Genomic DNA, 72,089 nt, shown 5'->3' on the forward strand with positions numbered 1-72,089 from the left:
CCCACAGTAAATACAATCTACAGCATGAGACCTGAATCACAGATGCCTGTTGGAGTCCATTACACACCATATTACTTCCCCGGTATCTGATGAAAGTGAGAAAGGATGATGAACATTTTGGCATGCTTTATACAAGGCTGATCAATATTTTCCATTTCTCCAGTTATGTGCTACTACAGTTCACCAGCCGAGAGGACAAGTTAACCGGATACAGCAGGAGAGAGCAGGCAGTAATGGAAGAAAGGTGTGCAGATCTGGGGATAAAGTCCAGTCTTAGCCAGGTGGATTACCAGCAACTACCTATCTCCTAGCATGCTCTGGTGGGTTAGCACGAGGAGACTATATTGGAGCCCATTGTTGAGTTCCTTCAACTAAATAAAGCAGAGCTTGGGGATACATTTAAGAATATCAAAGCCAAACCATCACATGACCAGGGAATCAGGAAATGGCCATGAGGCCAGGGTTAGAAATGTGGACATGAGAACGCATAAGAAGCCAAGAGAACAATGAAGAATGAGGTCAGGAGTGATGAAGACCCAAGTCAGGTTTCCTGGGAAGAAAAGGAAAATCAGGGACAGTCACTAAGGCTCTGGCTGCTCATACACATGGGAGACCAGGGAGATGGAACTCCAACAAGAACATCTCCTGTGGCTTCAAAGGACCTGCTGCACCTGCTCAAGTCTCCTAGACTTGATCCTTCCATGAATTTACCCCAGGGGCCACTCGATCTGCTTGGTTTTTTGTTTGTTTGTTTGTTTTGCAGTACGCGGGCCTCTCACTGTTGTGGCCTCTCCCGTTGCGGAGCACAGGCTCCGGACGCGCAGGCCCAGCAGCCATGGCTTATGGACCCAGCCGCTCCACGGCATGTGGGATCTTCCCGGACCGGGGCACGAACCCGCGTCCCCTGCATCGGCAGGCAGACTCTCAACCACTGCGCCACCAGGGAAGTCCCAATCTGCTTGTTTAAAAGTGGATGTTTATTAAATTTGCTTCTGGGATACCCAGAGCCCTCACTACACGTAATAAACTAATGACCCACAAAGCAAGAGGACAGCCTTCTGTGAAGCTCCAGTTGACATGACTGTCCAGACGAAGAAGGGCCATCAGATGACTCTTTGGCCTAACGGGATACATACTTGATAAGGGTTATCTCTAGGAAGGGCAAGGAAGAATATGGGACCGAGGCATCAAAAAGGGCTTTAATTTTACCTATAATGTTTTATCTTATTAAAAAAATTCAGAGTTTGAAATGTTAATTATAAATTTTACATGGTGGAAATTGCCATATTATGCTCAGCGCTTTCCAATATTTTTTCTAATGAATCGAAATAAAGAGAAAGAAATCAAAAAAAATTATGAGAGCGAGGAAGGGAGGATTGGGGGATAGGAGGGGGAGGGGGAAATAACAGGAAACGGGGGAGCTGGATGGGAGTGAGAGGAAAAGAGGAAACATTCATGTGGAAAGGCTCTGTGAGGCTATTAGAGAACCTAGGGCTCAACTGACACTGAAACCCAGCTCCACAGAGGTCCTTACAAGTATCTAAACTAAAGGGAGAATGAAGAAGTTTTAGAAGCCATGAACATCGAGACAAACATTCTTAGAATCCACAGACAGACCCAGAGTCCTCTTCCCAGGAATAGTGTGACCCGAGCCTCTAAAGGAGAGAAGAGAATTACAGGTGAAATCCATTGATGTTCCCAGAATTTCAGGGACCCAGTAACCCTCTGAACCAATCATCACACGTTTTTGAAGTCATTTGTCTAGTCTAGCAAGGCAGTTTCTCTGCTTTAGAATAGAAGCTCATGAGAAAAGAGGATTCACTTTGCAGTTAAATGCTGAACCAATTTGTTAGGAAATTGACCTTTTCTATGATGCAGTACCTATACCACATTTACATTTCTGAAACAGAAGTATGAGCAGTAAACATACCACCTAGGGACAGCCTACCTCTTATGCTAGAAGCACAAAAATCCATTCCCTCTTGCGATAAGAAAGAAAACTGGAGTTTTTTCTCTTATAAGACTTTAAATATCCCAAACTAGCAGCTTATAAAATTTTCAATGTTGGAGAGAAGAAAAAATCCCAAACATGTAGATTGTTTCCTTTCATCAACTGAATACTGGTAACAGAGGAGGATTCATAACTGCAGGCAAAGTACATTCTCTCATTAATCCCAGCTGCTTAATTAAACCAAATGAAAGGTTCTAATTTTATGACGTCTTTTCAGATACTTAAATTCATTTATTGGGAAAGGAAGAATTTAGAAGGTTCAAGTCACATTTGGTTAAATTTCCTCAGAAGAAATCATCTTTTAGTGCAAAAGGGATTGTCTGAGACAACCTACTGATGGATTTCCTGCCCCCCACTTTTTAAGGCTGTCAGAGAACAAAGCAACCATAACACTGGGTCTGATTTCTACAAGCCACATATGATAGGAAGGAAAAAGCTTAGCTTCTTCACTGGAAAGTCACATTTCAGTCCCGGGTGAAGGTAAAATCCGACCACGGCATCTGGCTAGCAGAAAACTACCTCAATTTAAGAAAATGCATTTATATATCCCTTCCTGGAACAGAAGGTAATTCAAAGTCACAGAGAAAAAAGTGACACATTTCAAAGCCATACAGTAAGGAGATAAGGAAATCTACACAAGGTCAGCAAAGAAACATCTGAACCTAGAGGTCATTCAAGACATGAGTTCAGTGCATTTGCGCTTGTATTGAAGCATCAGAAATGTTTTATTTCTGGGAGGGAGAAACACAAAATTGAAAGAAATGAGCAATAGATTATTGGGAAGTTTTGTATACGGGGACTAGTTTAAATGTAAACACCAGTGTCTAACTCTATAATGGGTAACAAATTTTTGCCCACCCCGCCCCCAAAAAAGAAAAATTCTTGACCATGAAAAAAGGGACTCCTGGGAAAGCTACTTTAAAAGAGGAGAAGACCTGCCAAATAGTACCACTCTGGTCTCTTTACTGATCACCGATCCATTTAAACAGCCTCTTTTCCTAATTTTCCCAAAGCATTGTTTTCTCACAGCATGTGGGTGTATAGCATTTCATGGAAGGCCTAAAACCATGGTAGGAATTATATCACAGCACCCTACATGCCCCAATAATAGAAAATACAATCACTGATTTTATGCAGCTTAGTTAAATGAAAAATGATATAAAATTATATGCAAATTCTAATTTTGTTAACATTACCCATGGTAGATGGCGGGCATGGGGAGGAAACATACAAAAGTGCTAATAGCAGTTACCTTAAGGTAATAAAATTATCATTAACTTTTTTCTTCTCCTTCCCCCAAATTATCTACATCTTCTCTGATGCACCTGCCCTTCAACACGCAGAAGTAGAAGGCCTCCTCTTCGCCTCCCACACCTTTGCGTTTCCTTTTTACATTTATAAAGGAATGTCATCTCTGCCCCAGCTTATCGAACCATTTCAAGTCTGTGTCTCTGCACTTTCCCATCTACAAAGAACTGCCTTCCAGTTACTTATCCGAGATGACCGCCAACTCTTTGCTGCTCAATATTTTGCACAGGTTCATTTGAAAATACATAGTATAAATGGAGAATTGCCTGAAGGCTCTTTCTTTTCCTTTATAGAATCACACTTTGGCAAAATGCCAGCAATGAGGGACATTCTATAAAGCTGTCCTATAGAATTCAGTGGCAGTCACTGTGGGACATTTGAGAAAATTGATCTTCAGAGCTCAAAATATCCTCTTTATTTGTACCTGTGAGAAAAACGTAATTCTGTTCTCAGTGCCAGGGACAACTGAGCTCCTTCTAAGAAACTTTATTTTTAAAAATCATGTAACCAAATGAGATCTTCCTCTTTGCCCTGGTTGCCAAATTTTCATCCCACAAGCACACATTTTCTACCCCAACTTTGCCTTATTTCTCATTGTCTTTAGTCCTCGTTATATTTTATATTCTTTTTTTTTTTGCGGTACGCGGGCCTCTCACTGTTGTGGCCTCTCCCGCTGCGGAGCACAGGCTCCGGACGCGCAGGCTCAGCGGCCATGGCTCACGGGCCCAGCCGCTCCGCGGCATGTGGGATCCTCCCAGACCGGGGCACGAACCCGCGTCCCCTGCATCAGCAGGCAGACTCTCAACCACTGCGCCACCAGGGAAGCCCCTATATTCTTATGTTTTAATTATCTTAGTCTTCATGAAACAAGATAGTTACAAGAAAAGCACTTGTCTTAATGTTATAAAGAAAATCAAGTTTGAAAAAGTGTCCATGGACTGATGGAAGCATATGATCAGAACTTCCTTTCACTCTTCAGTGAAAAAGACATCCAGCATCTTCTTTGGCAAAACAACACTGATAAAGGAAAAGAATACTTCTCCAACCTTCAATATTTTCTCTAAGAATCCTGGGCTGTTTTCCATAAGAAAGCTGGATCTCTTTAAGAAGTTCTGAGCTAGCAAAATGTTTTCATTAAATACATCCAAACAGTTTTTCTCTGTGGTTTGTCCCAGGGAAATGTGTGCGCATGAGAGGACCTGCTGGTTGCTTGTTTTGCATCAACAGAAGCACACATTATATTCGCTTTGGGGGGAAATAGCATAGATAAGGAAGACTCCCATGAACTTCTGTTCCAGGTCCTTTCCAAACAGAATAGTAATAGGTTCTAACTCTGCTTAGCTGGAGATAAGTCAGCATGACAAGGCAAACCTGTAATCCCAAAGCAGCCACTGCCTATATCCCCAATTGTATAAAGGTTATTGTATGATGGTCATTACGCCATGGCTGCTCAGAGGTCCCTTGGGACTGAGGATGCAGTATTAAGAAGAAATTCCCTTAAGTATTAAGGGTCAGAGGGAAGATGTCTGCTTTCATATTTAAAACATTCCATGCAACATGATCCAGAGTTGGCTTGTTTTCCCCCTAAATTACTTTCCAGAAAAACTCCCATCACTTTTTGCAGAAATGGAGCTGTACCTTGTCACAGGGCTGTTCTGTGCTGCCTCAGTTGTGACGAATGCTCTTCCCCACAAAAATGAGTCCTCAAAGGATGACTGTTTTACCATAAGCAACAACACAAATTAATGGAGTGAGTTCTAACCAAGTGCCTGAAACCCTGCAGCTTTTTACTAAAGATCTCATGACTCCTCACCAGCAACCTTCCAGGTAGACCTATGCCCATTTTCACACTGAGGCTCAGGCTGCCGAGTACCTTTTCCAGGGTCACACAGTTACCAGATGACTGAAACAGGATTCAAACCCAGATCCGTCTAACTCCCAAGTACACACTCTTAAACATGACTTGATTGGGACTCTACTTGTCCAGAAGAGCAGAAAGTCTACATTCCCCTTCCAGCACCTGCCCACCCCAAAAGATCTAAGAACTCCCCAGGCACTTCCTCATAAACAAGGGGTTTCTTCATCCCTCTTGTTTCTAGGTAGCCCCTAGAACCAGAACTCAGATGTCTCCTTTGATCCCAGAAGCTCCCGACAGAAGATGGTTGCTTTAGAAAACAAAGACCAGAAACCTGGTGTTATGGACTTATTGTTTTCATCACCCCAAACTTCATACACTAAACCTGAAGGTAAGGTCTTTGGGAGATAATCAGGTTTAGATGAGGTCATGAGGGTGGGGCCTCCATTATGGCATTTGTGTCCTTATAAGAAGAGGAAGACAGACCAGAGCTCTCTCTCTGCTACGTGAGGACACAGAGAGAGGCAACACCTATAAGCCAGGAAAAGAGGAACTAAATCAGCTGACACCTTGATCTTAGCCTTCCCAGCTTCCAGAACTTTGAGAAATAAATTCCTGGTATTTAGGTCACCCAGTTTGGTGTATTTTGTTATTGCAGTTCAAGCTAATACATCTGGGGTCCCATGAAGTTCAATAAGGTCTTCCATTGGCTATTAATCCCTTCACTAGAAGGCCTGGTCATTTCCAACTGTCTCCAGAGCAATGGAGGTGAGCTGGACCTCTACCCTTGTGCTTCTCAATGAGAATGGCATGACCTACAGAGGGTGTTTTAAAATTAGAAGGGCACATTTTGGTTGTCACAATGACTGAAGGTGTGTTACTGGCTTTTAGTGGGCAGAGCCAGGGATTCTAGACATCCTGCAAAGCACGTGATACATCTTACTCATCAAGAACAATGACCTACATGACTCAACCATCCAAAAATACTCCACCAAGCATTAAAGTTTTATCCCCTGTTTATAATTATCTGAGCCTAGATCCTGATTCTGTTTTACATATAAGCACAAAAGATCGTGGCAAGGTTTTAACATACACTGAAATTTCCAGGAATGCAGCTACCACGTTCAGTAAAGGGAAAATTATTGGGTGTTTTGTTTGGAATGTCACCAGTTGTGGCTCACCATTTCAGAAGATTGTATCACTAACAGCTAAGCTGCTTGTAATATGACAGTCTTCAACCCACTATACCTGTATCAGTTGGCGTATGTGGCCATTGTGCTCACGGAGATTCTACACGTGTAATATCTGACTTTGTATTGTGTCTTCTGGTATAGTTGGGCCATATTGCTTTATTACAAATTGGTTTCCATTCATTTTTTCTTTATATTATACTTAGGACATTAGGTTGATTATTTTTTGTAGATCATATATGTGTATATGTGCTATTATCTATAACTTTCATTTCAAGATAGAAAAGGAGCATTTTAAGATATTTCTTATTAAAGGGGTAAACTGATAGCATTGGGAACCACTCTACCCTCCCACCAAACAGAGTGCCAAATCCTGTCTAGGCAACATGGATCTTCAATTAGAAAGGAGGAGCGTTCCCTACTCAGAGTTATCTCAGCTGTGGGTGCCACATGCCAAACGTGACTTGGGCTCCCAACTGCCATCTCTTTAGATTCACCCACCCAAGACATTTGCTCAAGGCCAAACCCTTTGCTTTTGGGAACAAGGCAACATCCAGCATCTCTGCTCACATCCAACACATCTTTCCACCCTGAGTGCTTTTACAGAGGCCTTTTTATACTCCTATGGTACTAGATCACTCAGCTCACCCTGAAGGTTTCTATAGCCTGAAATTACTAGGAAAGAGGGTTGAGATTTTGGTCCCTTCCTTCCCAGGAAGGTTATCAAAGTCCTTATGCAAATTTACTTACCCCTACCTACCCCTTCATATGCACCTTCTCTCTTTGGAGCCAGATAAAATGCTGTAAGAGATAAGTAGGACAGGAACTATCTCCTTTCCCCAGTTGAAGAAAGTGAGGCCCAGGAGGAGTTCAGGAGCTTACTCAAAGACACAGAGCTCCTGAGCAGCAGAGTCTAGACTCCAACCCCAGTTTTTGAATCCAAATGCCAGCACAGGTCATATCACATCAAAGTGATGAAAATGGAAAATGTTGCAAAGCCATCCCAGAGTCAAACAAGCCCCTTCTGCAACATGCTGTTAGATGTATTCATTCTTTCTTAAACAAGGTAACCAGAGTCACCCTCCCTAGACAAGTAGAGAGGATAGGACTTACAATTTGGACAGTACTGGGTCACCAACAGGAGCCAGAAGTTCTTTTAACACACACACACACACACACACAAACTCCCACCTGTTACTTACTCAGCTGCTATTAATGGAAAATGCCCAAGCAATTTAGAATTTTATCTAGGGGCTACAAACTTCATATTGGAATTATCAAACACCACTGCTTATTATCCCCTGCGTTCCTGAACTCAAAGGTCCTGCAGAGCCTGGGAAAGAGCAAGAAGTTTCGAGGATGCCTCTTTTTCGTGTGTGTTCCTCATCACAGCAGGAGAGCTAAGGCCACTTCCTGCTCTGAAATTCCATATCGCTTTGACAGAAGTTATTCTTCCTTTCCCTTACCGAGCATGGGCACCTCACCATTTCTCTTCAGTGGATGCCCCCGAACTCCGGGAGAGCACGCCAGGAGCTGATGGAACAGCCCTCCCACTTGCCTCTCGGAACTGTGAGCAGAATGCAGCTCTGTGAGTGAGAAGGGCTGTGGGCTTCTGGGATCTGGAAACCAGTGCTTGCTACAAGCAATGGGAGCACCTCCAGGCTGTATGCGTGGGACAGATGTGCACCCCTAGTGCCCACCCATCAGAGTTCATCCCTTAAGGATGGCACTTGTTCTGCATAATCTCTATCAATGAACAAGTACCACAGATCACATTCAGTAGTTCAAATTACACACAATGGAACCCCACTGTTAACTTCTCTCCACAAAGCAACTTTAGCACAAGGTAAATGTTTCTCGTGTCCAGTCCCCAACTTAAGCTGTCAAGTTACACAAGGATTCCGGTACACAGTGTCACATCTACGAGAGGTCCACGTTACATGCTCCAGAGGACAGAATTTTATGAAGGCCTCAAGCATTTGGGGTCTCAGTTCTGATTCCAGTAGGAATTTCAGTAGGTTACAGAAGGTAAGTCAGTACAGGCTGGGGACAGACATTCCTCATGTGTGTATGTGCTGAAGCCTCCCAGCGTGGGCACCATGGTTGTGGTCCCAAACATTACAGGGATGTCAACACAGTTGAAGAGATTGGACAGCCTTAAAAAGTTAAAAATAACAAAAGGAGGGCAAAGTTACACAGCAAACAAAGAGCAATGTTTTGTGATCCCCAACCTTATTGAATATGACATGTATATAATGGCCAAAATTTCATAGACCCCATCTCCCATGACACTAGCAACCAAAGACCAAAATAAGCCACGAGAAAACACGTGACCATAGCAGGGGGTTCTGGGTGGGAAGAGAGGGTGATGCACTCACAGAGACAGGTGGGGGCAGGAGGCTCCAAGTGTCCATAATAAGGGGGTTAGCCTTTGGAAGGAAAGACACTGGAAATTTCTCAGCAAGAGTAATGTGTACAGTAGGAAAAGCTGAGAAGATGAATTTGGCAGTCCATCTACACATGACCCTTGAACACATGTGTATGAACTGCACGAGGCCACTTATATATGGAGCTTTTTCAATAAATATATTGGAAAAGTTTTTGGAGCTCTGTGACAATTTAAAAAACGTGCAAGCGAACTACATAGCCTAGATATACCAAAAAAATTAAGAAAAAGTTAGCTATGTCATGAATGCATAAAATATATGTAGATACTAGTCTATCCTTACACAGGCACAAAGGTAAGTGATACTGCATATAAAATTAATCACATATTAGGTTCCTTACTGTTTTATAACTTTGCTTTCAAACAATTACATTACCATACAATATGCCTCTCTCTGGTAATTGGAGAAACTGCATATCAGCCTATCATCACAGGTAGGTGGGTTTTGAAGTGTAACAACGTTTCCAATACAATATCTAACATGAATATCACTGTAATACTGTATGCCATAAAAATTTTATAACGATTCATTCATTAGTGTACAGGTTAGGGTACTGTGAAGCAATCGTATTGATGACACTCGGCTACCACAGGGCAATCATATTGCTGCTTCTTTGTTATCAACGCATGAATCATTATTCCATATGTCATTATATCATCATAAATATGAATTTCTTTGTACATTATCTTTTTACTTTTGATGCTAGTGTTAGTATAACATCTACACTGTTTTATATCATATAAGATGGTACTGATGCAGGTATTAACAGACAAGGCATCTTGTAAACAAAGTAAACTTACAGTATGGATAAAAACAGTACAGTGTTGTAAATGTATTTTCTCTTATGATTTTCTTAACATTCTCTTTTTCCTAGTTTACTTTATTGTGAGAATGCAGTGTATAATACATATACAAAATATGTGTTAATCGACTATTTATGTTATCAGTAAGGCTTCTGGTCAACAGTAGACTATGTAGCTAAGTGTTGGGGGAATCAAAAGTTATATGCAGGGCTTCTCTGGTGGCGCAGTGGTTGAGAGTCCGCCTGCCGATGCAGGGGACACGGGTTCATGCCCCGGTCTGGGAAGATCCCACATGCCGCGGAGCAGTTAGACCTGTGAGCCATGGCCGCTGAGCCTGTGCGTCCGGAGCCTGTGCTCCGCAACGGGAGAGGCCACAGCAGTGAGAGGCTCACGTACCGAAAAAAAAAAAAAAAAAAAGTTATATACAGATTTTTGACTGCATGGGGTTGGGGGTTGGCATCCCTAACCCCTGAATTGTTCAAGGGTCAACTGTATAAATAAATGCCACAAACCATCACGGTCTCTTTTTCAATCCAATTCAATCAATCAAAGACTCCCACTATACCCACAAGAAGTTTTTTTGGTTTTGTTTTTTTTTAATTAACAAGGGAGTATTTGGGGAGAGAAACACGAAGAGCCCGCCAAAAATCCTGGTGAGCACACAATAAGGCACAGGGCTTGCTGCTGTGATTGTAAACCTAAGAAGTACAGTGTCATGTCTAGATACAGGGCAAGTATTTATAGCATGATTTAAATGGCCAGCACCATTTCCTTCCAGAGGTACTCTGGTGATTAAGAAAATAAAGATTCTAATGGAAGAGCTACTTCATCTGACAGAGTATCACACCTGTCAGTGGAAAAAACACTGAAGCCAGTTCATATCAGCGTCAAAGGAAATGGGAAGAGAATTTGACCTATACTGCTGAACAGTTCCTGTTTTCACCTTCAATTTCTAAATAACCGTTGTTGCAATACTTCCAGTAATTCGTCCAGTGAATCTTCCCCTGAAGTGGACCTTGATTTGAGGAAATGATTTAAGATCTACGAGGCACCCTTCCATTCCTCTTCATATCCTGTGAATTTTCTGCCATGGGCAGGACCTCCCAAGATTTCTTAAGAGAGCCAGGCAGAAGGCAGGGCAGGGACTGGGAAGTGGAACGAAGAAAAGAAAAATAAGCAAAGTTCTTGGATGTGATTACATTTCCCTTGCAAAGGCAGAAAAAGAAATAACTACCGCATTTGTTCTTTCCTTCAAGTTAAAAGAATTTCTAAGTACCCTACTTTGCCACAAGATCCTAACCAGAACAACAGAGGGAGGTACGACGTTTCCATTTCTCTCTTCAAGGAATCTTCTCTAAGACTCCAGGTTTTGCTGAGGTGAGTCAATTTGGTGTTGTCATGATAACACAAATACTTCTTGGTGTCTCTTGTTTGGTTCTGTCGTTTTATTTTTGCCTTACTCCAAAAAACAAACAAACAAACAAAATGGATGGAGGCTAGATTGAAGCATGGCCATTTGGGAAAAAGAGTAAGAAACAAGAAAAACATACAGTGTGTCTTCTTAAAGCATGAGACATAGAGTTCACCAAGAGACTGCAACGTAAACTTTATCTGGCCGTGTTTAGTATTAACACCATCTTTCTCTATGTGAGATTTAAAACTCAACCAATCTGGGACACTTGCTTGAGCTGAGTCTGGACACTGATCTCTGCTTGAGCTCCTTCCGAACTGCTGAAGAGGGATTATTCCCCTGAAAGTCTGTCCACAGTCTCCTCCCAGGGAGCAATGGTGTCATGTTTGTAGAGTACTTTGAACGTTCTCAGAAGAAAGGCAGTGCACAGATTCAAGACATTCTTCTCACACTATGTAAGACATAACCATCATTTTTTGTTGTTGTTGCATATTTAGAAAACAGCCCCACCAGCCAGGCAAGTGCTATGGAATCACTATAAAAGGAAGAGAAGATCTTCCATGACCTTCAGAGATTTTCTGTTGGGTGTTCCGCATAGTGTTTGTGCCAGCCAGCCTGCCCTTTCTCCCTCATCTCTTTGTTCTTTGTTGGAGTCTCTGGCAAACGGAAGAGAGGAGTAAAGGAATGTCAAAAGAGAAACCTCAGCAATTACCCATCTTCCTTTCAGTCACTTATTCACAGAAAGATGCCTTTCTGGAGCTCACCAAGAGAACCTGATTAAAAGACCTGTTCATATATTCCAATTCAATTTCACAAACATGGCAAACATTTAAACCATAATTTTTGCTTACTGTTTACATCAGGAAAGGAGTAAGTTTTGATTGCAAAGAAGAATACTGGTGATATTGGGGTGTTATGGTTAAGAAGGTGAAAGGCAACTATTAGATTCAGTAGAAGTCTCAGCTATGTCTCATTTCCCAAGCTCCCTCATCCCAAACCCAGTACCCTCCCAATTCCATCTCTATCTACATAAGACCTCTGATCTGTGCTTCCCAATGGCCTTCTGTTACCTTCTTTTATTTTTTTTAAAGGTCCACATGTGTTTACTTAATTAATTAATTAATTTTAATTTTATTTATTTTTGGCTGTGTTGGGCCTTCGTTGCTGCACATGGGCTCTCTAGTTGCAGCGAACAGGGGCTACTCTTCGTTGCGGAGCACGGGCCCTAGGCACGCAGGCTTCAGTGGTTGCAGCAGTGGGCTCAGTAGCTGTGGCACGCAGGCTCTAGAGCACACGGGCTTCAGTAGTTGTGGCGCGCAGGCTTAGCTGCTCCGTGGCATGTGGGATCTTCCCGGACCAGGGATCGAACCCGTGTCCCCTGCATTGGCAGGCGGATTCTTAACCACTGCGTCACCAGGGAAGCCCATGTTATCTTCTTCCCAAGTCAAATCCAAGGAACAAGGTCTGATTTGGGTCATTAACCATCAATCGTCCTTCAGTCTGGATCAGTAACCATGAACCTTTCTTCAACTCTAGAAGGAAACCCCTCCCAAAGGGTGAAGCTTTTTTATTTCCCTCACATGTAAGAATTGTCCATCCAGAAAAACAATCAGACCCAGAAAATTACTATGGTAAACATACTCTCTGAGAGAGTTCAATTTCCCCTGGGGTAGGGGGAATAATTGTTAAGATCTCAAAATAGAATTTCAATTTCCACCAGGTCTTACATGTGTTCCCACCATGGTTTAGAAAACAACCACAACTTGCACGTTGTTAGTCTATGAGATGATCAGCTGAAATCACTATTCCTTAATGTTCAAAAACATACTTTGTCTCCCACACAACTTATTCAAATGCTCCTTTAAGACTTCAGTGGGGGCTTCCCTGGTGGCGCAGTGGTTGAGAGTCCGCCTGCCCATGCAGGGGACACGGGTTCGTGCCCCTGTCCGGGAAGATCCCCCATGCCGCGGAGCGGCTGCGCCCGTGAGCCATGGCCGCTGAGCCTGCGTGTCCGGAGCCTGTGCTCCACAATGGGAGAGGCCACAACAGTGAGAGGCCCGTGTACCGCAAAAAAAAAAGAAAAGAAGAAAAGACTTAAGTGGAAAACCCAGCTCTTGCTCAAATTGCCTCTCCTAGTACAACGGAATCCCCTTAACTCTTTGATCTGTCTATCCATTTATTCCAGACTTCTGACTCTAGGAATCATTAAGTGGTCTTTCCTCTCTTAGATGGCAAACTCTGTCATGCTTCATAATTGAGTGGGCACTCGATAAATGAATGCTACAGTGCTAGGAGGAATAATACACTTCCTATTGGCAGCAAATCCAAGAGAAACTTCCTTAGAAGGAAGGACTGTCAATTACCACTTAACAAGCCTGAATTTTGGCTCCTGTAGGAAAGGCAAACAAAACAATAACAACTCACTCCTCAGTGGCAGCCACATCGCTATCTGGTTGCTGCCCTCCAGTCACCTGGCAGGCGGCTGGGCCCCAGAAAGTGCTCAGCAAGTCCTTGCTGGGGGATTGATGTGCAAAGGCATGAGACTGGCGATACATAATCTATCACTGATGGGGAGACACCAGCTGGGTTCCTAGCAGTCTGGTTGTGCAGAGCTTCTGACTTCCCATGGTCCTTGGCTCTCTTACAGCTGACAAATCTAGCTGAATGTGGGATGCCAGGCCAGGAGCAGGACACACAGAGCGAGGACAGCGAGGCTGTTCTGGAACACAGACAGGGGATTTGCTCGTGATTCCTCTGCAGCCGCCGCCATGGCATCCCTGTCGCCCTTGGGGTGAAGTTCATTCAAGTGTTACCACCCAGCTTTTCCTGTCTCCTCTGGGCCAGGCAGGGCATCAGGCCTGACACCAAGTGAGTCATAATTAGAATGCAAATCACTTGGGAAGCTTAAAAATGCTCAGGTCTAGGCCCTGTTTCCAGACACTGTTATTGAATTGATCTTGAGTAGGACTCCAGGGTTGATAGTCTTAAAAAGCTCTCCGGGGGATTTTAATGTGCATATGGGGTCCAGTACCACTGCCTTCCAACGTTCCAATCCTGGGCCCACACCTGTAATCCCTTTGCCTCTTTTACACGGGAGGTGCTGGTAATAATAAAAACAACAAGAAAACAATAAATGTCATTACTATTAACAAGAGTCGCTAACAATTCCTGAGCATTTATTATATGCCAGGCATATTTCTAACTGCTTTACTTGTATCAATATGAGTGCACTGAATTCTTTTTTTCTTTTTATTTATTTATTTATTTTTGCATTACGCGGGCCTCTCACTGTTGTGGCCTCTTCCGTTGCGGAGCACAGGCTCCGGACGTGCAGGCTCAGTGGCCATGGCTCACGGGCGCAGCCGCTCCATGGCATGTGGGATCTTCCCGAACCGGGGCACAAACCCGTGTCCCCTGCATCGGCAGGCGGACTCTCAACCACTGCGCCACCAGGGAAGCCCTGAATTCTTGAAAGAAGTGGGCATACTTGTTATCTCCATTTTTCAGGTGAAAAAACTAAGGCATATTGAAAGGTTAAATAACTTGCCCAAAATTTCACAGCCAGTAAGTGATTGAGCCAAGCTTTGAACCCAGGAAGACTGGCTCCAGCACCTTCTCTCATAATTGTTAACCTACATTGCCTCCCTGCATGCACTGAAGGCACAAAGGCTTTCAGGGACCACATAGGGTGACCTCTGGATCCTATACAGCCATAATCACCTTCTCAAATAATCATATTTCTGAAGACATATATCTGATCCATCATTTCTTGATCCAAAACCTTCAATGGTTTACTAACTGCTTATGGGATACAGATCAAAACGATACACAAATAACTTCCCCAACGGTACTTGGCTTCCCCCCTGGTATCTACTCCCACCTTAAGCCCCTCTACCCTTCAACAGTTCAGAATTACCTGCACCTCCTTCAAACAACCATAAAAAGCAGGCTGGAAAAGCCAGGCTTCCCTCCACACTCCAGACACAGTCATCAGCATTTGAACTCCTCGTAAATGTGTTTCTAAACGATTTAGAGATGCTAGGAAAACCTTCTCAGAGAGCCAGGTTGGACAGAAGCATATCCATGTAGAAACTCAGTCCTTCAAGGAATGCAAGCAGCCATATCATACGAATTTAAACTACATACATAGCCAACTAAAACAACATTAGATATATCAACTATCCATTTCCACAAAACTCCTAGAAGTTTGAAAATGGAACTATCCTGGTGAAATGGTACATGCTTTACAGCTCACTGCATTACTCATAACTTGCAGATTAAAATTCTTATGTTCTAATAAGCATCTATACTTAGCTAGCACAGTAGGGACCACAAAGCCCCTACTTCCAAAAACACTCCAGTTGTAAGAGTGTTTTAAATGCTATAGCACTACATTCTAAAACCTCTTGTAAATTGCATTTAGGACAAATGAAAGCAATCAAATTTGGGACAAGGATCAGAGGAATTAACTATCAGAATTAAAGTAGAAGTGGTCAAGCACTTCATCCCTGCCTTGAAAAACAAAACAAAACGCTTGCAAACTAAAGGGCACTACGAATTCACAACGCAGCCAAAATGTAGATAGCCTACGTTGGTCTACCTCAATTTGGATGGAATCTACTCGTCGTTTGCTTTACATCTCCCGGGTCTGTAAATCTACACATTGCCCTTTGACACTGCATTCACAGCTGTCATCGACTGGACAAAACCCAGTTTGTCCTTTCGTTGTTCAAAGGGAGAACATCCTTCTAACGGGCCATCCAAGTTCCAAATAACGTTCCCCTACCCTGTTCGAGGTAAAAAGCGCATACATTTCAGAATCATCTGACTTTACCTAGTCTAGCCCAGGATATCTCAACTGTGGCACCATTGATACAGATAATTCTTTGCTGAGGGGGCCGTTCTGGGCACTGTAGGATAAGCAGCAGCAGCCCTGGGCTCAACCCCCTAAACAACTACAGGAAGGCATGACAACTCAAAAATGTTCACTGGGGGCAAAACTGTTCCCCGCTGAGAATCACTGGTCCACCCTCATACTCATTTTGGAGTTTTTAGAGTTTCTCTCTAAACATCACTCTATTTTTACCACATTTGGCCACACTTTTACTCTCTGAAATTCTTCAAAAGCTATCTGCAAAATAGTCTTTGGCCTTGGGATTTCAAAAAAAAGTGTTCTTATTAGATCGTAACCCTCAATAAAGGTTCATTTGTAATAAGCCCACATGGAGTGTTTGATTCAGGGCTGAGGTATGGCGGGAGTCGACTCAGTCAGGATGCCCAAGAGAGCAACTGTTTAAGACGGTCCTTACTGATACCTGCATTCCTCTTCCAAAACCACGCCAGAAGGGGTGGGTGTGTTATTTCCACTGTAAATACGTCCACAGGTGGAGTTTTGCCCAGTGCTTTACCATATACAAGCTACTTCCCTCAAGAGGGCACCTCTATCAGCTAATTACTTGTTAACAATGGAAAACTCAATCCATACTGGGCTTAAGCAACAAAGGGAATTTATTTGCTAAGAAAAGTGAAAGTCCTACAAATGGCAGCTTTCAGGAGAATCGCACGTGGGCTCCAGCTCCAGTTTGGGTGCTGTTTCCCTGATTCTCTCAGCTTCCTCTTCTCCACGAGTCAGCTGGTCTTCAGATTGGCTTCCTTCACAGTGGCACAATGGCTACAGAAGTCCTGGCCTAAGTCCATACACCACATTGCTTATAAAAGAGTGCCTTGCCATAGAGGGAACCTACCTCAACATAATAAAGGCCATATATGACAAACCCACAGCCAACATCGTTCTCAATGGTGAAAGGCTGAAAGCATTTCCTCTAAGATCAGGAACAAGACAAGGATGTCCACTCTTGCCACTTCTACTCAACATAGTTTTGGAAGTCCTAGCCATGGCAATCAAAGAAGAAAAAGAAATAAAGGAATACGAATTGGAAAAGAAGTAAAACTGTCACTGTTTGCAGATGACATGATACTATACATACAAAATCCTGAAGATGCTATCAGAAAACTACTAGAGCTCATCAATGAATGCAGTAAAATTTCAGGATACAAATTAATACCCAGAAATCTGTTGCACTTCTATACACTAGCAATGAAAGATCAGAAGGAGAAATTAAAGAAACAGTCCCATTTGCCATCTCATCAAAAAGAATAAAATACCTAGGGATAAACCTACCTAAGGAGATAAAAAAACCTGTACTCTGAAAACTATAAGACGCTGATGAAAAACATCAAAGCTGACACAAACAAATGGAAAGATATACCATGTTCTTGGATTGGAAGAATCAATACCATCAAAATGACTATACTATCCAAGGCAATCTACAGATTCAACGCAATCTCTATCAAATTACCAAGGGCATTTTTCACAAAACTAGAACAAAAAATCTTAAAATTTGTATGGAGACAGAAAAGACCCCAAATAGCCAAAGCAATCTTGAGAAAGAAAAACAGAGCTGGAGGAATCAGACCCCCACCCCCGCCAACTTCAGACTATACTATAAAGCTACAGTCATCAAAACAGTATGGTACTGGCACAAAAACAGAAATATAGATCAATGGAACAGGATAGAAAGCCCAGAAATAAACCCACGCCCCTATGGGCAATTAATCTACGACAAAGGAGGCAAGACTATACAATGGATGAAAGACAGTCTCTTCAATAAATGGTGCTGGGAAACTGAACAGCTACATGTAGAAAAATGAAATTGGAACATTCTTTAACACCATACACAAAAATAAACTCAAAACAGATTAAGGACCTAAATGTAAGACGAGATACTATAAAAGCTCTTAGAAAAAAACAAAGGCAGAACACTCTTCATTGACATAAATCACAGCAATATCTTTTTGGATCTGTCTCCTAGAGAAATGGAAGTAAAAACAAAAACAAACAAACGGGACCTAATTAAGCTCAAAAACTTTTGCACAGCAAAGGAAACCACAAACAAAACGAAAAGACAACCCACAGAATGGAAGAAAATATTTGCAAACAATGCAACCGACAAGGGATTAGTCTCCAAAATTTACAAACAGCTCATATGACTCAATATCAAAAAAAAAACAAACAACCCAGTCAAAAAATAGGCAGAAGACCTAAACAGACATTTCTTCAAAGAAGACATATGGATGGCCAAGAGGCACCTGAAAAGATGCTCAACATCTCTAATTATCAGAGAAATGCAAATCAAAACTACAATGAAATATCACCTCAGACCAGTCAGAATGGCCATCATCAAAAAATCTACAAACAGTAAATGCTGGAGAGGGTGTGGAGAAAAGGGAACCCTCCTACACTGTAGATGGGAATGTAAATTCGTACAGCCACTATGGAGAACAGTATGGAGGTTCCTTAAAAAACTAAAAATGGAACTACTATATGATCCAACAATCCCACTCCTGGGCATGTATCCAGAGAAAAACATGGTTCAAAAGGATACATGCACTCCAATGTTCATTGCAGCGCTGTTTACAATAGCCAAAACATGGAAGCAACCTAAATGTCCATTGACAGATGAAAGGATAAAGAAGATGTGGTACATACATTCCATGTATTTATATGTGTGTGTGTGTGTATGTGTGTGTGTGTATATGTATGTGTGTGTATGTATATATATATATATACACACACACACACAATGAAATATTACTCAGCCATTAAAAATAATGAAATAAGGCCATTTGCAGCAACATGGATGGACTTGGAAATTACCATACTAAGTGAAGTAAGTCAGGCATAGAAAGACAAATATCATATGATATTGCTTATATGAGGAATCTTAAAAAACATGATAAATGAACTTATTTACAAAACAGAAACAGACTCACAAATTTAGAGACTGAACTTATGGTTACCAGGGGGAAGGGGAGGGGGAGGGATAGATTAGGAGTTTGGGACTGACATGTACACACTACTATATTTAAAACACATAACCAACAAGGACCTACTGTATAGCAGAGGGAATTCTGCTCAATATTCTGTAATAACCTAAATGGGAAACGAATTTGAAAAAGAATAGATACATAGATATGAATAACTGAATCACTTTGCTGTACACTTGAAACTAACACAACATTGCTAATCAACTATGATCCAATATAAAATAAAATTTTTAATTAAATTAATTAAAAATAAAAATAACACTGGAAAAAAATTAAAAATAAGAAGTCAGTGAAAAGGAAAAAAAAAGAAAAAGAAAAAAAGGGTGCCTTTCTAACCAAGCAAAAATCCTGAACTTCATTATAACTGGATCAACTTGAATAATGTGCTTAGGACTGAAGTATCCAATCAGTGTGGCCAGAAGACCACAGGCTGACTGGCTGAGACCCTTGAATTGATCACAGTGGCTGAGGGGGGAAGTTATGCTGATGGATTTAGAGCGATGGTTCTCAAAATGTGTTCCCTGACCAGTGACATCAGCATCTCCTGGAAACTTGTTAGAAATGCAAATACTCTGGCTCCACCCCAGACCAGCTGAACCAGAAACTCTGGGATGGTGCCTAGCAATCCGTGTTTAACGAGTCCTGCAGGTGATTCTCACGAAAGCTAAAGTTTGTGAGCCACTGGTTTAAACCATCAGATCCTACGTGTAAAGCCTAGAGTGGGGTGAATCCCGTTTATTTCACTGGCTGCCACACAATTAGAAAATGGTGGAGTGGAGGCCTGAGAAAGTACCGTCAAAATACTGTAGAAGGAGAAGGCTGCAGAAGGGGACAGTTCATTTCACTTCTTACTTCCTATGGTAAGGCTATGAAGTAGAAAACACAGTAATGAGTGCTTCAGCCTAGCAACATGGTTTGAAGATGACTTCTGCTGCCCATATTTATTAGTTTCCAGGGCTTGAAGAAAAAGAAATGTCCGACATTAACCCTCCCGTTCTCTGTTGGCCCTAACCCACTTTCCCTGGGGAAATTGGACAAATATATATATACAGGTTTGAGAGAAGTAAAGCTACTTAGCAGTTAAGACTGCATTGAAGAAGACATTGTCTAGGAAGGTTTCTTAATCATGGCTAATCCTAAGAGTCGCCTGGAGTAAGGTTACAAGTCCAGCCTCTTGGGCTGGACTAGACCTACAGAGTCAGGATCTCCAAGGGAGGGACCTGGGAATCTGTGTTTTTAACACACATTTCCAGGGTTTCTTTTTTTTTTTGGCGGGCCTCTCACTGTTGTGGCCTCTCCCGTTGCGGGGCACAGGCTCCGGACGCGCAGGCTCCGCGGCATCTGGGATCTTCCTGGACCAGGGCTCGAGCCCGTGTCCCCCACATTGGCAGGCAGATTCTTAACCACGGCGCCACCAGCGAAATCCCCAGGGATTCTTACGGATTGACCATGGTTGGAAAACACTGTTCTAAAAGCTGATGCAGGGCTTCCCTGGCGGCGTAGTGGTAGACAGTCCGCCTGCCGATGCAGGGGACACAGGTTCGTGCCCCGGTCCGGGCAGATCCCGCATGCCGTGGAGCGGCTGGGCCCGTGAGCCGTGGCCGCTGAGCCTGCGCATCCGGAGCCTGTGCTCCGCAACGGGAGAGGCCACAACAGTGAGAGGCCCGCGTACCGCAAAACAAATAACTAAATTAATTAATTAATTAAAGCTATATGCAGAGGACTGGGGAGAAAAATCTCATGAAAGAATTACATGAATATTTCTGACTGCAAATAATGGCTTCTTCCTGTCCTTTCTTGGTGACTTCCATCACTCCCAGGGCCTCTAACGGTTCTTCCTCTAGTCTCATCCTACACTGCTTCCCAAAGAAGTCACCCTACAGACCACTTCACGTCAGAGCGAACTTTCTAAAACACACGGAATGTCAGGCCTCTGATTACAATCTATCACGGTAGAAATCCATCACAAGTCCTCACCATGGCCAACAGCATCAAGTCCGAAGTGTTGGCATGAAAGGGGGGGAGATAAATTAGGAGTCTGGAATTAACAGATATGTAATGCTATATATAAAATAAATGAACAACAAGGACCTACTATACAGCACAGGGAACTATATTCAATATCTTGTAATAACCTATAATGGAAAAGAATCCGACAAAGAATATATACATATTCTCACATATATGTATATGTATAACTGAATCACTTTGCTATACACCTGAAACACAACATTGTAAATCAACTATACTTTAATTTAAAAAAAATTTTTTTAAATGCAAAAAAAAAAAGTGTTGGCATTTCATACACATTTCCATATAATCCAGGCCCTGACTTTCTTCCTTAGCCTTACCTCCTGCTGTCAGCCCACTGCAACCCCATTATGGAACCATCCTGAAGCCCCTGCATTTCCTCAACACTTGATGTTCTCTTTGCCTTTGTTCCCTCTGGTCACCAAGGTCTTCCTTCCCCCTTCACCCAGAGTATCAGTCAAGTTAACGAACGAGAGGTCATGCTGCGGTAACAAAAGCTCAGTAGATAAAGACAGCAAAGGTTTATTTTTCACTCAATGTCAGAAGGCGGTAAGTTTTTTCTCTAAAGACCCAGATGGTAAATATTACACACTTGGTGAGCAACGTACAATTTCTGTTGCCTTTTCTTCTTCTTCACTTTTTTGTATAACTCTTTAAAAAATGTAAAAACCACTCTTTTTCATAGGTCATATAGAAACAGGTCACTGGCCACCTGCTGACCTCTACGCTACATGATCATTGCCAGAGACATGGAGACAGCAGAGAACTACTCAGCCTAGTCATTCAGACCAGGCTAATGGAGCAGCCATCTCTTGGGCATCTCTAGCCACCATGCAGACCAAAAGGGAGGGTCTCATGCAAGTCCCACTAAATGCCCCAGTCCAGAAGTGACACCCTAGAACTTCCGCTCACAAATAATTGGCCAAAATTGGTCTTTCAGCCCCACCTAACTATAATGGAGCCAGGAAGTGCAATCCTACCATGTGTCCAGCAGTAAAGAGAATTGGAATGGCTTGGTAAAAGTCATGACTTCAGCTCAGAGACAAGTGCTCTGGAAAGCCTTTTCTGACCCTCTGGTCCCCCAGTCAGATTAGCTACTCTTTCCCTATAACCTTATAGTACCTTGAAGCCTAAGCGTGTGCTGTGCATAGGGTACCACAATCGCCAACTTCTCTGCCTCCCCCACCAGATCCTGAGCTTCCTTAGACAAACATCTCCGTATACCTACTGCCTAGCACAGCGCCTGCTACCCAGGGATGCTCAGTGTGTGTTGCTTCAACAACTTAACGAATGTGGTAGATTGTGGGAGTGGGGTTGCCTATGCATTTACCTGAAGGCTCTGTATGCAGCAGTGTCAGCCTCTCTGAGCCTAGTTCAACCACACCCATCTCCACTCATGATAAATTTATCATTTTGGTTATTCGGTTACTTTCTATATTAATCAAATTCACTCTTCCTTACAACCTTTCCTTCTAATAATCAACACTTTGCAGAGAGCTGGTCCTTGAGGCCACAGAGCACTTTGACTTTATGTGAACTGGTTTTGTGTCCAGTTTGTAGGTCAGAAGGCAGGCACAGACAGGCACTGAGATTTTCCCAAGTTACACAGCCAATGAGAGGTAGAGCCAAAAGTTATGCTTCCTTTTGATCCAACAAGAGAGCTACAGGGTTGAACACAGAGCCGCAGCTAAGTGCACCAACAGGTTATTTATATCCTTTGGAGAGACAGAAAGCATAACGTGTATGTCAAAGGTAAATCTTATTATACCATATCAGTGTTCAGCTTATAGTACACATATTTATCTCTGAGTAAAATATTAGAAACAAACCACACGACTATATTAATGTACTCTTTCAGAACCCCGAGAATATTGAAAATGCCACACACCTGTTTTACCACCATCCCTTAATGCCTGCTAGGTGAGCAACACCTGCATGCATCTTCACTACTAATGGCATAAAGCAGAGCTCAACTGTTTCACACGCAACACATGTGCGTCTGCTGCAGTTTGTATCAAACGTGTAACCACAGAGCGAGCAAACCAGAGTTCAAAATGAACTGTAGTGCAAGTCTCCACAATACATATTGACAGAGTTAAGCCCCTTCGTGGAGACCATTCACAATCTGGGTATCCTCTGACCCCACCCCAAAGTGTATCCTGACCTGGAATTTTCCTCTCCTCTCCATCTCCTGGATCCAGCAAGTTCCTAATAAACATCCCATCTGATGGTTAGCCTTGACAAATGCCCTGGAGCACCAAGACAAGAGGAATATAGCTAGCCAGGAGCCCTCTACTTCTCTCATCATCGACAGAATAGCGTCAGAGCTGGTCCTATTGAAATCGGTGGAGTTTGAGTCGTTCGAGATCGAAACTACTTTTTAAAAATATACAAACCCTTTATTTAAGAAGGTGAAATAGCCCGGTGTGTCCTCCCCGTCTGGTTAAATGGGGACAACCAGGGGAAATTGTGCAAGAAAACTGAAGTACACAAAAGCAAATTACAGGCTCAGTATTGCCAGACACAAAACAGGAATCAATCCTTTACAGGAGTCTTGCCTTTGCTTCCTCCTTTCTTTCCTTGAGCCTTGTAATTGAATGTTGCAAACTATATCAAGAAGAATAAACCGGGTTTCCCCTCCCCCAAGCAAGAAAAGGTTAAGCTTCTAATTACAGGCCCTCTGACTATCATTTGTGCAATTAGCCATTAACTATAATCGCTGAAGAGAGAATGCAGAGCTGCGCTATCGATATCCCCCTCCTCCTCAGCCCAGACTGGGTTACTTTCGTCCCATTCTGTTACAGAGGACCAACCACAACCGCGCGCACTCTCCTTACACACACGCTCTCACTTAAAGACACATTTAATTTTTAGCAAAAATGGCATCTTAGCGTTTGACTGAGACAGGCATCCCCAACCCCACACCAAAGTAGCCCAAACGTTTAGATCCACTCCTCTTCATCACTTTTAAGTGGAGAGAGGAGGCCCAAGAAAGAAGCTACCTACCAGCCTCACAGGACCAGCCCTCTTTGAGGCGCAGGAGAAGGTGGTAGAGAGACGCTTGTTGCCCCTGGAAACTGCAAGTCCCCCCCTCCGGGCTGTAAGCCGCGTTACTGGGAAGGCGGTGGCAATAGCCTCAGTAGTTGCATCAGTGCTAACTGCTGCTGCTGCCACTGCTGCTGCTGCTGCTGCATTTACGGTTGGCGGCTGCCGGGAAGGTACAGTAATGACTGTAGGGAGCGCACAGCTGCTGCGGCGGCAGGTTCCCTGGATCAGGAAATTAGGGCAGGCACCGGGGATTGGAGGCGAGGGCGGCGCGCGAGCCAACCAGCGGCCGCCCCGGGCCCCCGTGAGCCCCGGGCGGACGCGCGGAGCAGCCGAGCCCCGGGAGCACTCCGGGTGGCAGCGGCGGCCACGGCCACTCACGCTCACACTCGAACGCACACTCACACAACCCTGACGCAGGAACCTGGCTGCCCCGAGCTTATAAGAGGAGCGCGTCGAGGGTGGGGAGGGAGGGCTGAAGCCGCCGCGCCCGCCCCCATCCCCCGCTGACCACTCCCCCTCCTGCCCCCTCCTCGCTCCTCACCCCGCGCTCCAGCGGCCGCCAGGGTGGGTGCTCCGCGGCCGGCTCCTCTCTCTTCTGTCTTCTCCGCTGTTGGCTCCCCACCCCCCTCTCCCTTTCTCCCCTCCTCTTCCCTCCCCTCCTCTGCAGCGCCTGCATTATTTTCTGCCCGCGGGCTCGGCTTGCACTACCGCTGCAGCCCGGGGAGGGAGGTGGGTGGGTGGGTTGGCTGGTGGGGGGTAGATTGTGCAAGTTGTAGGGGAGGGGGTGCGCCTCTTCTTCCCTGCTCCCTTTACCCCCCTTCGAACTCCTTCCCCTCCTCCCCTTCCCCCTCCTCCCTCCCCGCCCCCACCTCCTTCCTCCTTTCCGAAGGGCTGGTAACTTGTTGTGCGGAGCGAGCGGCGGCGGCGGCGGCGGCACCATCCAGACGGGCACCATGGGCACGTCCGCGCGCTGGGCGCTCTGGCTGCTGCTCGCGCTGTGCTGGGCGCCCCGGGAGAGCGGCACCACCGGAGCGGGTGAGTGAGGACGCGCCCCTCCGCGGCCTGCCCGGACCTAGCCGGGGCGCCAGGGGGCCCCGAGGCGCGGGTCTCCTTTTGCCCACCCCCCTCCTAGGAGGCGCCTCTTCACTCTCGTCGCCTTCTCTCCCTCCCCACCCTGGTGGCGCCTCTGAGCTGTCAGCACCGCGGCTCCCGGGAGCCAGGCTGGGGGGATAGTGGGATTTGGGGTGTCCTAAAGCCTTGCCCGAACTAGTCTTCATTCCCTTACACTGCCTCCCCTAAAACCTGTGCTTTGCCTCGTTTCTCACTCCGCTTGGCCGGGGATGGGGAATATGGGCTTCTGAGCCGTTGAACAATGGTTGTGTCTCTTCTGCCAGGCGGAGTGTTAGGAAGGAGGCAGGGGGCCGGGTGGGCCGGGACGTGCGCGGCAGCCCCCGGAGCGCCCCTCGGACTTCACGGAGGGTGAGAGCGGGCGGTGGGTGAGGAAGGGCGCCTCCGGCGATGCGGGGCGCCGGGTGCCGACCGGGAGTGGGGTTCCCCGCGGCGGTGAGGAACCCGCACGTTCGGTGGGCTGCCGCCGGGAGTCTACGCCGAGCGGCTAGAAGTGCGCAGCCTGCGCACCCGGACTGCGACTCCCCGGGCGCCGGGCAGTCTCTGTGTAGTGCGGGTTAGAGGAAGAGTGAGGCTTGAATCAAATAGGACTCACCTCTAGATGTTTCTCCGCTCTCCGGGGAGCGTTTGTAAACCTCTCGGGTCTCCAGGATAGCTGAACGGGGGAGGGGAGTGGAACGAAGACTTAATCAGGTTAGTTTGCTGAGCCTCGTTCCCGGTGAGATTTCCTCGAGAGGAATTGGGTCCTTATCTGGTGACTGTAATTAGCCTTCATTCTAACCAGTAGATCAAATGGAGTAGCACGAGAGCTGGGAGAGCTGGTGTGTGACTGTGGCTTGTTGGGGAGGGCGGTGGGGACAACTGTCGGGTCCCCAGGGTGTGCCGCACTGGGCCTGGGAGCCCTGTCCTCAGCCACTCTCTCATTAGGGGCCGCACAACTTTCTCAGGCAGGCGACACGAAGCCCTTCTAAGAGGATTCGGTGAGAATCCTGGCAGGTCCCTGAAGTGATCTCGACATGACACCAAGGGGCTGGCTCGCCACCTCTGGGGAAATGGGACGGAAAACTGCCCCCGTCCTAAGTACCCACTCCAGAGTCCCTAGCTCCTGTCGCCCGGTGGCTTGGGAGACCCTCCTGCCCGCAGTCACGAGTCTCCTGAAGTGAGAGCGAACTTTAATGTATGGTCAAGCAGCCCCTCAAGCAATACTTGTGGGGGTTGAGTCTCCGAATGCCCCCTGCCCTTAGGTTCTGACTGTCCCGAGCGTGAGAAGCTGCGACGGGCTTTTCTGCGCTCTGCGATTGGCTGGCCGCCCGATCACGTTTAGGTTGGTCACGTGGCTCCGCGGGCTCGTAATTTAGCAACCTGAGAAATGTTACCTTTAAGGGAACGTGAAAAACCGACAGGCTCCAATGGACTGTTCTCTCAAATGCTTTCGCCTGCCTGGACTCCTTGAAAAACGGCGAGTGTCTAGTGAAGATGACCCCTGATGTGTAACCAAACTAAGAGATTGGAAAAGCCCTGAAAAGTTTTCAGACTCTAACATTAATCATTAATGATTGAGCAATACTAACTTATTAAACGATTGCTCAGAGTAGTGCCATGGCTTACATTACACCTTTCATATCATTTCAAAAGACTCCGATATACCAGAAACCACTGATGACTGTCCAGAAAGGTGGGAGAGAAGATTCGTTTTTGCTGCGTTCTTTTCATATTCTTTTAATTTAATGTAAAATAACTTTCCACTGGAGGTTAACTTTATCCTATAGAACGCTATGAATGCACCTAAATTGTTGAAATGAGTTAGTTGAAGCCATATGTTCACCTTGTATCAGGTAGGTGAGCCTCCCTTTTGCTCCCCTAGGTCACATGTGAAATATGTGACATGCCATGAACAGCGGAAAATAGAAGCCCATGTAAGACTTAAATTCTTCGAAGGAAAGGAGACACATCCTTTCTGAGCTGGAGGAAATTGGGGGTTGGCTGAGGCAGGTATTGACCCTAAGCTAACCCAGGCTGGCTCCTGTCTGAAGTTCAAAGCCCCAAGGCATACGGACTGACTTTCTGGTCCTGGTCTTCTACACTCTGCCCATACACACGCATGATGCTGGTCTAAAATACTCTAGGACAGGGCACGTGTGCTTTAAGACTCTGCCAAGGAACTTAAGTCAGGCTAACAAGAGAAATTAAAATTCAGTAATGGAGCGTACCTGATGGAAAAAAATCCCTGGGAGTTCCAGGACATTTTCCTCCAGCCTAGGTAGTCAAGATTAGGATCTGGGGTACTATATATTCATTAAGGCCAGAGCCTAGAAGAACCAGGGTTTTGTGAGAGCTATTCAGATATGGCTAGCCACCAACAAAAGAGTCAACGGAACTTCTCCTCTTGTGGGGAGTGGGTTGGTGAAATTGGCAGTACCTGGAGGGACAGGAGACTGGAGGGCAGAGGGAAAATAAACCTGACTTATCCAGATAGCACCAAGAGGAGCTATGACAATAATCGTAATCCTCATCTAGATCAAAGAATGAGCATGTGAGCAGGGACTCTTTAAAGGAGGGTCACCAGTCAGTCCTTCATTGGCAATGACGGCTGCCCGTGGTCTGGAGCAGCATTGCTCCCCAGATCGCCCCTTTGCCCAATTCACGTGACATTTAGCTGTGTACCTGCCCTGGCTCATTTTGGTTCTTTGCTCGAATTGTTTGGAGTCCCTAGATACCTAAAGCATGTATAAAGGCCAAGTTCAGTAGAACTGCCAAATGTTAGGACTTCAATACAACCATACTGTATATTTTAATTATAGCAGCCTCCGTGCTCCAAAGAAGTGCTTCTGCCTTTTATAAAATTGGATACCCATAAACCCAATCTCACTTGAGTAGTTTTGTTACAGCTCTAGGAGAGGTGAAAAATAGTCACAAGCCCCTTCTGTTCCAGGAGGAATGTCAAACTGATCAGACTTAGCAAGAACTCCTAGAGTAGAGCACAACCAGAAGCTCAAGGGAACAGCCCCCAGCCGTAGGGCTTCGGGTTTTGGTCCAGAGACCAGAAGACCTGGAGCACCACATAGAAATGTAGATATTAGCTATTTAGACCATTTTCTAGTTCTTACAGAATGTGAATAAAGTTGTCCCTCTCTAGAGGGAATAGTGATCAAATTTAGGTGGTCATCTATACAATTTCGAGTCATAATTGAATTTACTTTGGATACTGACCTTTCTTTGGAAAGCCACCGTCACATTACTAGTCTATAAAAAATTAAATCCCTCAAAGGACTATGATAAGCTCTATAATGAAGCTTATGATAAAAGTTCCTGCCTTAGAAGCATTTCTCAGGGTGGGCTAATACGGCTGCTCTCCAGGTAGTTACGTGATAGACTCAACACTGCTTCGTTTGTTCCCGTCTGTGCTTAAGCCACAGCACGGAGACTGCTTTCAAGAGAAAGAGTCCAAGAGTACCTGGGCAGAGATGGAGGAGATGTACCTGTCGAGCAGAAGTAAGTGGTCCGGGGGCAGCGTTCTGGCCCACCTAAAGAGTTGTTGGCTAGAAAATCTGAAGCCTGACAGCTTTTCGTAGGACTTAAAGACAGAGGAATGGCTTAGCTCTCGGAGGATCTGGCTTTGGAAAGGACGATTACCTCAGTTTCACTCTGCATTTTTTCAGTCCGAAAAAATTGGTGTCTCTGCTAAGCTTTTCTGTTGGTTTTCGAGAAAAAATTCTAAACATTGTTAACACTGCCTAGTTAGATACACTAGATGCACTGCAGGGACTAAATGAGATGGCAGGTGATACCTTAAACTTAGCACACGTTGCCCTTCATGCGAAGTTTCCTAGAAAAGTTTGGGCCTGATGACTAGATGGTGGCTCTAAATTAACAAGAGAATGCCTGCCAGGTGCTGGGAGAATAAATACAGCGATTCTGCTAGAAGTGGCTTAATATCTGCTTAGAGATCTTTTGCCCACTTTGTATTTTAAAGATGCTGCATGGGTGGGCGGAGCAGGGAAAGGGCATTCATGGCCCTGTATTTAAGAGAGAACTTTGGGGGCAGAAACTATAAGATAGGACCATGGTTGTGGGAGAGGGAGGGGTGGGCTATCGGGTCGGGCTTGTAATTTGCCAAACAAGGGAGGCGATAAAACCCTTGGTGATAGACAACATTTGCAAGTTACATCGTGTGTTATAATTCTTCCCCCAGATACTATGAGTAAATAAGGTTCTTTTATAGACTGCCTCTAATCTTTAGTTTTCTTAAGATACCTTTCCAAGGTCTGAGCTACTAACTGATCTGTAGGTTCCCTAAGTAGGTGGTAGCTTGATGCCAGCATCCTTTGTACCTCTGCTCAAAAGCACTTGACTTCCATTTACTGAGTGCCCACCACATGCCATATAGCACCAGGCATAGGCGACACAGCGACCAAGAAGTTGGGCTCTTCCTTCATGACAATTAGTGTAGTGGGAAAGTCAAACCAGGAAATCAGTGATCTAGAGACAGCCTGGAATAGAAGCTCTGGATGGGAGCGAGCAGACCCAGTGGTCAAGACTTAATCATAAAAGAGGCAGGTAGCAGCTGAAGATTGCTGGAGGTCCCACACACCACATGGGTTACAGCTTATGAAGATTTCTCAAAACTCACCGAGAACTTAGACTCTCATGTGACAAAGCCAGGAATTAGTCCATCTCTGCAGATGATCCTACAAAGGTGACAGCACTCAATCAACAATGGATGGCTGCCAGCGTTACCAAAGAGCGCTAAAATCCGTCAGAGGTAAAAGCCCTGAAATTTCTAACTTTACCAGTGAGCCCTGCGTGCCGGAACCGCTCTCCTCACGTGGAAACGAGGCTAACGGACCCACACTGACACACTCATTCTGATATATAAGTGCAGGAAAGTGCTGTGTTTTTAAATGATAAAGTTTCTGAAGATGAGGTGAAAGTACCCTCGTAGGCATTGAGAACTGTGGCCTTTGTAACCTAAGAGTCTTTCAAAGTATGCTAACTAGTGAAACAACTGCTCATACTTGGTTTCAAGTTCAGAAAACCTGGGAAGAATGCTTTGGGAAAAAAATCTGTAGTTCAGACCAACTTCATTAGTGAACTAACAAATCAACGGATGGCACTCGCTAGTGCCTAAAAAAATTTTAGACGTCAGGCACCCGGTCCCAACTTACAAAGACACATTCCAGGCCCTGCCATAGGGGATCTCCGCTTGTAGAGATGGAAACACGTAGGTGAGCACATCTCAGTATGTGACGGCTCTGTGACAGGCACAGGAGACGGTGAGAAAGCAGCCAGACCACACCTAATTGGTCAAGAAAGCAACTGAGGGGCTCGTTCAAGGATGACATTTGAACGGGTGGTAAGCAATAGGAAGAAGCCGGGGGAAATGGGTAGGAAACTAGACTCAATCCTAGAGCCCGTGAGAAGCCTGCAAGTGGTCCCATCCCTGGCACTCTGGGCCATTCTTGGCTGCCTGATTCACCGTGTTGATGTGGATAGAGAACACGGCAGCCTGGAGGCAGAGGAACAAGAGACAAGTTTAGATCCAGTGAGAGATGAGTGCTTGGACATGCCCAGGACTTGATGGCAAAATGTCAGAGGAGAAGAATCTAGGCTCACGGTTGGACTACTGACTTAGAGTAAGTGGTGGGTCAGTCAAAGATCAGGCACACGGGGATGGGAAGACAGATTTTAGAAGAACCTCTTTACCGTGTACACCTATTAAGATATCCAAGTAGATTTTACCTAATGGCACAGAGGTCGTCATCATAATCTCTGTTGTTCGATTGGCAGTTGTCACCTATGTCCATTCAGTGATGCACACGACTTATGGGGTGAGTACTATAGAGTCCAACCCTGAGAATGAAGTAGTCACCCGCATTGTGGGTAGAATCTTAGCCTCCTAACCTTCCCGCAGTGGTTTCAGAGTGTGGTCAGGGACCAGCCAGGTCAACAGCCTCCGGGAACTCAATAGAAATGCAAACTTGGGCCCCATGCTAGACCTACAAAGTCAGAATCTCTGGTGAGGGGGCAGCATTGTGTTTTAGTAAGTCCTTCAGGGGTTTCTGATACAAACTCCATCTTGAGAACCACTGATTTTACCACCCACAAAACTAATAACTTCCCAAATATATCAGGAGGGCCTTATCTCTTTCTAGACGAGAAGACCAAGCATGATAGTCCTGCTAGGAAAAGACCTGCTAGGGATACTGAGGCAGCAGTTTTTAAAAATCAAAATGGGGACGGGAGGGTGGGCTCTATCTCAACAATAAGGCTGTGTTAGGACAGTGACATCCTGACAAGTGATAGTACCTAATTCTGGATTAATTTAAACTGACACTACTACCCACATCACAAGTCAGCAGAATATTCTGGAAGGAAGTGGTCCTGAGTCAGGTGCTCTAGTTGGTATGCGTGCTCAATCACATGGTATCTGGAGCCAGACTGCCTGAGTTCAAATTCTAGTTCTGCCCAAGGTGATCGTGGGCAAATACTGTCCTCCCTTCCCCAAACAGGTTCCCTGGTATGTAAAAGGGGAACAGTAGCGCTGACTGTGGAGGATTGAGAATTAAATCAATTAAGAAACCGAGGTCTTAGAACAGTGTTTGGCTAAGAATAAAAATTAAGTTATTTATCCATGATTCTCAAGATCATCTCAATCTGATGTAAATGGGAAAACTGACAATTGAACTGTAGGATTGAGTGAATCAGGATTAACCCAAGTATTTCACAGTTTTTAGTTGGCCCCCGACTGGTTCTCACAAGGCTTGAGAGGCTGTCTGTAAGGCCAGAATACAGCTCAGTCCCTCATCCTCAGTTCCTCTTACTAACCTTCTTCCCTTGTAGGAAAACTTCTTTGCTGACTTGAAAAGCTGCTTGTCCTAAAAGGAGTTTTAGCCTATGAATAGAAAGATTGGCGTTCAAGTGGCAAGCAGTAGGAATGAGCTGGACTAAAAATAAATGCCCTTGGCAGCCCCAGAAGTGCCAAAACAAATGGACTGAACAAAATTCCAGGAGATGATAACACCCGTACACTCAAGCAAATGGGAGGGCTGTGAAAGATGTGAACACTTGGCCTTGCTAGTCCCAGCAGTGTGGCAGCCGCAGCCCCTCTGTGCAGGCTGAAGTTCATGTCTGAGCCTGACACGCAGAAACATCTTACTGTGGGCATCCCTTCTGGAGCACTCCTGCAAAGGTGCCACTCGGAGCCCTACAGGGAACTTCGTAGCCCACTTGGAAGGCTTGGTATTTACTGTAAGGTCTATGCAGTTTTTTGTTTTTTTTTTAACCGAAGCTTACGTACTGTTCTTCCATGTTAACCGTTGCAGGGACAATTAGACAACAACGGCAGGCTGACTTCTAAATGCATTAAAACCCCTGAGTTCCTTGGAGCCAGTGAACTGCCAACATGTCTGGGTAGCAACGTTAACTATTTAGGTAAGCAAGGCTCCTGGGACATGGGTGCCTTGAAGTAAGTTTGCAGAGTCTGATATCAACTGTGTAAGCGCAGAATTAGTGAGGAAATCTTCAACGCTTCTGGGCCTTCAGTCATTTGTTACAAGTGTAAACAGCCGTGCAGACGACTAGGTACAAGTGACTTCCAACCCCCTGGCCCAAAGGGGTAGGGGTATTCATCCTAAGTATTAGAGCTGAAAGGAAACCCAGATCTAGTCCAACCGTTTGATTTCTTAAAGTTATGGAACACTTTTCAAATCCTTACACAAAACTCCAATGTTGAAAAGAAATGCTGGTTGAAACAGAGGCGGAATACCCAGGTTCCCTGCTGTCGTAGCCCTTCCCCTGACTGCAGCCACCCCGATGCTGCCAAGGCATTCCTGTGAACCCCGTGAGGAACCCGCTAAAAATCACATTGACTCCGACTTTTCACCCTTCTGAGCAGATAGACCCTGGGTTGTAGGATGCCGAGCGCTTCTACTTGTAATTTATTTTCTGAGGCATCATTGGCTTTAGCTTAGCCTAAGCATTGAAAGGACCCTGGGTGTCGATCATTTCAAGCTCACCCTGTTCTCTTTATGAAAGTATAATGCTGAACTTGAGACTTAACTGTCATGGATGGAAATAGACTACAGGCCCACAATCCTGTAATCCCCCAGAGCTTTGCAAACCGAAAGCTTAATTCATTTGGTGTTTTCGATTCTTTTGGAGCTCTGTACGGCAGCATTCCCAGGTAGGCACCACAGGTGTAAAGGGAGAATCTTCCTGAAACTTGGGCAGAAAACCCACCATGCTGCAGTCAGGTGGCTGAGCTCTCCCCGCTCTGCACGATACAGGGGATTAAACAGAACTAGGGAGTCCTTTCTACCCAGAAGCAATCTTTCAAAACAAGGTGCTTAGGAAACTTAAGAAACCGAGGCGCGGCCATAGAGCTTAGGGTCTTTCTTCTCTTCTCTTTAAAGAAAGAGCCCTTTATAAAGCCAGCTAGCTTTACCCACCCCCACTCCCACCACTCTCCTCTTTTAAAGAAGCAGGGATGGTTGGTTAGCAGCGTACTCCATTCTTAACGCCATTGTGCTCCTTTCTTAACGGAGAGCCGTGTGTGTCATGGTAAAACAGCTTTATGACCATCGGGCAGAAGCTTGGGTGAAGTGGAAACGTCTGAGATAAGAGGTAGAAATTAAACTCCTTTTTGTCTTGAGTGTCTGTCCTGAGCCCGCTCAACAGCGACTCTTAAAGCAGCATTGCTGGGATGTTAACCCAGCATTTATGACTGTTGATTGCCTGTGTGTTCCAGTTACATTCAGAGAGCTTCCTTAAGGTGACAGTGGACTAAACACCAGCCTTAGGCTACTGTGCGCCCATAGTTAATCCCAGGCCAGCTTGAGTGTCTGTAAAATCTGTAGTTACAATCAAGGCTCGTTGTTAAAGAGATCTGCCAGGTACCTAACCCCAAGTGGAAAACCATCATCTGACGCCTACTTTTTTTTTTTTTCCTGACGCCTACTTTTAAGTCCCTGTGCAAGTCGGATTATATGGTTACCTTTCTGACAGCATAGATATCAACGTCGATGTTTTTGTCTCATTTTGACCAAACAACTAAAACCTTGGGTAACTAACACCTTTTAAAAAGGTATTCTAATTGCAACCTGACTTGTCTTTCCAAGTATATGTATATTTCTGTTCTCTGACTATCATAAATTGTTCTTTTTTTTACTTTCCAAGTAAAGTACTCTAAGTAGATTCTTACCACTCCCACAACAGTCAGAGGTCACAGGGATAAAGAACTACAGCCAGTGGGCCCTGGAACAGATAACCCCAGCATTGAGAATATTAAGACTATATCGAGACTCCAGTGATAAAAGGGGGAGGGTGAGAGGCAGCCAGGTACTTCATACTTGGTTTCGCGGTATAAAAACTAGCGTGCGATGCTTCCTGACAGCCTCTACCCTCTCCTTGTTCCCCCTTCTTATGCCCAGTAAAATATTTGTGGATTGAATGAATAGTATGAAATACAGGTAGGAAGAGGAGTTCCCTGGTGGCCTAGTGGTTAGGATTCCAGGCTTTCACTGCCATGGCCCGGATTCAATCCCTGGTTGGGGAACATCCCTCAAGCCACGCAGCACGACCAAATAAATAAAAATGGTTAACATGGTAAACTTTAAAAAATGCCGGGGGGGGGGGGGTTGGCCACGCAGGATGGATTTCCTGGTGGTCCAATGGTTAGGACTCAGCACTCTCACTGCTGGAGCCTCGGTTCAGTCCCTGGTCGGGGAACTAAGATCCTGCAAGCCACGTGGTGTGGCCAAAAAACTAATAATAATTATAAAAAAATAAAATAAAAAATGAACTACAGATAGGAAGTGCCGTTGATTCATCCTGCTTTGTATCTGGGTCCCAGCTTAACTACACTCTTGTGGGCAGAGTGCTACATATAGTTCTTAGACGAGTACATTTAGTACCTAAGTAACCACACACCCATATGGTAAACTAGGACCAGATTTTAATCTCCCTGGGAATTAGCCACAAAGTATAGAATGTTCCCAGACAGTAGGGAGTAGCTGATAGTACGGATGCCAAATAGAGCATTGTGTACATGACACAAGAGTTCCAGTCTGTGCTTGTCACTGTAGCATCTGTTCTTATGCCCACATGCCACAGCTGCAGATGCTGAAAGGTACAGGAAGTCGCAAGGCTTTCTGCTGGGAAGACCTCCCTAAGGAATCTGCATGAACTACGTGGCTCCACTGTTTTTCTCGAATATTTGCAGTGTATTTGCTGTAAGCAACCACATCTTTGCCTTTTATCTCAAAGAAATTACGTCCTCCAGAAGGATAGACCTGCTAATGATTGGAAACACCTGAATATCAGCTGTCCCATTCCAGGCAAAAAAAAAAAACTAAGTGCCCTACTTCCAAGTATTCATTCATGCCATTATGTGAATTATATTCATACACTGAGCATAGGAAAACTGAGTTTCAGAAAAATAGAATCCAGGTCTGTGGCTCCAACCTTGCTTTGCTTTTCTCACATCACTAAGTTAAAAACGATCTCCCTTTGGGTGTGGAGAAAAGCGAACCCTCCTACACCGTTGGTGGGAATGTAACTTGGTACAGCCACTATGGAGAACAGTATGGCGATTCCTTAAAAAAAAACTAAAAATAGAACTACCAATATGATCCAGCAATCCCACTCCTGGGCACATACCGGAGAAAACCATAATTCAAAAAGATACATGCACCCCAATGTTCACTGCAGCACTGTTTACAATAGCCAGGACATGGAAGCAACCTAAATGTCCATCGACAGAGGAATGGATAAAAAAGATGTGGTACATATATACAATGGAATATTATTCAGCCATAAAATGAATGAAATAACGCCATTTGCAGCGACATGGATGGACCTAGAGATTATCATACTAAGTGAAGTAAGCCAGACAAATAGCATATGATACCGATTATATGTGGGATCTAAAAAAACTGATACAAACGAACTTATTTACAAAACAGAAACAGACTCACAGACTTCAAAAATAAACTTATGGTTACCAAAGGGGAAAGGTGCAGGGGGGGAGGGATCAATTAGGAGTTAGGGATTAACATATACACACTACTAGGTATAAAATAGATAATCAACAAGGACCTACTGTATAGCACAGGGAACTCTACTCAATATTCTATAATAACCTATGTGGGAAAAGAATCGGGAAAAGAATCTGAAAAAGAATGAAGATATATACACGTATAGCTGAATCACTTTGCTGTACACCTGAAACTAACACATTGTAACTCAACTATAATATAAAATAAAAATTAAATTTAAAAAATGATCTCCCTTCACCTCTTAACTGTACCTTCTTCGTGCTTTTTATCTTATCTTGGAGTCATTTTGTAAACATGTCTTTTTGCAATTAGACCTCCAATTCTGAGATGAGGAAGCATGTATTAAACCTCACGCCTTTTCTAAATATCCTTTACTTTGCTCGTAATAGAAGCATCATTGATGAGTAACGGTATAGAATGTGGACAAGAAATGCCATTAAAAGATCAGGATTTGGCTGCATGATTATAATGACACAAATGAGTTAAAGGAATGGGAGAAATGAGTCCACAGGTGAATCCCCTGCCCTGCCACCTGCAGTCTCTGGGCAATCTACGTTCCTTCTATCTTGGTCTGGCTCCCTTGACCCAAGATTACTATTCCAGCCACCATGCCTAGTTTTCAGGAACCAGAAAGGAATAAAATTAAGGAAACTGGATCCCCTGTGCCTTTGAGGATATTTCCCAGAAGTTGTATATACCATTTCTGCTTACATCCCACTAGCCGGAACTTAGTCCCATGGCTATGCCTCCTGCAAGAGAGGCTGGGGAATCTAGTCTTATCCAGATGGAGTGTGCCCAGCTAAGAACTCACTTACTGTCAGTCACTGCCCCAAGGCCCATCCAGCTCTGGCCCCTACAGTGTTATGGCCTCTGAGTCTGCAGCTGTCCCTCCAAGAGGACTCCTATCCATGGGTTTCAGGTAACGAGCACCTCTAACTTATGATCCTTGTGTCCCAGCTTAGCTAAGTGTTCCCTCCTGATTTTAGGAAGAAAAGCCAAATGTGAACCCTCCCAATTCCAGTGCACAAATGGCCGCTGTATTACGCTGCTGTGGAAATGCGATGGGGACGAAGACTGTGCTGATGGCAGTGACGAAAAGAACTGTGGTGAGTAAAGAGCTGGACGGTCTCACCTGCCACCTCACTAGGACGTACACATTGTATTGAAAGATGATGATATTATATCTTAGTGTCTACAAATGTATCGAGATTCTGAAAAATAGAATCCACTCCTAAGAACTGCTTTGAACTCGAGTCCAAAGATTCTGTACTTCCTGGTCTGGAGGGATATGATTGATGTGAAGTTAGCGACTTGAGTATGGAATTTTGAAGATACAGTGGAGTTCCTTTCAAACGGTAGACGCGGTTGATCTTAGATCAGACAAAATTTTGGTATAGGAAGCTAGAGGAAGGAAGGGGAGGACCAGAAATAGAGACAGACAGAAGACTGCTTTGAACAGACTTTCTTTTTTTTTTTTTTTTTTTTGCGGTATGCGGGCCTCTCACTGTTGTGGCCTCTCCCGTTGCGGAGCACAGGCTCCGGACGCGCAGGCTCAGCGGCCATGGCTCACGGGCCCAGCCGCTCCGCGGCATGTGGGATCTTCCCGGACCGGGGCACGAACCCGTGTCCCCTGCATTGGCAGGCGGACTCTCAACCACTGTGCCACCAGGGAAGCCCCAGACTTTCTTTTTTTAATTCTCAAATGGTTCCGATCCCCAAAAAGCAAGCCGTGGACGGTAAGAAATCCCCTGCAGTTTCAGGAATTAGTTAACTCCTGGTATAGAAACTATAAGCCAGCCCAGATCAAAGATCAGATAAGGATTCTTTTTTTAATTCCCTGTCTACAGAGATGCTGATTTTAAAGCACTAGGCAAGATGGAAGACATTCTCTCCCCCAAGAAAATAGGGATATGCCATCATACCCATTGATCAGCATCTATTAAAAGATCATTATGAGGGCTTCCCTGGTGGCGCAGTGGTTAAGAATCCACCTGCCAATGCAGGGGACACGGGTTCGAGCCCTGGTCCGGGAAGATCCCACGTGCCGCGGAGCAACTAAGCCCGTGCGCCACAACTACTGAGGCTGCGCTCCAGAGCCCGCGAGCCACAACTACTGAAGCCTGAGCGCCTAGAGCCCGTGGTCCACAACGAGAGAAGCCACCGCAATGAGAAGCCCGCGCACCACCACGAAGAGTAGCTCCCGCTCACCGCAACTAGAGAAAGCCCGCACGCAGCAACAAAGACCCAACACAGCCAAAAATAAATAAATAAATTTATATAAAAAAAGATCATTATGAGAAATGCCTGTCTTTGCAACCTATATAACCTCTCATTAAGCCAGGACAGCTGAGAACTACATGTCAAGATGGCATTTAGGTACCTTGAATACATGCTGAAGTTTGCTTTATGATCCCTTTGTTCTGTGTTGTAAAACTCTTGAAATAAGGTTGTTCATGAATGTCGGTGATAACATTGCCATTTGCCTTTTAAAAGACGTTACATGATAAGGTAGATAGCTAGTGGGAAGCAGCCGCATAGCACAGGGAGATCAGCTCGGTGCTTTGTGACCGCCTGGAGGGGTGGGATAGGGAGGGTGGGAGGGAGGGAGACGCAAGAGGGAAGAGATATGGGAACATATGTATATATATATATAACTGATTCCTTTTGTTGTAAAGCAGAAACTAACACACCATTGTAAAGCAATTATACTCCAATAAAGATGTAAAAAAAATCAAAAAAATAAATAAAAGACGTTACATAAAGATGTCCACTATACAAACTAAAAATCCAGAAGAAAAATAGAAGCTAAATGTAGATTTTACCAACTGCCATCTTGTTATGCCCTTACCTACTTCATGCATCATTACTAAACTGCTATAGTATAAACATACTGGCAGACAGTCCTGTGCTTGAGCTCTCAGAGCAGCATCATGGATGTCTGCATGCCAATATGTAAATTAGCAGCTCATTTGGAAGCAGAGTAAACCCATGCTGCAATATCAGAAAAGAAGCTTATCTCCAGTCTCAGGACCAAGAATAGTTCTCCAATGTGACACATTTATATCATTTGCATCCTAACACTAAGATTTTAATCTATTCTACGAGATACTGAGTTCCATGCTCTTTCTGGGTTACCGGGGTGATATAATTCTCTCACTAATTTTCTCACTAAAGGACCTCACTCTTGTCCCACTGTTCTCTTGGTGTAAGTAGCCCTTCTTCTTCTGTGCTAAACTATATTTGGCAAAACCCATTTGTTTTTGTTTTTTTTTAAGAGAGTAATTATTCTCTCCATGGTGTGAAGTCTTACTTTACCATTTGACTACCTCAGTAGAAACTAACCTGAGTCATTGTAGGGGTCATCGCTGGCTTTTCCTAAAATAGTCTCTGCATAACTCGATTCTAGCCACGTAACAGGAAAGTTTGGAAGAGGTAAGGAGGTAGATGTACCTATAATCAAGATCATGCAAAGTGGGAAAAAGTAAATATATTCTTGGCCAGAATTTGTCTCTGCCTCTCAGATATGAAGGTAGAGAAGGAAAGTGGGAGCTTTGCTTGGGTAAGCTCTGAATGCTTATTTTGAGATGTTCCTCCATGAAGGGAAAAGCTACACAATTACTTAAAACTTCCAAAGCCAATTCCTGTTTTTCCTGTCCAACCTCTTGATGTTGAACTTGGTTACAGTTTCAGCAGGGCCTTTTCTTTCGAGCATGTCAACTAGCATATTTAGTCAACTTCAGCTTGGATTCTGCAAGCCATGTTCCATCAGTCCTAGTAACTCACTCTTCTACAAGTGTTAGGCTGAACTGATACATCAGTAACTCGGATACCCCAAGAGTGGAACTGGTAGTTCTCTTCCCCGGTGGCACATCTAAATTTCTATCCATCTCTCAAGGCCCAGTTCAAACAGCCTATCTTTACCCTCCCAGTCTGTGCTCAGAATGGAGAGAGAGGAACCCTAGCAATCTATCTGACCCTGTGTATCTTGTTCACTTTGTAGTATAACCAGTCTCTTCTCTCCCTGTAACATCTTATACTTCTTAAATTCATGAGGTCTCTTTACAACCATTCCGTACTCTCTCTTTTGCAACTTCTGAAGAGTATCACAGGGTGAATTACAATAACTGACTCTGAGACCCTCTGGCACCTTCCTACATGCTCAGGAGAAGATGGGCCTTGGATATCACTTAAACTGTTAACACTGGCGTTTGAGTATTTCGGTGATTTTAGAAGCAGTTATGAATCTAAAAAGTAATATGGCCTTTCATGTTCCCTTGGCCACACAATTTTAGGAGGTAAATAATCCTTTTCAGATCATCATAATTGATCATCCCATCTTGAGTTCTAGAAATTGACTATCATCACTGTCTCCCCATTAACAATATCTGAGGCTAACCCAGAGCGGCTGAACTCTGAGTGCTGTACCTGGCTTAAACCCCTGACCTGAGGTGGTCCCTTTCATCTTTTCAGCAAATGGTTGGCTTTTAGCTGATTTCCCATTACAGAATATTCGTTAGAGAAGAATGTTTTAAACTGGAAATTCAAGTAGAAAGTATAGGCACACGGGCAAAGAAGAATATAATCTGAGGATGACCCTAGAATACCCGACGTGGCTCCTTGTCAGGCCCCTTCTTACTCCCTCACTTCCTCACAGGTAGGATGACCAAGCTGCCTGCTTTGCTTAGCACCGTTCTGGTCAACGCTTATCTTCCTGGGAAAATTAACACTGTCCCCCTTCTACTGAGATTGTGTCAATTTGGACAACAGATCGCATGGTCTCCCTAATTGAGGAGAAAAGGCTGCCCTAGTAAGCATTAGTAGCAGAACTGATACCTTGTCTTAGGCAATTTAAGTCTAGTAGTCAGTTACGGGTGCTGGCAGCTTCCACGGCAGGCTCAGTGACTTTTAGCTGGTGGATGTGAGCCCACCCTTCGGATGCTAAATACAACCTCTTTTATACTCAGGTTTGCGCTTTCTCTATTTCTTACCCAGTGGGTTCCTCTGCCCCAATAGACCCGTAAGGGTGACAGTATTCAGTACTGGAGCTGGGTCTTCTGCCTCTGCACTAAACCCATGTGTTGTTACAAGATGCCGCTAGAACAGTTATACTATGATCCAGTCGTTTGACTGTTAAACTTGAATGACTTGGAAGAAATGCGTGAAAAGAACAAAATTATTCCTTAATCTCAACGTTAGCAAGCAGGCAAGAAGTTCATTATAAGGGATCCCTTCACCTCAGCGTCCTCTAAGTCTCTCAAATGATCACCTTCCTCCTCTGAGGAAAAAGAGGAAAGAAAAAAAAAAAAAGATTTTTCTAAGATTCTCCGGGATATTGGCAGTTGAGTGCTAACTGACTCAGATTTATTTTTTTGAGTAAAACACATCCAAATGCAGTTGTACCCCCAGTGGGAATGTAGGGCTCTTGGGTGAGTGACTTCAACTTTAACCCTGCAAATCAACTTTCGTAGTGAAGAAGATGTGTGCCGAGTCTGACTTTGTGTGCAACAACGGCCAGTGTGTTCCCAGCCGATGGCAGTGTGACGGGGACCCCGACTGCGAAGATGGTTCTGATGAAAGCCCAGAGCAGTGCCGTGAGTGTGACTTGCTTTGGACTTGAACTTTTCCAGGCTGTTCCGTGTCTCATAGCTCTAAGTATTGTATAATCTAAAACTTGATTAGTTTTCCTTGGCCTCCCTTAAAGTTAGGCCAGTTGACTCCGAGGTCAGTCAAATCATTAACAGCCAATCTTTAAAAACATAAAGAATGCTCTTCCTAGTCTAACAAGACTGACGTTCTCTTGGGTAGCTTCGCTATTGAACATTTAAGACTGAAGCCAGAAGATTCAAGAACTCCTTGACTAGGTGCATAGATTTCAAATGTTTGATGATAATGACTCTGAGTGGATGGTACTCTGGTCCTGGAAGCTAAGTCAAGATGTGAGGGTCCCCCCGTGGGCCACGTGTAAGCTTTTAGGTGCACAGCTTCTCATGTTGTGAAAAAAAATCTGTTACCGAAGGGGTAAGGTGACTAGAAATAGGATGATAGAGCCATTCTTAAGAAACATGTAACGTAAAGTTATTAAAGTAGGGAGCTTACAGCTTGTTCTGAAATAAGAGAAACTTCATAGGTGTGCAAATACGTGTGTATCCTCAAGCTGATAGTCAGGAAAAAGTCTGTGAGATCATAGAGGAAGATGATTTGGGACAGTTAAATTAGAATCATTTGCATGTCCTGGTGAAGAAAGTCTCGGTGTTCCTTTTAAGGCAGTAGAGGCCTGTTAAAGCACTAAAAGTGGAAGTCTAACATGAACAAAGTTTAGGTCTGGAATCAAGCAGAAAGGAAGGGATGTGTGTTAATTTCAGTTTTCCAGGCAAGAAGTAAAGGAAGTTATATGAGCATTGGTCAAGGGAGGTGAGTTACCATAGGTGAAGACAGGTTCCATGAAGATTCAGCCCAAGTTTTAGTGGGGGATGACCCCATAAAGTCAAGAATTAGGGGGTGTCCCTACTTTGCAAGATGTCAGTGGAAAAGAGGTTGTGAAGGAGGTCTGTGAAGGAATCCAGGCAAAGGAAGACTTCATAGGTGATAGAGCATCTGGCTTTTAATGAAGTTGGGATTAGGTTGCCAGTATCTGGGTCAGTCACTTGATATGCAGCAGATAAATAATGGTCAAGGAGCAGGCCAGCCAATGAACGTAACCACGCCAAGTAAAACAAAAGCCAGGACTGCGCACACCGCGGAACCTTGACGGAGTAGCACGGTCAAGGCTCTCCGGTGGACTGCCAGGTAGCCTAGGTTGGCATGGCTTCCGAGACATGGAGTTGTCGAAGGATCTGCCCAGGCTTCAGCTAGTAAGTCGAATTTCACCCGTGTGCCCGGCCACTGAGTTACAGATGTCACCACTTCCAGGCAGCACAGGAGCAGCAGCTTTGCACTCACGAGTTTGGAGGCTCTTTTGAGACTGTATATCATCAACAGATATGAGAACATGCCGCATAAGTGAAATCAGCTGTGGTGCCCGTTCCACTCAGTGTATCCCAGTGTCCTGGAGATGTGATGGTGAAAATGATTGTGACAGTGGAGAAGATGAAGAAAACTGTGGTAAGAAGATCAGTGTTGAGTGGCTTATCCCAAAGACCCTTTTGCTCAAAGAAGGGTGGGCATGAAGGTGCAGTTGACTTGCCTTTTAATGACCTCACTCTCTGCTCTACTACTTGTCCTTCTTAAGTGCCCTCAAACTCTGAGAGAAGTTCGCATGGTGACTGACCATTGCTTGCTTGGGTGTTTCTTCTAGGCAAATAGAAATAAGAAGGTAAGTCATCCGAGGCACTTCCATGTAGAAGTAGCTCAGTGAAGCCGCAATTCTGTGGACTCTTGTCTCAGCCAGGACAGTAACTCGTGGGCCTTCCTCACTTGGGCTCAATCAAGCTAGAAAGGGACTAGGGCCAGCGAACACATCCCTAGGTCGAAAATTGGATCTGCTTAGTGGAATAAACTACTGGAGTCTCACCCAAGCATTTCTCAGTCCCCAAACTAGTTTTTCTTTTAACCTTTCCAAAAGCTAAACTGGCACAGAAGTAGGAATTAACATCTTGCTGGCAGATACCCAAAGATAACTCTACCCAACCGGTGGTACCTTTGTCTCCTATCACACAGTTCCTGCCTGTAAAAGCGAACTCTGTTTCCTAGCCTTTCATGTTTCTGCTCTTGGAAAATATGTAATAAAATGCTCAATGTTAAAGGTGAGGCCCTGGGAAAATCTCTAGGTTAAACAAACATTGCGTTGAATGTTCTTTCAAGCTACCGCCCTTTTTATAGGGCCTCCTGAGACTGACAAGCACAGGCCTCTTGATGCAGTAATGTACAATGAGCTGAGGGTACTTGTAGCTGAAACACCAGTCTTGCGCGTAGAAGTCACCTCCTGAGGTCATTACCACTGCACCTAGTCCAATGAGTTTTGGCATTTAATCCTAGAACTGAGCTTTATGGATTGGTAAGCTGTGGCGCTGCCACACGTTTCCCTCTGAAATCCAGACTTTGCTTCCCAAGAGAGTCGTGGTCTCCACCCCAATCACCACCAATTATTGACCTTAATTAATTTGGCAGGAATTTGAGTCAAAGTACAAACTGGCTAGTCTGACTAGCTTATCGTTATTATTGCACCTGGCTGCTAGATTGCAGTTCTAGCCCCAGAAGTGACTTTCTAAAACTTGAAAGTATTGAAGACCTGTTATTCCTGATCCTGGTTGGAAAGACCAAAAGAGAAGGAACCGTGTATGCTGTTATAATACATGGGGGCTACTTTTTGGTGATGGTGTCATAATGCTTATTATGAGTGAATGTTTGCTTATGTACCTGATGCATGATAATCTCATCTCATGATATGTGGCCTGGCCTGATGAGCAGTATATCCATTTAAAGATAACTCATGTCTGCCTTCCCCAATGAAGTCTCTTGTGACAGTTTAAGTTATTAATCACTGTCCCTTTAAGATGCATCTCATCTCAAATTAACTTCTAGTCTTCAACTCTTTTCTCGGTTCTACATTTCTCTTCGTATTCAAATGTCCTAGCATCTCTTACGTGGTAAGACTGTTTCCTAGTATTCTGGGAACTGCCTATTGATATAATCTGACTTTAGCTTTTAAGTTAGGCAAGAAAGCTTGGATTCACGATCCATGATCTGCATGTTAGATTTTGGGACAAGATGCTTGAAAGGACAGGTCTGGATGCATTTTCAGTGGGGCGTCCTCTTTCTCAATAGGCAACGTAACGTGCAGCCCTGATGAGTTCACTTGCTCCAGTGGCCGCTGCATCTCCAGGAATTTCGTGTGCAATGGCCAGGATGACTGTAGCGACGGCAGCGACGAGCTTGACTGCACCCCACCCACCTGCGGGGCCCACGAGTTCCAGTGCAGCACCTCCTCCTGCATCCCCATCAGCTGGGTGTGCGATGACGACGCAGACTGCTCGGACCAGTCGGATGAGTCCCTCGAGCAGTGCGGCCGCCAGCCAGTGATCCACACCAAGTGCCCAGCCAGCGAGATCCAGTGCGGCTCTGGCGAGTGCATCCACAAGAAGTGGCGATGTGACGGGGATCCTGACTGCAAGGATGGCAGCGATGAGGTCAACTGTCGTAAGTAGCTTTCCTATCAGTACGGCACGTTCGGTTCTCTCCCACATATCAACCAGGGACGCTTTGGCTGGCTTCATCCCCTGCCGTTCCCTCCCGCTGTAGCTTCCCGAACCTGCCAACCTGACCAGTTTGAGTGCGAGGATGGTAGCTGCATCCACGGCAGCAGGCAGTGCAACGGCATCCGAGACTGCGTCGACGGTTCTGATGAAGTCAACTGCAAAAATGGTAAAGGGTCCCTAGGTGTGAGGTGTTAGTCAAAGGACTGCTCTGATCAGACCCACGAATGGAATCTCTCTTCTGTGTTTCTCTTTGTAGTCAATCAGTGCTTGGGCCCCGGGAAATTCAAGTGCAGAAGCGGGGAATGCATAGATATCAGTAAAGTGTGTAACCAGGAGCAGGACTGCAGGGACTGGAGTGATGAGCCCCTGAAAGAATGTCGTAAGTGAAGGGGTTGCTTGAGGACAGATTTGGGAAGGTTAATTAGACCCGGCAGAGCTGATGCGGTTCCGAGCCTGCCTAATGCCTGGGTAAACTACTTTGATGAACTAGGTTCAGTTGTTGGGCTTAAAAGTGAAATTTTATGACTTAGAAGTAGTGACAAAGTAGTTCCTAGTTTCACCCCCTTCAAGGTAACCAATCAGCAATAGAGAAACTTGACTAAATACTGCTTAACTAACTGGTAACGTGCCAAGGAGATTGGGTTTACTCTTCCCCCAATACACGCTGAGATGCATATCTATAAGACGGATAATTAGATCTTAGAAAAATCATGGGCTTGACCAGACTATCTAGACAAACAGCCTGGATTTTAAATGTTAATAGGACGAATATCAGTTGGAGTGTTGAGTTACTCTACTACCTTTTGATTTCAGATGTAAATGAATGCTTGGTTAATAATGGCGGATGCTCCCATATCTGCAAAGACCTAGTGATAGGCTACGAATGTGACTGTGCAGCTGGGTTTGAACTGATAGATAGGAAAACCTGTGGAGGTGAGTCGAAGAACAGAGCCCAAGCCCCGGGGGTGATGGGAAAGGTCCGTAGATCTCCGTAGGTGATCTAGGAACAGCAAGACTAACTCTAATTTCCCTCCTAGATATTGACGAATGCCAAAATCCGGGAATCTGCAGTCAAATTTGTATCAACTTAAAAGGCGGTTACAAGTGTGAATGTAGTCGTGGCTATCAAATGGATCTTGCCACTGGCGTGTGCAAGGCAGTAGGTAAATGGACTTGGACTGGTGCTGCTCTGGTACCTTTCTGAATACGTGATTACGAAAGGTACAGCCAGTGACTACAACAGTCAAACGAAATATAAAATTTAAAAAGTACTTGAGAGCAATGGTACTGAACGCACAGTGCAATATCATAGGCTAAATAGCAAATTGTTGCCCCAGACTCCTGCCTTGGTCAGTTCCTTTTGCATATGGTACCTTGAATATCTACTTACTCTCTGCTTCCAGAACTTGAGTGCAATTCAAATAATTCAAATAAGTAACTTATCATCGGCCGCCCTCTTACTGAGTGCTGTGACTCCAGGGCTGTCTTCTTAAACCATAGGAAGTGCTGAAGTGCTTGCAGGTCCCAGGGCACGGACTTCAGCAAGAGTACTCCTGAGGTGTTCAGCAGTGCCCTCACTTTTTAAGTGCTCCTCTGTTGGGAGGAGGGGACTTGGAAGGACGTTGCCTTTTTACAGCAAAACTAAATTAACCTGACTCCTGTCTTGCAGGCAAAGAGCCAAGTCTGATCTTCACTAATAGACGGGACATCAGGAAGATTGGCTTGGAGAGGAAAGAATATATCCAACTAGTTGAACAGCTGAGAAACACTGTGGCTCTCGATGCTGACATTGCTGCTCAGAAACTATTCTGGGCTGATCTAAGCCAAAAGGCCATCTTCAGGTAACTTTCAGTTCTTGGTGTCTTCGCCTAAGTCATTGTCACTGGCCTTTGGGAAGGTTTGGAGGAATTTCTCTTGTGTCTTGCTCCAATCTAGCATCTAACTAGTTGGGAATAATAATTCTAAACACTGATTCTTTATTAAATTACTGTCAGTTCCTCATTAGAAACTAACAATCGCCTATAAAAGATGGCTACAACTATAAGATTATAACAGACAACGTCTTAATTTTTCCAATTTTCCTCCCTTTCTCTCCAGTTAGTTGAGAACTGTTCATAGTTGCTACAAATAGAAATGGTAGTGATAGCTTTTTCTTAACGGCAACTATAGAAACTCAGGTGATGGTTACTGAAACAAATAGCTTCACTTAGAAGTGTGGTGTTCTTGCATGTAGAGTACAGGCCAACAACGAGATAACCTACAGTATTGTTTAGAATCAGTATAGCTTCACTTAGAAGTGTGGTGTTCTTGCAGGTAGAGTACAGACCAACAATGAGATAACCTACAGTATTGTTTAGGATCAGTAAGCAAAATGGTTACATAATTTGAGTGGTGAGCTGAGCTATGGGGTTTGCTAGAGTTCTTTCCGAACAAAGTTGTTGACCATTTTGTGAGCAGAAAGTCCATTCTCCAGGCTCCAATGGTGTCAAACTCTTAAATTTCTTGTGACCTATTCTGTTTCAGTGCCTCAATTGATGACAAGGTTGGTAGACATGTTAAAATGATCGACAATGTCTATAATCCTGCAGCCATTGCTGTTGATTGGGTGTACAAGACCATCTACTGGACTGATGCGGCTTCTAAGACTATTTCAGTAGCTACCCTAGATGGAACCAAGAGGAAGTTCCTGTTTAACTCTGACTTGCGAGAGCCTGCCTCCATAGCTGTGGACCCGTTGTCTGGGTTTGTATTCTGTGTTTTTCATCGCGTAGCTTTCGGATGCTATCTGTATAGGTCAGGAGCTTTCCTCATGCCTAAAGCAGTACTTAAATCCCAAGACTTAGCAGCTCCCCACAACAAAGAATCATCCAGTCCAAGATGTCAGTGGTGCCACTGTTGAGCAACCCGGGGATGGCCTCATCTATACGACAGGCCCTCCCTGAGCAGATGACTGCTGGTTCACATTAGTGGAACAACATTTCTGATTTGAGGTACACCAAAAGCTGTATCTAAACCCTTATGCCCACCCAGCTTCTATGCAAGTGATTTTTTTTAATTGAAGTATAGTTGATTTACAATGTTGTGTTAATTTCTGCTGCACAGCAAAGTGATTCAGTTATACGTATATACATTCTTTTCCATATTCTTTTCCATTATGGTTTATCACAGGATATTGAATATAGTTCTCTATGCTATACAGTAGGACCTTGTTGTTTATCCATTCTATGTGTAATAGTTTGCATCTGATAACCCCAAACTCCCAATCTATCCTTCCCTCACCCCTGCTTCCCCTTGGCAACCACAAGTCTGTTCTCTATGTCTGTGAGTCTGTTTCTCTTTCATAGATAAGTTTGTGTCGCTATGCAAATGATTTTTAATTTCTGTCTGAACACTTTATCAGGTCAGCTCTGGATGGTCCAACCTAAGTAGTAGCATGAGTTGTAAGGGTTTTGGTAACCACATTACCTCTAGGCTTTCATCTAAATGTGCAAGTTGTCTGAAAGTCCAGTGGAAATAAACAGACCTCTCTAGAAACATTTCACTGAGGACTTCCCCCAAACTGCCCCTAAATAATATAGAAAAGCAGCTGTTAGGAATTTGACTATGAAGAATATGTGGTACACATATACAATGGAATATTACTCAGCCATAAAAAGGAATGAAATAGTGACATTTGCAGAGAAGTGGATGGACCTAGAGACTGTCATACAGAGTGAAGCAAGCCAGGAAGAGAAAAACAAATATCATATAATATCGCTTATATGTGGAATCTAGAAAAATGGTACAGATGAACTATTTGCAAAGCAGAAATAGACACACAGATGTAGAGAACAAACATATGGATACCAAGGGGGGAAAAGGGGGGGGATGAATTGGGAGATTGGGATTGACATATATACACTACTATGTATAAATTAGATAACTAAGGAGAACCTACTGAATAGCACAGGGAACTCTACTCAGTGCTCTGTGGTGACCTAAATGGGAAGGAAATCCAAAAAAGAGGGGATGTATGTATACACATAGCTGACCCGCTTTGCGTTATAGCAGAAACTAACCCAACATTGTAAGGCAACTATACTCCAATAAAAATTAATAATTAAAAAAAAAGGTATTTGACTAAGGCTGTAGTAATCACAGTTGGCCCCCATGAAGCCTCACTAGGACACAGTCAGCCCGCCCCTACTGTAAAACTTAACAGATATTCATCTTTTGCTCCACTGAAAGAATTGGCCTTTTATACAGGAAATATATAACCTGTGACTTTGGGCTGAAATTTAAATAGCAGACTTATATAGTTTACTATAGTTAATAATGAGCTTGTAGATTCAGTGTTAACTTCTGTTTACCCAGAACATAATCTAGACCCTTGAGTGGCACAATTTGTACCCTAGAGTTTTCTGCTCACTCTTTGAAAATGTCTGTCTCAAGCTGCAACTTTATTCCTTCTAAACCAGCAAGGCTTATTTCTAATTTAATTCTTCCCAGCTTTGTGTACTGGTCAGACTGGGGTGAACCAGCTAAAATCGAAAAAGCCGGAATGAATGGATTTGACAGACGGGCGCTGGTGACAGCGGACATTCAGTGGCCTAACGGAATTACGCTTGGTACGTATGTTCTTCCTTCCTCGACCACGATTCAACTGTCTGCAGAGTTTTAACTCATCTCCATAGTTAACTCTGGACTACAGCAGACAACCCTCATGGTGCCTTCTTTAGCAGGGACTTAGGATGAGAGGAACCGAACAGTACAAGTGGAATGGTGGACTTAACAGATGACGTGCTCCATAATTACTAGCTTTTCTATCCATTTGGAGCTAACATGTGACATGAATTAGGTGAATCTTGGGCCTTGTGAACTCTCATCCTACATACTCCTGGCCTAGGTGCCGCAGCATTTCCTGAATTGCAGGCTCATAACGGTTTTCTTCTGGCTCCTAAGGGGAGAGCAACAAAATGCTCACCTCTTTTAATACTTCTATAACGTCACTAACACTTCTTAAGTCAGTTACTTTGACAATCTCAGGTACCCCTTGAGTCCCCCCAAATGAATGTGGGTACAGATTCTGCATGCTGCTTCACAAGGTTGGTGGGACCCTGTTAACAGCCCCTGCTGGAGAAGGAACCGTGAAAGTAGAGTATTGGATTCCTTAGCTATTTTAAATGGAAGCAGGGCAGTACTGACTTCTTATACAGTGACCATTCTTCTCCTACCCAGACCTCATAAAGGGCCGTCTCTATTGGCTGGATTCCAAATTGCACATGTTATCCAGTGTGGACTTGAACGGCCAAGATCGCAGGGTGGTCCTAAAGTCTCTGGAATTCCTAGCTCATCCCCTCGCGCTCACAATATTTGAGGTAAGACGTGTGTCTCACATCTAAGTGTATACCTCTGAGTTACTGTAGCACCTTGGGGGAGAAGGAACAGGGAAAGGAGGGAAGGACAGAGGGGCATGACTTGCGAAACTGCATTCACCTAAAACCTGGGACAAATGACGTACTGATTCCTCATAGCATTTTAAGAAACCTGAACTCATGCTTCTCTCAGAGTTTTACATCCGATGTCCCAGACCGGCTTTAAATAAACTTGGTCCATTAAATTGCCAGTAAATAATAATGACCTTAGAGACTGACTCGTGTTCATCCTACACGTACATACTAATATGGGGGTTCTGTTTTAGGATCGTGTCTACTGGATAGATGGGGAAAATGAAGCCGTCTACGGCGCCAATAAATTCACTGGATCGGAGCTGGCCACTCTAGTCAACAACCTTAACGATGCCCAAGACATCATCGTCTATCATGCACTTGTACAGCCATCAGGTACTGTGGGGAAGCAGAGCCCCTCGTGGCTACTTTCAGGGTAGCAGCATGACACAGTGCCCCTGGGGATCTGTAGCTCCCTAGCAACTCAGCTTGCTCTACAATGGAATTTTCCCCTCCTGGAGCCTCCCTCAAACCTGGTGCTCGGTATATTTTATTCTGACTTCCAAGTCAAAGAGCTTGAGAACTTCATCTCTTAGCTGCCCTCCCAACCGTCAGTGCTCTGTCTTTTATTTCAGTCCCTTCCATATCTCCTTGGCATTCATTCCTTCTTGCTAGGACTTTTGCACTAGCCTCCAAAGTCGCTTTTATGCCACAGCCTTTTCCTGCCTCCCCACTATGGCACATCGTATATGGAATTGTGTGCTTCCTCAAACACTATGGTCTCCTGCTCAGAATACTTGACTGGTTCTACCCAAATGAAACCCTTAAACCTCCCCATAGCTGGGTTCCTTCTGTTTTGTGGGAGTGAGGCAAAGCCGCAGAGCATGCTTCTCTCCTTCCTCTGAGCCTCAGACTAGCCAGTTTGTAAGCTTTGGACCAATAGGGAGGCCAGGTCCGGTCACCCATCTCCTTTCCCCACCTCTTCCCTCACCACCCATCTGTTTACCGCATAACTCTTGTCCTACTTCCAAGAAGTTTCTGTGGCACTTTGCTGTCCTTAGAGCATGCTGCCTGTACCCTTACATTTATCCTTCACTGGTATTGGTTTAACTTTAGGGTTTGACAGAGTATACGAGTTTGGGCTCCTTGGAGACAAGGAGTCATGTCTTCAGCATCTAGAACCAAAGTTTATGTACAGCAGGCGCTGGAAGACCCATTTTAAAGGACTTTTCTTTCTGAACAGGTAAAAACTGGTGCAAAGAAGACATGGAGAATGGAGGATGTGAATACCTCTGCCTGCCAGCCCCACAGATTAATGACCACTCTCCAAAATATACCTGTTCCTGTCCCAATGGCTACCGTCTAGAGGACAATGGCCGAGAATGCCAAAGTAAGGCTTTTTACTTTTCAAACACAAGCAGGACATACAACAGGCATTAGACTAAAACACTAGCTACAGAAACTAGCCTGGACTTTAAGAATTCTGTTTTAACTCACTCTTGGAATAGATTGGAGAACATATCTGCTACTGTTGCATGCCAGGAGTTCACATCACTACTTCAGCACTAACTCATTTCAACATTAGATGAGTCTACAGGTGACTATGCTGATATACCAATTACAGCACTGAGCCAGCCAACTTGCAGATAATTAAACAAAGTCTTAACATTTTCCTCCAAAGAGAGAGGCCTGAAATTAGTCTTAAAAAAGGCCTTGGGGGACTTCCCTGGTGGCTCAGTGGTTAAGAATCCGCCTGCCAATGCAGGGGTCATGGGTTCGATCCCTGGTCCGGGAAGGTCCCACATGCCACAGAGCAACTAAGCCTGTGTGCCACAACTACTGACCCTGGGCTCTAGAGCCCGCGAGCCACAAGTACTGAGCCCACATGCCACAACTACTGAAGCCTGCACGCCTAGAGCCCGTGCTCCGCAATAAGAGAAGCCACCGCAGTAAGAAGCCCGCACACCGCAATGAAGAGTGGCCCCTACTCACCACAACTAGAGAGCAGGAAGACCCATCACAGCCAAAAAAAAAAAAAAAAAAGGCCGTGGTTACAGGAAACCCTCTGGCCCCCGTGGGTGACATTATCTTAAACTCCTACTTAAACGAAACGTGCATTTTAGTCTCCTGTTCTTAGCTTTTGATTAACCGGCAAATTAAACCCGTGGGTTGTGAGCAAGGGTCTCATATTGTGAGGTTTTTATTAGTGTGATACTGAGTCCCTACGGGGACTAGCTCTGTTTACTGAGAAAGCAGTTATCAGACAATTAGGCAGGAAGACTGGTATGCCTGGTGGTCTGGTTTTGAGAGCATTTCTTGCAGCTTCCAGGAGCCTGGGACTTTGCTTAGAGGGGTCCTTAAGTGAGGCCGTCGGTCCTTTTGAATTGTCTAATTCCAGATGCTTGCAGTTCTGCCCGAAGACCCCAGTGTCTCTCTGGTTTTGCTGCTGTTTCCCTTGGTTATGGCACACCCACCCTGCAACTTGGTTTGGCAGTGGTTCGTCAGTTTCCCACAGCGTTCAAATAACCCATCGCATGGCTTGTCTGGGCTAAACAGCTATAGCCACTCTGGAACCTTGGCATTGACCTGGTTCTTGGTTTTGTAATTCAGGTACTGCAACTACTGTGACTTACAGTGAGACAAAAGATACCAACACAACAGAAATGTCACCAACTAGTGGACTAGCTCCTGGAGGTATTGGGTTCCATTCTGCAAACTGTTCATCTCAGCTAACAGCCACACTCTTTGTACCTACCTGTTCCTTAAATCATTAATGCAGCCTTTAACTACTCATTCTGCCCCTAATTGGTAACCTATGTTTAAACTCCACAGACTTAGAACCTGCAACCCTTAGCCTGACCTGACTCATTAAGATTTCTCTGAGACAGCTGTTAGTGAAACGGCTATTATAGCCTGAGACTCACAAATACTTCTAGACCGGTTATTCTTGGTACACGACTGTAATAGATATTGAGCATCAGTGATGGATGCAAAAGGGCGTGAGGCTCTCTCTACCAGGTGGTTGAATTTCTAAGTCTGAATTCAGATCCTTCTAAACTGATTCCTTTTATTCCCCTGTAGAGATCAATGTGACCACAGCAGTATCGGAGGTCAGTGTTCCCCCAAAAGGGACTTCTGCTGCCTGGGCCATCCTTCCCCTCTGTAAGTAGATTCCCCACATATCTGGATCCAAGGAACTTCTTAAATACTCGATGGGTATTTCTAGTTCATCTAGAGATGCCCTTCCCATGGCCCCTTGTACTGTCATAGCACTCGTGACACTGAATTACCCTTGCTCCCCTCACCAGCCCGGCACACTGATTTCAGAGTCCACAGCCTTCTGTACAGTGGTATCCTTAGCACAGCGACCAGCAGTGATGAATGGTGCCTACTGCTTTCTACTTCAGAGCTGTTCGTCCGGCTTTATCCCCTTTCATAATAAGTCCTTTCCAGTGAAGAGCACTGTTCTGTTCCCCTTCGAAATATGTATAACACTTCATACAGAGGAGCTACACAAATGCTAAAATGATTTCTTGAGGAGTTATAGCACTTGTAGAGGGTAAATTAAAAACAGTTAAGAATTTTCAAACGCTCTAAAGCTATTCTAGGGCGTGTGAATTCTAAAGCACTATGCCAAATGGCCTCTTTATCCTAAATTATGGGATTCCAAGCTTGGCTAACAAACCAGGAGGACCACTTGAAGAGCCCTCCAGAAGCTTCCGCAGTTCAAATTCAGTCTGCCTGGGGAGGGGCCCAGGACTCCACATTTGCCCAGATGGATGTGCTGAGCTGAGCACCAGAGTCTGTACAATAACACAACCTCTGGTCTGAACTTGTTTTAAGCTCCCAGCCCATTTATAGTCTAACTTCTAGTCATCCCAGATTCCTAAAACGTGAAGCTTTTATTAATTAAAAGCTCGGATTATCGTGGATTCTTTAGCATGATCTTTTTCGTATGTTTTGAAACTAGACCTTGTTTAGTCACCTTCTAACTTTTTTGCAGTGCTCTTAGCAATGGCAGCAGTAGGTGGCTACTTGATGTGGCGGAACTGGCAACACAAGAACATGAAAAGCATGAACTTTGACAATCCTGTGTACTTGAAGACCACTGAAGAGGACCTGTCAATAGACATTGGTAGACACAGTGCTTCTGTCGGACACACGTACCCAGCAGTAAGTCAGCTTTGTGTCTTTACGTACCATGACTCGCAGTAGGACTTTTTGGAAAGGAGACCACACCTCAAGCTATGGCTGCCTGGGCTAGAAAGAACCATTAGAATCATGGAGCCACCGAATACTTCATCTACTAGCTGGAGATTAGACAGTCTAGGCTGTTAGAACTTAAGTAAGTCAGTTGACAAGTATCTGCCCCAAACAGAATGACAGGTCAATTAAGGACATCACTATACAATTTGAGATATTTGGGGTTATAGAAACTACATGTAAACATTAGCATGTATCTAGGAGCCAAGTGTCTCCTTTCTGAACTGTTTCATCAGTTGCCTTCTGGATACTTAAAAGTAAATTAGTAAATTAGTAAAAGTAAATATCGTAGATAGGGGGGGTGACTTAAAGTCAGTGTATTGAGCAAGATTCATTTAACCAAAATGACCAGATACTTGAAAATGACCTCTTACACCTCAAGAGCTAGCTTCCCTTTCAACAGTAGAGTCAGTCACTTGTTCTTCAGTTGAAACTCACGTGGAGTATATGGCCTTCACTTACAGAACTCTGAACAGAACAAGTGCTGAGCACTCCCTCAAGCTCTAGTGAAACAACAGTGTGGTCAGTTCACGGCACACGTGTGTCTTTTCACATTTTTCTCCAGGTTCTAAAATCATTAAGTAGAACAGGCAGAATTAGTCACACTGTTTTCTCTCTCTGCCAAGTAGATAGAGTTGAATTCAAGTTAACATGCATTAGTGATGCAACTCAATACTGTCTGGGATCTGGCTTCCCTCCTGTGCACCTTTGGTCTCTGGATGACCAGCGCAAAAGCAAGGTTCATTTTAGAGACTGAAGTTGCTGCCACCAGTGAGGGAATCCCCAGACACATTCCATGCTTTTTCTCTTCCACAGATATCCGTTGTAAGCACAGACGACGATCTAGCTTGACTTCTGAGACAAGCTGTGACCTCTGAGGTCTGAACCAGTAATAACCCACTTCGGAATGGTAACCGAGCCAGCAGCTGAAGCCTCTTTCTTCCTCCAGTTGGGAAGAACATCGAAATATCTTTGCGTGGATCAAGCTTGTATACTTAACCATTTTTATATTACTTTTGTAGATATTCCCGTCCACATTCTGCTTCAGCTTTGGATGTGGTTACCAAAAGTATCTGTAACCCTTGAATTTCTAGACAGTATTGCCACCTCTGGCCAAATATGCACTTTCCCTAGAAAGCCATATTCCAGCGATGAAACTTGCGCTATAGCGTATACCACCTGTACATACACTGTATAGGCCACCTGTAAATATCCCAGAGAACAATCACTATTCTTAAGCACTTTGAAAATATTTCTATGTAAATTATTGTAAACTTTTTCAATGGTTGGGACAATGGCAATAGGATAAAACGGGTTACTAAGATGAAATCGCCAAAAAATTTGTAAACTAATTTTGTACGTATGAATGAAATCTTTGACCTCAGTGGAGGTTTGCAAAGAACTAAGTATTCAAACTACTGTACATTTTTTTTTCCAAGTGCTAAAAAAATTAAACCAAGCAGCTTAACCATGGTTTGTGCCTATTCCTCTAGGATGAACTTCTATAAACAAGCTGAGTTAGTAGCAGGTGTTCTAACTAAATAGATGCGCTATGGATCTTGGTATTGTATTATATAAGGAAGCCTACAATTTGGCTGGTTTCTCTTACAATCAAGTGCTAAAAGGATGAGGTACCACTTGATACTTGCCTCCCCAAATATTTATTTTGTAAAAGAAGCTAGCTTAACCTGCACCTGGAATTCTTCTTCTTTGAGGAAAGTTCCTGTTCTCATTCATTTGTTGCCTGATCCAGAAACATATGCCAAGATTTCTGTCAATTCTGCTTCTCTGTACTTAAGTCTCTGTTTTACGTGTCCTATCATTATATAGTGTTCAAGGGCAAGCGCCTTGCAAAGCATGGGTAAGGACTTCCTCCTTTTACACGCCTAGACAGTCAACCCTGAGGAGAGCTAGGGAGGTAACAAGCAGAAACGCCATTCCTGAACAGTCTAAAGCAGTGGTTCTCAGTGGACTTAAGGTTAGCATCTGCATCACCTGGGAACTTGTTAAACATGCACATTCTCAGGCCCCACCCCAGACCTGCTGAATCAGAAACTCTGAGGGTAAGGTTCAGGGATATGTGTTTTCAGAAGCCCTTCAGGTGATTCTGATGTGAACTAAAATTTGAAAACCACGGTTCTAAAGTGACTTTGTGGAGAATCTGTAAGATGATCTAATTTGTCAGGCTGGCTGGCATAGGATGGACTCCTTCTGTGGACAATTTTTGAAACGTGTAATATGAAGAGTAGATAAGAACTTTGGGTAGAAGAAAAAGTAGCACAGAGCTTGCATAAATTTTTCATCAGATTGGCCATTTCTTTCTCTAAAGCCACAGGAAGCCAACAAGCAAGGGAAGATACAACGCTTTAACCCTGGGAAGATGCTCTAGGTGAGAGTCCACTGCAAAAGGTGCAGCAGTCTTCATGAACTGAATCATCAGCACAGTAGCCAAAGGATGAAGAGAAGATGTTTTGAGTAGCTAAATGGATCAGTGGATGAGTCAGAGTACACCTTCATATGGAATATAAATAAGACAGTGGACATGTGGCCTGTGGCTCAGGCAAAGAGATCAATAATCCCGGATGAAGAAGGTGCTTCTGTCATCTTGTTTAATAGGTACCCTCTTGAGATTTTGGTCAAATGGATGAAAGTGAAAGAAAGAATAGGCGTGAACCTTTTTTCTGGGAGATGAGGAGGTCAAACATGTAGAGCAAAAGGACGTAGTTGTGAAGGTAGGACTCTTCTGGCCACCTGTTGCTTCATCTTCAGGTAGTCATAACACTAAACAGGATGTGGCCTACTGATGTGAGGTATCTGGAGTGCCTATTTGATAAGTAGGTGAGCATTCATCTTATGTAAACTCTAAAGGCCATTTGGTTGATTGGGACTTTGACCCTGCTCTGGTACAAAACCCACTGATTGGTTTATTCATTTGGAGCAATACAGAATTCCCTCCTAGGAAGCTTAAAGACACCAGTGTTCTCCGCCATTACAAGGATTATACAGTATTAATCAACTCTTAACACCCAAAGTCATAGCTGTTAAGAAAATCAAGCAGATTCTCCATCATCTCTTGGATTCCAGTCCCTAGTGTGTTCCTCCAGGTTCTAGGTCCCAATTTCCAACCTTCCAAGAGTCTAAAGCATCTCATTCTTTTAGCCAAGGACAGAAACGCTAACGTAAAAGGTACAAACTCACTTGAAGAAATGACGTAACTAGATATTTCTATGGAAATTAGAATAGTTACACTGCTAGCCAATTCAGCATGAATTAAGAGATCATGGGAGGCCAGAGCCTGTGAATCAGTACCCACACAAGAACTTTAAGAATCCTATGTGAAACCTTTTGCTGTAAGTTTGCTGTGTCTCTACAGTTTAATGTGGGAAATGAGAATGAATTAAGAGATAAAATATGAAGCTTAGCAAACGCTAAAGGAGGCTGTTTGAAGTTAAATGAGCCTGTCATACAAGTCACAGAAAGGAAGTCCTCCAGAGGCTTTACCAACTGCTAGAAAGACTGATACTGATAGATGAATAAACAGGTTTGTGGCCTCTGGTAAGGAAATCCAGTCAAGTCTTTGAGTCCAGATTTTTAAGTGGCCTTTGCAAGCTATCTACTCGGCAAGAAACAGTCCCAGTTGATCAACCAGCTCTCTTAAAACATTCTTCCAGCTATTTTAAAGCCTTGGTATCATTTCCGAACCTATGGTATTCAATGCTTGATGAGCACAAGGCAAAAAGATGGAGACTTCGACTTTGACACTTGCTTCTGTTCCTTATATCTTTGGAAGTCTGATAGCCCTTCTCAAAAAAATAGAAGACAGGGTTTCAATAGCAAAAATATAGGGCATTTAAAGGACTAACTCTTCAGTTAACACTTAGAAACGGGAGACCTAAATAGAAGTTTCTTTTTTTTAAACCTCTTTATTGGAGTATAATTGCTTTACGATGGTGTGTTAGTTTCTGCTGTATATCAAAGTGAATCAGCTATACACATACATATATCCCCATATCCCCTCCCTCTTGCGTCTCCCTCCCACAGAAGTTTGCCTTTTAACTATCCTCACATCCAACCAGAAGATTCTGATGGGGTGTACTCCCGTGTCGTGCAGCCCAACGAGTAATTTCCTAGAGTTCTTACCTTGGGAAGCAGTTTACTATTTTGAACCCAGTAGAAGCTTGACTCCTTGCTTTAATGCTGGGGAAACTTTCAAAAAGCATCTACACTTTTGCTGCGACAACTTGGGTCTGAGAATGAAGAATACAACCTGCTAGTTTTTATCATTGATTTTTGCGCTCTCAGTTTCATAATCAAGTGTTCAGCCTGACTCTGGGAAAATTGAGAATTGTACGTCCATGTTTCAGCCATATCGTGGACCTAAACTGTGGAAGTTCAGGAATACATAAAAGTCGGAAAAGGCTTCAAAGGTATCTTCCAAACGCAGCAGAAACAAATTTGAAGATTAAACGATGGCATTTTTTGGACTTATTTCTCTCAAATCAAGCATAGAAGCTTTCCAGCTCAAAATAAATTCATGGGAAGGGTGATCAGCCTTCTTTTTACATGAAAAGCTGAATGCGAGATAGTGGTGAGGTCCTATATGTGAAATGTCGGGATCCAGGGATAAGCTGCTAAGAAACAGCCCACAGGAGTGGCCCATCTCTCTGTCCTGTCCCCCAGATGCATTCAGTGTTTCTGAGCCCGGCTCATCTGAGACACAGGAACGAAGTGGGACCACCGACCAACAGCCCCACTGTCAGTCTCCTTCCAACCACAGTCACTGAGGCAGAAGGAAGGCAGGCTGAGGGTGGAGGTACAGGCTCTGCGGGCGACCCTGTGGCACATCAGAAACGGTTTTCTTCTTCACTGTGCTCAAGGGCAAAGTCAGATTGGCAGCAAGGAGGTTAAGGGCGCTGGCTGCTGCATCAGCCTTGCATGTGGTACCTTCGGGCAAGTCACTAAGGCACTCTGTACACAGAGGTGCTGGGGACTCTTGCTACGGCACGGTAAGGATTCAGTGAGAAAGCACACGAAAGCTCATCCCTGCATCTGGCATTTAGAGGGTGCAAGGCACACGTCACTGCTCTATGTCACTCTCAGAGGTATGCCTCTACTTGTATTTATGGTGGCACGGTCTAGAAACTAGTAAGCGACCTGCCCAGTGAGAATTACAGGTAACTTAACTCATTGAGTGTAACACGCATTAGACCTTGTCCCATCTGTTTTCCACTATACCTATCTGATGAGATCGAAGTCTGAAATTCAGGTAGAAATAGTAGCTTTTATGTAGATAAAAAGGCTTAAAGGATTACATGCTTTGAACCCTAGAAACAGAGCAGGTGTGTTTCTGCCTCAACCTTCTGACTTCACTGCCTAAGACGTGGAAATAAATATTTGGGGGCCTGCACAGGCTTTGGATGGCAGCCAAAGCACTTTGAATCTCAACTTCTCATCATACGTTTAATAACGTGCTAAATAAATGCTCTCATGTATTTTATTTGATCTTCACAACAAACTGAATAGGTAAGTATTACCTCCATTTTATAGATGTGAAAACTGAGGCTACAAATAACAAATGATTCCAAACCCTATGTGCTTACTGGCATCTCCTCTCAGGAAAGGAGGCAGTGCTGTGTAAAGGTTAAGGTGAATGTCACGTTGTATGTTTGCTGAGTTCCCTTTACTAATGACCTTAGGATGCTTCCACAGTTTCTCAGATGCCCACGATGGCTGACTTCCAATATGGCGGCACACGGGGGTGGAACGCTAGCACCTCCACATCAGGTTGGCACAGAATAAGTGTATTAGTTCTGTGCCACGCCTACAAGATGCTAGAAGTTCCAGAATTATTGTCCTTGGCCATCACAGAAGCAGGAGTAGATTACTGGATTGCAAAGTGAAAGATAAAGAGTCCCTAAAGGAATTTATAGACAGGCAACATCATTCCTGTGTATGAAGACACTGGGGAAAACAAGCTGTAACACAACAAATCTTAAATTTTACGGTTATTATAAGGAGATACATGCCCAAGAAGACAGAAAGAACTGGAACTTGAGTCCACGGAGTGATGATGCTGTGACTCTGAGACTGGATCTTAGGTATTCTGGAATCTACCCCTGAGACCTGGGCATTGCTCACATTTCACACATACGCAAGGAGGGGGAAGAATTCTTTGAACGAAATGACTGGCTTTGACAAAACTCTCTCGCCCTTTTAAAAATGTCACCTGATACCAAAATGTGACTTAAGAGCACGTAAGGCCTCAGGAGTCCAGAGCGTACCACCAGTTATCACGCTCAGAATCTTCAGAATTCTAGAGGCACGTGTTGGGACACATCCCATCCTGCTGACCTGTAGATAAACATTGTTTTATTAATGAACTGTACGTTTAACCTAAATAAAGTTTATTTTTGAGAGAATTATTGTGAGCCTTTCCTTTTTCTAGAGCACTTTTCCAAAAGTTTTTACCCAAATCTTCCTCCTTTTCTCAACTGAATATGGCTCAGTCACCCCTTTCTGGGAAGCAACCAGGGCCACCAGATCTGGGCCCATCAAGTTGAAAGAATGAGAGATGTCCCTTTTCTGGCCATCTTTAGAAGTATAGTTAGCGCCTCACCATAGACAGCCAATGTGCCACCCTCTCAAACTCCCCCTTTCCACCCCTCCCATGAGAGAAACGAAAATCAAAGCCACTATTACCAAAGAATGTTAGGCCAGAGCTTCCTCCCTGTGGATGACAGAGAACAGGCCCTAAAGGTAGGAAGCCCCAGGGTGACAGGACAAGACAGGCCTTGACAAGCAAGAAAAATCATTTTGATACTTTCCCCTCATCAGCTCCTAAGTGGTCTGTGTTGAAATTCATTTATGATAAGGCTAAATTTTTATGAGCCTTTAGACACAGATATTCCATGAAACTTTTTCCAAGCAAGGGCTCCCAAATGTCTGAGTGATATTGGGTGCTCAACCTTGGAATTGGCTCAGGGAGTAGTGGGAAGAAAATAAGGAAATTGAGGGAAAGATAAACTGTCAAAAAAAAATCTTTAAAAGCTCAACAGAGAGTCCTTAATGAATTTAAGATTCACTTAATGAGTGAAATGTTGAGTGAATACCAGCTTTGCAGTGACAGGAATGTAAGTTTGTTCCCTCCTCCACCTGACTAGCTGTGGCCACGGGTAGGTTGCTTATCATCCAAACTTCTGTCCTCTGAAAATCATAACACCTACTTGCATAGGGTCCTCCTAAGACAGAGAGGCAACACTCATAAAGTGCTTTATTCAAGTAACAGCTGCTGTTCTCCAGTGCCAAAAAAATCATAATTCATTTTTTTAAAAAGTTAAAATTCTTGACTTGTGTCCATTTGGAGATCTGACTTTGGTCTGCACTCATACTCAATCCCATTTGCAAGCGTTCCCTCTTAGGTCTCCCCTCGAACTGCTAGCATTTGGAGATCTTTCTTCACTCCAAGAAATCAAATTCAATCGTGCTGTACGCAAGAGCTCTGCAGAATTCCTTGTATGTGTGACCCTCTGCTGATTAAAGCGCACAGGTGACTGGTTTAAGTTCACCGGTTATGCAGAGAGGTCTGTTTAATCAGTGGGGGGGAAAGATGTTAAACTTTGTGCCACTCCAGGAGGTGAGGTTAGCACGATCTTTGGATTTATCCCGCTCAGCAAATGTGATGGGCCCATAACCTAAGAGATGTGGAGGAATGATAAATATTGGGTCTGAACATTTAACTAATGCTCTAGGCTCTTACTTAGAGGTATTTCTTGCCTACTGGTTGATTGAGGGCAGAGAGCATGGTTTAAACCCATAGTCATGTATGTTTTCTTAAATTCGTCCATTTACATGTGATATTTGCCAAGGACTACTTCTCTAAAGCTAAAAGCAAATTTTCCTTTTTACCTGACCCCAAACAAATAGCCCTGTGATTTCCTGAGAAGGGCTTATAAATGCTGGAGGATGATTTTAGATAACTAGATAAGCACTGGCATTCCTTCTCTGGTGTCAGGGTACTTACAGTGAGAGTTTCTGAAAGGTTCTAGGACAGTTTTATAATTGGCATATCCTAAATTGATCATCAGTTAGGAGGGAACTCAAAAAGCTCTTGAACTTTTAATGAAATTGAGGAAAGATATATATGCACCAGCCCCTTCAAAAGGTACCGCCTCTACGCGCGCACACGCGCAGACACACACACACACACACACACACACACACTTCATTTGTCCTTATTTCATGCACTTGTTCAATACCACCTATGTGCCATACTTTGTTCTGGATTCTGGGGAACCAGTGGAGGACAAAACAGGCCAAAGCCCCATCCTTCATGGTGCTCATTCTAGCTGGGAGTCAGGAATGGAACAGACATTTAATATGTCAGGGAGTGATAAGAACTCCAAAGAAAAACAACCAGGGTAGAGGGCAGAGAATGATAGAATGAGCTGTTTTAGAAACAGCCATCACGGAAGCCCTCCAAGGAGGTGACTTGGGCAAAGAACCTGGTAGAATTGTGGAAGTGGCCTACTGAGGACAGAGCAGAAGCAGAAGTCCTGAGGCAGGAGCATGCTTGTTTCATCTATGATAAAGCAAGGTGGCCATGTAGGTGGAGGTGACCAAGGCAGAGAGGGAGGGGAGAAGGGAGCAGCAAAGACCAAGTGATGTAGACTTCTAGGGATGTGGTTGGGGTTTGGGATTTTAAGTGATGGGACCACTTAAGAGGGTTTGGGGGCAGTAGAGGGACATCTCATTTTAAAAGGATCGTGCTGACTGCTTTGTTGAGAATAGGCTGCAGGGAAGCAGGGGTGGAAACAGGGAGATAAGTTAGGAGACTATGGCAGTAGGGCAGGTAGATGGCCATGGCTTGGGCTTGGGGGGATAGAAGAAAGCTCTACTCCACATGCAGCGGCCATGGGGATGGTGAGGGCACAGTACGTGTACAAGCCGTGTCTCTGGAGTGGAGAATGCGTCATGATAGTTGGTCCCCTCCCCCAGGAAAAGCTAGCTGGTTTCCATCCCAGCTGTGCTCTCTACCTGCGGGTATCGGTTTGGCTGCCCCCTGACTGCGCAGGGGTGACAGGCATGACTGCAGCATCAGTGGAGAAACTCAATGAGGCTGCATGGTAGCCGGAGGGAAAGTCACGCTTCTCCTCCCTAACAAAGGAAGTCTGCACCTAGAAGAAGGTACGAGCCTGGAGCATAAATCCCAGTCCACAGAAGTACAAGCTTTTCACCCATTCAAAGGGAGTCCTCCTATCTGGCAGGGTCCTTTTTGTACAGAGTTCTGTGCTAGCTCTTGAGCAATGTCCTCTACAGGCATGTTTTCTATAGGTCGCACAATGTTTTTTTCAATGTAATGGCTTTAGACAGGATCCAGCATTTTCCATCTATCCAACTGCTATGTATTGATATGTTCCCTGTTACCCACCCAGTCTTTAAAGGTATTGGCAGATTATCGGAACTATTTCCCCCAACAAATTTCAGAATCCTGGTATTTCTCAGTTGAAAGGGATCCCAAGGTCACTGAGTCAGGTACTTGTCTGATACCGTTGGTAACAGGTCCCAGCTGGGGAAGCAGAACATGTCTGCCAATATCTACCCAGCAAGGAGACCCCATTCATCAGACAATGACCCACAGAGTAAGTTACTCTCCTAATGTGCCTCGAAATTCAACAAGAGCTCGTGAGCCTTAATATATATATATATATATTAAAAAAAAAAAAAAGAACATTGTTTTGAAAGACAAGTGCCTCCTAGGACCCAAAATCTGAGGAAAGGATTTTTTTTTTCTGTCCTCTTTTCGAGGAAATGCTCTTTAAGTGAGGTGAGTCTCTGAAGGGCACCCATGCATGTCACAGAACAGAAGCCAAATATTAACAAACAGCTTAGAAACAGAAAACAGCCTCTTCCCAGACGTCAGCCCCGGTACCTGTTTCCATTCAGAAAAGAGAAGCAACCTTCCCTATCTCAGGATCCGGTCACCTCCGGAGAGGACGAGGCTGGGACTAGAGGCTACGTGCCATTCTCCCTGGCTTCTCCCTCCCCTGCAGCAGGCACTGTGTGCCCAGCACTCTGCGCACTATCTCTACTAGCAAACAAATAAGATTTCCATGGACCTCATTAATAGTGCCAATTCGCCAAAAGCGGCACACCGGTTTCGACGGAATCTCTAGTTCTCTTAGAAATCCAGTGACATGAAGGTGAAAAAAAAGACGACTTAAAACCCAAACTAACTGTAGCTTCTTTTGCCTTGGCAGGAGGGCTGGGAATGTCCTGGGAAAGGAAATTTCTATACTGCTGTGAGAGAAGGAAAATCTTTGGAGTTGACAAAGGAAGTCCTGGGCTGGGTTTGGGGAGTGAGCGACAGACTGCTGAATTGCTCTGCATTCTAGAAAAGAGGCCTCAGGACTGGGGTGGGGAAGTGCTGGGAAGCAGTAAGGTGGAGAAGAGGGTGGAGCTACGTGGCGTGCACGGACCTCTGGGGCTCCAGCTGTCGGACAGCAGGAACGTCTAACAGGCAATTTGGGACCGCTGACATTTTCTGCACTGTGAACCCTTCCACCTCTTCAGCTCTTCAGGAAGGTGTGTGGCTTCACACTTTGTGTGAGTGGCTTTTGATGAACGTCCTGGAAAGGAGCCCAATCCCAGATCTGGGTAGATGTGGCAGCAGGACAGGGAAGGGACTTACAGAACAATCCAGGAACTGAACTGAACTCAGTAGCTGCAAGAGCTTAGACAGCAGAAGCCCCCCAGGGACGCTTAGAACGGGGACCGTGGACTTTCTACAGAATGTGAGATGGAAGTTCAAGCCCATATTATCTGGAGCTTAAGGGACAGAGTCACTCCAGATGATGCCGCAAATTATGACATGTATTAGGTGGGGTCAGGTGGCTTTAGATGATGCTTGCTCGGTGTTTTGCTAGTTAGTCAGTGTATAGAACTTATCACAGCAATGGCCTGCAGGGGCTTGGAGTAATTCAAACCACGGAGTCATCTTTCCAAAGTGCAAATATGACTGTGGCACTCCCTATCTTAGATGACTTCTTGCTGCCTGCCGACAGAATGAAAGCCAGTATTCTTAGGCTCAGGCTCGAGACCACCATGACCCGACCCCTGCTACTCAATTCTCTTCTATCCTGCAATTCCCCAGCCCAAACTTCACGCTCTGGTAACACCTGACTGTTTGTAATCTCCACCCCACTCCACAAACTGCTGCTTCTCAGACAAAGCTGTGCCTTTGCTCATGCTCTTCCCTCTGCTTTGTGTGCTCTTCTCATCTCTCCTCACTTGGCTCTTACTCTTCTTTCAAGACTCGGTTCACATGTCACCTCCTCCAGGAAGCCTTCCCTGTTGACCCAATTTGGCTCATGTGTCTCTTATCTACCCCGTTATATAGAGATTATCTATTTTTATGTGTATACCTTCCTGACTGAATGAAATAAAAGCTTCTCTAATGTAAGAATTCGGTCTTCGTTATCTTTGTCTCCCCCCCCCATGTATAGCACAAAGTTGGGCACTTTTTAATGCTCGAATACCATTCGTTAATCTGAAACCCACAAACGCAAGCAATATTTTATAAACAAGCATACCAGCACGACGCCTTCAGGTGAGCATAATCTCATTAAAGAAGTACCCTTGAGAGGTTATTTACCTATTCCAACGTATCCTACACCCCACACAAGTTGGAGGTCCTTTTGTGGACTTAGGTTCAGGGGGCATACGGCTGTCTTTTGCTCACATATTGTTATAGCAAAACTTACATCCTTGAGGGTAGACTGAATATTCTGAAACAGCAAAAACCACTGAGCGTTCTGTCAGGGTCCATAGTAATTTTGTCATGTTGATTAAAACCATTTTGACACCCTCCCTGGCCGTCCTAATGAGGAACTCTAACAGAACATACTTCCAGCCAATAGCACCATCTCTGAAATAAACACATAACCAGCCAAGGGAATTGCACTGACTACGGTAACACTCATCTAGGTTACTATATACTGCTAAGACAATTTAAAAAGTTATCTTGTAACTTGATAATCACAACTGTTACTTCATTTTAGTGTTTAGAATTAATTTGCTAACGAAGTGCCTTACATAGCATGGCTACAAAAAGCTTGATCCCACAAGCCTTCGTGTGTTCCGGGAAAAGTGTTACGAGATTTGAGTTCCAATCTTAGTTTTGCCACTTGCCTTACAATCCTGGTAAATTCTCTTCCAGCTCCAAGCCTCCATTTCTTCATCTGTAAAATGAGTCAATGATAAAATCCGACTTAGTTATCAGAGAGTTGAAAGTCAACACTCACGAATCCGTGATTTACTAAGCACTACGACTACACACAGGAGGATTCTGGGTACTCTGAAACAAACACAGATGATTAAGATGAACTCTCTCTTATTTATAGATGCAGTTAGGTAACAAGGCAAAGCTGTGCTCAATGGGTACCCAATAAATGCGGCAAACAGACAATAAGCTCTCTGATTGCTTAGGAGATGGAGAAATCTTTGGGAGCTGCCTTGGTGTGGGAAAGGGGGAATTGTTTTTGTGTCTATTAGAGTAATTGTTCTTCAAGAATAATCACATTCCTTTTTAAAGTTTGATGAAACCAAAGGATCTGCCCAGAAAAAGACAAAACAAAAAAATTTTAAAAACATACAAAAATTGACATTTAATTTCAGGGATCCCTGTATCTCCTGGTACCTATCTATGGATTCTAAAAATGTCCTATAAACCCCTGTTTATACATTTAAATACATTCACATTTTCCATGACTGTCTCCTTTTTCCCTAAGATTCTACACATAAGCTCTCTGAGATATCATCAAAACGGTATATTAATGGACAGAATTAATTAACCTTATTTAATAACAAAAACCTAACAGTTTTTTCTCTGTGGAACTATAACATTTGGGAGTTGATTTACAAACTATTCAATACGAGGGGTGTAATATTGGCTCGCCCTTTGTTACATACCAGGTGTGCGTATTTTGGGTTCTGCAAGCTAGGAATCGCTTCATCATCACATCTGTGTTTTCACACCAGGGAGGCAGTGTGCCATTAACAGTAATAGCAGGGGAGCCAGCGTTAAGAGATTTGAGTTCCGATCTTAGTTTTGCCACTTACTTGCTTTATAATCCTGGTAAATTCTCTTGCACCTCCAAGCCTCCAATTTTTCATCTGTAAAATGAGTCAACGATAAAATTTGAATAAGTCACTTCACATATTTAAAGGGACAGATGAGATTAACAAATATGTATTATCCAAACGTGAGCTTTTTTTTTTTTCAGGGATGTTTGAAAAAAAGACCTTTGCCTTGTGGACATTTTGTAGGTTCACTTCCCAGAAGGGCATTTTACGGAAGCTTGACATCACGGACTTTTTTTTTTTTTTGCGGTACGCGGGCCTCTCACTGTTGTGGCCTCTCCCGTTGCGGAGCACAGGCTCTGGACGCGCAGGCTCAGCGGCCATGGCTCACGGGCCTAGCTGCTCCGCGGCATGTGGGATCTTCCCGGACCGGGGCACGAACCCGTGTCCCCTGCATCGGCAGGGAAGCCCCGACATCATGGACTTTTTGTTTACAATGAAAATCACTGTGCACGATGTTCTGTGTTTAAAATAACACCACCCATATTGACAATGCCAAGTCATTCACACTGATGCCAAATGAAAGTCATTCCCTAATCCACTGAATTTTCCATTGATGTCAATTGTGTCTCCCTCCCAACAGCATTGCATTATATTAGAAAGGTGTGCCTGCTTTACTAACATATAGGCATTGTTTGAGTTGCCGTGCAGAAGAAAATGCTGAACAATGTTCTCATGAAACTTATATTTGGGGAAGTATTTTCACTCATGAGTTGAAAAGAGCTTGTAAAATATGATGGCTTCAGTCTTAAAACAAATAACATATTGTTATTTTTGCAGTTTGAGTTACTAAGCTCCTTGGTTGGCGCTGGCCTATCCTATCCCTAGAGCTGATGCAATAAAGTGAAACTCATTGAGAGTGGCTACTGCAATCAGATGATCAAATTGCAATATTGTTCTTAAAATAATTAACAGTGTAGAAGGACACATGTAGAATATCATGCCCAGAACAGAAGACTGTGCTTGTGCAAAAGGACAAATCTCCAGTGTTGAGGGCAGGCAGCTAATTTACAGAGTTGTGTTATGAACGAGTCCTTAAGATGTGTGTTTCTTTTATGACTCTTTAAACCTGTAAAGAAAAGAAAATGTGAAATAATTGTGGCGCTCCAAGGACAGTGATGCTTCGAGGACAAAGGACGACCCTGCCTGCAAAGTTTCAGTGTTACACCCCCTACCGGACTCTTAATCCCCCTACCCACCATGTTGTGATGGTTACGAAATTCCTCCGCCCACCTGGGCCCTGGGCCCTGTCCCAAATAAGGAAAGGCATCTGGCCTGTCCCACTCCCACCCTATAGAAGGAAGGTATATGTGCCTCGACCAGTCAGTAAACGAAATTTTCACCTCGGACCATTCCTTTGTTTTCTGGCTCTAAAAACTGATCAATAGCACATGTTCGGGCTCGACTCTCCCAGACTACTAGGAAGTCAGCTCGCTGTTCTGGCAGCGACCCTTCCTTCTAATAAATTCTATCTTCTTTACATTCTGCCTTGTGTCTGGAAATTCTTTTCCAAACCGCGTTCAGACCACAATAATCACTTTCCTTTTAAAAAACTTCAATCACTTAAAAATGCTGCAATCTAACTCTGGTTTGGGGACTTCATAAAGCAGGCGTAAAGCCAGACTGGACTTATTTAGCCTAACGAGAAACCTTGGGCACCAAGATAAATTTTTCAGTGACAACAGTTGCACCACCCTTAGAGCCTCTCGGTGAAGAAAAGGCACCTTCCAGCCTATCTGCAGTTGTCATCAAATGGAGTCACTTTCCCTTTTATGTGGGGAGTTTCCTCAAGCCTGTGAAAAATTGAGCAAAGCTTTATCTGCAGAACTTTTGGAAATTATGTTTTTCCTGCTGCCTCTGTCTAGGCCCTCAATGCCAACATATCTCCTGCCCACAGCTGTCAGATCCATATTCCCAAAACACACTTTTCAGCCATCATCTCTTTACCATAGGGACCAGTGAAGGTTTCAGAGCAAAGGCCACGCTCTTGAGCCTAGCCATTCAAGGTCCTCTAAATGGCTTTTCTAGTGAATTCAACCAAACATTCAAGAAGAAAGAAAAATACCATTTCTACCTGATCTCTTCCAGAAAATTGAAGAGGAAGGTATATTTCCCAAGTCACTTCAAAAGATTCTAATACCAAAGCCAGGCAAACGTTATAAAACATCAATAACCCTCATGAACATTGATGTAAAAATTCTTAGCAAAATATTAGCAAATCAAACCCAAAAATATATTAAAAAGTGAATACATCATGACCACATGGGATTTATTCTAAGGATGCAGAGCTGGTTTACAATTTGAAAATAAATCAGTGTACTTACACTATTAATAGATTTTTTTAAAAACATGATTGTCTCAATAGATGCAGTACTAGCATTTGAGAAAATATAACATCTACTCCTGATAAATACTCTAGGCAAACTAGGAATAGAACTTCCTCAGACTCACAAAGAGCATTGTCAAAATGCTTATTGCTAACATCCTAATAATAAAAGACTGAATGTTTTCCCCCTAAATGCTGTTTTTTTCCAAAGATGTTTGCAACTTGCTCACTTTCGTTCTTCATTTTATACGTCTCACCTCCTGGCCTCAGGGGTTTTTGGTTTCCTGAGTTCATGCCACTAAAGTTTGCTGCAGGGTCCTGGATAACTTGGTATCAGAGAGCTTGTACCCCACTTCCTAATTTGGCTAAACAATGATGCAGAAGCATCTGTGAGCCATAGAGATGAAAAGATTAGAAGTAGAAAATAAATAGCCAGACTAATTGGAAAAACTATTTCCTTACAGCTGTATTTATCAGATGGGACAAAAATTTTTTGGAAACTTTTCCATCTCTTTTTTTTGCGGTACGCGGGCCTCTCACTGTTGTGCCCTCTCGCATTGCGGAGCACAGGCTACGGACGCGCAGGCTCAGCGGCCAAGGCTCACGGGCCCAACCGCTCCGCGGCATGTGGGACCCTCCCGGACCGGGGCACGAACCCGTGTCCCCCACATCGGCGGGCGGACTCGCAACCACTGCACCACCAGGGAAGCCCTCCATCTTATTTTTAAAGAGCTCTATCCTCTGGATTATTTTATGAACACATCCCTCGTCTTACTACTAAAATATTTATAGAGATAGAAAGTTTACAGTAAGGCAGTTTTTAGTTTTGCTTTAATAAAAACACAATCACATTTTACTCATCTCTTATAGCCTTCACCTTTTTTCACTTAGCCATACAAGACGACAATTTTCCTATGTAATCTATCTTGTCTAAAGCATGATTTTAGAGGCTATATAGTATGTCATGATATGGCTATGCCGCAATTTACTTAACCTTGTCCCTGTTGATGAGCATTCATTTTGTATCCAATTTTTCTAAATTTGCCATTTTAAAGAGTATTGCCATTACTTTCCACCTATACAATAAATAAGAAACCCCTTAGATTTTTCTCACAGCCCAGATGACTTACTCCCTAATCCTGATAGAAATCTGCAAGCTTATACTCTGGAATGAATAAACCAGAAAGACTTTGGATGAAAACAGGGTAATCAAGTTGGCAGTCAACACTGTCCATCTTAAGAGCCCCAACTGTGTTAGTTCCCAGAATGATTCAGGTAGATTTATACTCCTGTACACACACACACACACCAAAAATTTGAAGGTTTTAATTTGACCGAGAAAAAGTATCTTTAGTTGCCAATGGTTGAATTCCCTCTAAAAATGGCCAGGTCCTGGACTGAGTCACGGATGGGGAAAACCACCAGCCAGCAAGCCCACCTACTGCTCACAGAGCTTTAATCAGCATTTGATCCCCTTACTCTTACATATGAATAAACAACCAAGGGTCACAAAAATTTTTGAAAAATCTCCCACAATGAAAAATGAACAAAATTAGACAAACAGGAAAAA

General features: G+C 44.1%; 1 protein-coding gene across 2 annotated transcripts; it reads left to right on the plus strand.

Moving 5' to 3' along the window:
- The first annotated feature begins 24,338 nt into the window (after positions 1-24,338).
- On the plus strand, positions 24,339-56,529 carry VLDLR (very low density lipoprotein receptor). Of its 2 annotated transcripts, XM_082657355.1 has the most exons (20): positions 24,339-24,555; positions 24,881-25,026; positions 37,160-37,279; positions 41,642-41,764; positions 43,152-43,274; positions 44,937-45,308; positions 45,411-45,533; positions 45,624-45,746; positions 46,181-46,300; positions 46,405-46,530; positions 47,037-47,208; positions 47,891-48,109; positions 49,856-49,974; positions 50,585-50,724; positions 51,048-51,189; positions 52,037-52,183; positions 53,404-53,487; positions 53,875-53,955; positions 54,797-54,966; positions 55,873-56,529. In XM_082657355.1, exons 2-20 carry the CDS (start codon positions 24,945-24,947, stop codon positions 55,906-55,908), a joined length of 2,622 nt encoding a protein of 873 aa, XP_082513481.1. In that variant the 5' UTR covers positions 24,339-24,555; positions 24,881-24,944; the 3' UTR covers positions 55,909-56,529. The 2 variants fall into 2 exon arrangements, with proteins under 2 accessions (XP_082513481.1, XP_082513482.1); XM_082657356.1 differs by lacking the exon at positions 53,404-53,487 and having other exon boundaries at positions 24,341-24,555.
- Positions 56,530-72,089: the final 15,560 nt, after the last annotated feature.

This window comes from Grampus griseus, assembly GCF_964374135.1.
Source record: "Grampus griseus genome assembly, chromosome: 6".
Lineage (NCBI taxonomy): Eukaryota > Metazoa > Chordata > Mammalia > Artiodactyla > Delphinidae > Grampus > Grampus griseus.

What these genes read in the sequence shown, in the direction of transcription:
- VLDLR (XM_082657355.1), top strand. Translation starts at nt 24,945, where the DNA reads ATGGGCACGTCCGCGCGCTGGGCGCTCTGGCTGCTGCTCGCGCTGTGC. An exon ending in CAGCGATGAGGTCAACTGTC is followed by an intron (nt 45,309 to 45,410) that starts GTAAGTAGCTTT and finishes CTCCCGCTGTAG; the next exon opens with CTTCCCGAACCTGCCAACCT. An exon ending in CAATGGCCGAGAATGCCAAA is followed by an intron (nt 52,184 to 53,403) that starts GTAAGGCTTTTT and finishes TTTGTAATTCAG; the next exon opens with GTACTGCAACTACTGTGACT.